The sequence below is a fragment of the Desmodus rotundus genome, chromosome 10 (assembly GCF_022682495.2).
Source record: "Desmodus rotundus isolate HL8 chromosome 10, HLdesRot8A.1, whole genome shotgun sequence".
In the NCBI taxonomy this organism is placed as follows: Eukaryota; Metazoa; Chordata; class Mammalia; order Chiroptera; family Phyllostomidae; genus Desmodus; species Desmodus rotundus.
The window spans coordinates 80,523,444-80,595,532 of record NC_071396.1 but is presented as its reverse complement, the minus strand read 5'-3'; the positions used below and the strand labels follow the sequence as shown (position 1 = coordinate 80,595,532).

General features: G+C 37.6%; 1 pseudogene; it reads right to left on the bottom strand.

Moving 5' to 3' along the window:
• Positions 1–22,324: 22,324 nt before the first annotated feature.
• LOC112322902 (6-phosphogluconate dehydrogenase, decarboxylating pseudogene) lies at positions 22,325–68,542 on the bottom strand (annotated as a pseudogene).
• Between the last annotated feature and the right edge of the window lie 3,547 nt (positions 68,543–72,089).

Sequence of the window (72,089 nt, the reverse complement as noted above, 5' to 3'; positions counted from 1 at the left end):
TGATATTCAAATATTTCTATTTTTCAATGGGTTGCCTTTTAACTATTGATATTATTTTTGAAGCATAATTTTTTAAATGTTTATTAAATCAATCTATTTTTTCTTTTATTGCCTGTGGCTTTGGTGTCCTAACAAGAAGTCAGTGCTAAATCTAATGTCATGAAGCTCTTGCACTATGTTTTCTGCTAAGAGTTTTATAGTTTTAAGTCATATATTCAGATACTTGATTAATTTTGGGTTAATTTTTGTATATAATGCTAGGGACCTTATAGGTTTTTATTATTCCTCTTATATGTATTTTATTGTCTGATTGTATTCTGGGTGCTTATTCATATATCTTTTCTCTAGTTCTACAGTATAAGCTATACTAAGAAAGAACATACTTATTTTCTCTGTATATTATTTCACACCATCACTTCAAGTAATGCATAGTTATAAAAATACTTTAAGCCTAAGTGCCCATCAGTAAATGAGCGGATCAAAAAACTGTGGTATATTTACACATTGGAATACTATTCAGCAAAAGGAAAGGAGATCCTACCCTTTGCGACAGCTGGAACTGGAGAGCATTATGCTAAGTGAAGTAAGCCAGACAATGAAAGACAAATACCATGTGATCTCACCTATAAGTGGAAACTAATCAACAAAACAAACAAATGAGCAAAGTAGAACCAGAGACATGGAAATAAAGAACAGTGACCAGAGGTTTGGGGGAGAGGAATAACAGAGGAAAGAAGGGGAAGGGGCAAGCAAAGAAACACAAATAGAGGACTCATGGGCACGGTCAATGTGGGGGGGATAGACTGTGGAAGTGGAGGGGCAGGGTAGGGTTGAGCAATGGAGAAAGGTGGGACAACTGTAACTGAACAATAAAATAAAAAAATAAAAATAAAAATACTTTAATTAATGAAGGAATGAATGAATATATGAATGAATTACTTCCAAAAACTGCAGAGCTAAAGTTTTTAAATCCATTTCTTTGAACCTTATGTAGGTTTTAACTCCTATTCTATGGACCTATTCATGGACTTATCTGGTGTAAAAGTTTTGGGCAAGAGTGTGAACCACACTTTAGTATGTGTTATTCTAAAGAATGCATCTATTATGGATAATATTGGGGTATTTTTAGAACTTGGTGGAAAGTTGTATCAAGGAGAAGCTTTTCTCACTTTCCTCCCTCTGACCTTAAAAATCTGAGAGAAGAGAGATGCAGAATTAAGATAAAAGTTATAAGGTAGCAAAATCAAGACTTGTTTTGTGAATAAAAATGATTATAAATAAATAAAGATGTAAAAATAGGAGATTTGTTAATAGCTAACAAGCTACATTTTGGCATATGAGGTCTGTCTAGAAGGTATCCAGCGATATAATATGAAAAACTGAGACATTTATTAAAGAAGGTACAAGATACAAGAAACATTGTACATAGGACAATGATGCCTCAGTCACCTTCAGAGTAGGCACCTTGGGACCTCACACAGTTCTCCCAATCACCATCTGCTGCCCTGTCATATTTTCCTGAATCTCATCAATGGTCTGAAATCTCTTCCCTTTCAAATGTGATTTTAGTCTTGGGAAAAGCCAAAAATCGCAGGGCACCAAATCTGGGCTGTAGGGGGACTGAATCACCTGGGTGATCTGATATTTTGCCAAAAATCTCTGCATGAGATATGATGCATGAGTGGGTATGTTATTGTGATGAAGCTGCCAATCACCAGTTGCCTATAGCTGTGGTCTTCTGAATCATCCAAATAGTTTCCGTGGAGAAATGTTCAAGCCTAATGCAAAATTTGATGCATATTCATTGCTGTACTCACTCAGTCATTTTGAATGCAATGGCCACACAGTACACGTGCTCACTCCAAGGCACCTACTGCCCTCACTGACTAGTACAGTGAAGTCGTCATTGTTCACACATGTGCAATTCCAGTGCACTTTCATTGGGTGCCAGGTTATATCAATGTTGCACAAACAATTTTTGTTATATTAACAATGGTGGGACATTTTTGGGAAAGACCCTGTATGTACAGATTCTCCTTGTAAGTCATGATTCTCATTGAATAAAAATTATTTTTCCTTACATCTGCTTATTACATGAAATTAAGAAAAGAAAAATTATAAGGAATAAATGAAAAGCACATGTAACCTCAGCAGTAAACACTGCTATCACTTGGCTGTAATACTTTCTTATCTTTTTAATTTGTAAATAGATGCATAAGGTACCTATTAAAATTATCTAAGCAAATAGCCCTGGATGGTGTGGCTCAGTGGATTGAATGGCAGCCTGCGAACCAAAGGGTTGCCGGTATGATCCGCAGCCTGGGGTACGTGCCTGGGTTGCAGGCCGGGTTGCAGGCTAGGTTCCCTCCCGAGTAGGGAAACTTCTAGGGCCACCTGATGGTAATGAGGTGCCCCTTTCCCCCTGCATGCTGGAGTGAAATCAGAGAATTAACGGAGAGTTTGGGCTGTTATTACCACCCAGGTAAAGAGGCCACCCCCAACCCACCCACCAGTGTCCCAGGAGATCACATGAAAAGCAAAAACAAACATACCTGCCAAACAGTGTGGTATCAGCAAAAAAACTAATGGAGACACAGACAAACCACATTCACTCAGTAATAATGGGCAGACTTCCCCTCCCCGGGTTATAAGTGGAGGCTAAATGAGGAACCTGGATTTCCCCTCCCAGGTGATGGTAAGGAGATGATGCCCCACTGGAACAGCGCCAGAAAAAGTCTGCTATCATGGAGTCAGTCACACAATATAATTCCCCAAATGCCCAGGTTTCAGTCAAAAATTGCCCATCTTAATCCAATATAAGTATGGCTATCCCTGCTACCTTTTCATTTCCATTTGCATGGGATACCTTTTTCCGTCTCTCACTTTTAGCCTGTGTGTGTTGTTAAAGTGAAGTTCGTTTCCTGCAAGCAGCTAGCTGGGTCTTGTTTTTAATCCATCCACCCACTCTGTGTATTTGATTGGGAGTTTTAATTTATTTACACTTTAAGTAATTATTCATTGCAAGGTCTTACTATTTCCATGTTCTTGATTGCTTTCTGGTTGTTTTTTAGTTCTTTTTTTCCCTTTCTCTCTTGCTATTCTTTGGTGATTTGATGATCCTTTATGGCAGTATGTTTTCATCATTTGGATATCTACAGTAAGTTTTTGTTTTGTGAGTACCATGAAACTTACATAAAATTTAACTATTAGGTGAAATTAGCAATGCCGCATGTTAATTTATAAGATAAACATACAAATATCAATTATAAATATCTATTTATAAACAATGAACACGTGGAAACCATAAAAGTACCATTTAAAATAGCGAGAGAGCCCTGACTGCAGTGGCTCAGTGGTTGAGCACCAGCCTGTGAATCAAAGGGTTGCCAGTTTGATCCCCAGGCTAGGACACATGCTTGGGTGGCAGGTCATGTCCCCAGTAGGGGGCATATGAGCAGCAACCACGCATTGATGTTCCTTTCCCTCTCTTTCTCCTTCCCTTCCACTCTCTAAAGAATAAATAAAACCTATTTAAAAAATAGCTAAAGAGAAAATAGGTATAAATCTAACTGAATATGTACAGAACTCATATGGTAAAAACTATAAAATTTTAATGAACAAAATTATAGGAGATTTAAATAAATGGAAAGACATAGCACATTTGTAGACTGGAAGACTCAACATAGTCAAGATACTGGCCCTCCCATATAGAAGTTTACCTGAATTCCTATCAAAATGTCAGCAAGATTTATTTTTAGATACATTCAAAATTATTCTAAAATTTACATGAAGACAAAGAAACTAGAATAGCTAAAAAAATTTGAGAAAAGACAGTGGTTAGAATTAGTTCACTCAATCTCAAGACATTATTTAGCTACACTAATCAAGATTGTGTGATATTAGCAGAGAAATAGACAGATAGAACATGGATCATAATAGAAAGCCAGAAATAATCCAGTAAGTGCTGTCAACTCTTTTTTAAGAAAAGTGAAAAACAATTCAGTGGAGGAAGGATATTCTTTTTAACAAATGAGAATGGAGCATTTATATATTAACAGCCAAAAATATAAGCCTCAATCTAAAACTCACAACTTATATAAAAATTAATCCAAATGGATCATGTATTTAAATATTAAGCATATAACCATGATACTTTTAGGAAAATATCTAGGAGAAGATTTTCAGGATGTAGGACTTGGTGAAGAGTTCTCAGAATTTACACCAAAAGCATGGTCCATAGAAGGAAATATTGCTAAATTGGGCATATCAAAATTAAAATACTTTGTTCATAAAGACCCTTGTAAAAGAGTGAAAGGTATAGTTTATGACAAATGACAAACTGGAAGAAAGTATTTATGAACAATATAGCTGACTATGGATTCATATCTAGAATTTATAAAGGACCCTCAAAACTCAATAGTAAAAAACAAACGAAAAACCCAATTAGAAAATGGACAAAAGACATAAAGAGACGCTTCCAAGAAGAGGCTCTATGGACAGCAAATGAGCACAGGAAAAAATGTTCAACATTTCTAGCCATCAGGAAATGCAAATTAACTATGAGATATGACTACAATGAGCTAAGACTACATACCTATTAGAACAGCTAAAATAAAAAATAGTGACAGTACCAAATACTGGCAAGAATTCTGAGAAATTGAGTTTCTCATACATTGCTTACAGAAATGAAAAATGGAAAACATGAAGTTCTTTTAAAAAGAAACTAAACATACAGATACCATATAACAGAGAAATCTTACTCGCAGACAAATGAAAACTGACATCCATTCAAAATGTATCCATGATCGTACAGAGAGGCTTTTACTTTCAACAGCCCCAGACTGGAACAACCAAAATGTCCTTCAGTGGGTGAAGGGGTGAATACATGGTGACACATCCATACCATGGGGTGAAAAGATAAATCATACCAAGCCATAAAAACAAAAACAAAACAAGCTATTAATACATGCAACAACTTGGATGGTTTCCAGGTGCATTCTGCTGCTTTTAAAAAGCCAACCTCAAACGGTCACATCTTTCATAATTCCATTCGAATAACATTCTCAAAATGATAACAAATTGTGGCTATGGAGAATAGATTGGTGGATGAGGGGTTGGGATGGTTAGGGGAAGGTGACCGGGTGAGGACTGTAGTTGAGTGTCAGGAGTAACACAAGGATGATCTTTGTGGTGAGGCTGTAGTTCTCTACTTGATTGCAGTGGTCCTTACCCAAATCTGCACATCTGATAAAATAATGGAGAACCATGAATACATGATACCCTAATGAGAATTTAGAACAGGCCTCCGAGTGAGATCCAGGAAAAAATATTTTGTTCTTATGGTCACAATGTTTACATATTTTAAATGAGGACTTCTGATTGTTAGGAACAGAATATATTTAATCATGAGCCACTTAAACAGATATCTCTGCTGACGTCGTCCATACTAACTCATGTATGCTTAGAGTAAACATAATACACACAGTGAAAACATCAGTGAAATGCATATGAAGGCTTTTACATGTCTACTTATTTTTTAATAAATTCATTTGAAAATTTCATTGAATTGAATTACACCACATAATAATTACTACCTACTATTTAATTCAATCTCCCAGTAGGCAATTTTAAATGGTCGATATAGGTAGATCGTTAGGGACGGCTGGCCTGCTTGCACGTGTAATTCGTGTAGTTTTTAAAAATGGGAAGACGCTCAGGGAAGTCACAGTAAAGTTAGCATAGCCTAATTTGGCCGGCGAGCCTTACGTTGGATATCCAGGGACTCAGTGATCTCATTGGACCTTCCATCTCTAAAATGCTCTGATAAAGACAGTGTAACATTTTTTGTCTTAACAGGACGATTGAGAATTGTTTAATTAGTGAATAGAAATCATCATAGTTTGATACAATTCCACTTGTCAGAGACTCTCAAATTAGACTTTTTAATACAGCTCGATGGTGTTAACAAGAGATATAACTAATGAAAAATTGAAAATATTGTGAATCCAGATGGCAGATTAAATGCATGCATTTATTTCCACTGTCCACTAAAATCCAATTGTAATACAAGATACATAGAAAAGAACAAACCTTTAAAAAATGCTGGAAATAAGAAGAGACCTTTAGCAGACATAATATTTTGACAAATGAGCAGAGATAGAACAAGTGAAATCATATTGGCAAAGAGAGGATGAAAGATACCAGGAGAAAGGGAAAGTGAAAGCTAGAGCCTCCATTCTGGGAGTGTTTTCAAATGGTTTTCTTTTTTTTATTGAGGGGAGGGGGTGGGTTACTGTTACATTTAACTTTTTAACTTTCATGGGATTTGTTTACATGTAGAGATATGTCTTTATTATTTTTCCCATTGTACAGTTTCTGAACACCATATGTCACATTGCCCATCTAATTTGGTATGTGTTTTTCCCAAAAGCAGAGCCTGAGACAGAGGTTATCTATTTTTAGAGAGTGTTCAGAAGGAGCAGGTGTAAGGGACAGATATGCCACAGCTTCAGGTGACTAAGTACCCAGCGAGGGTGATTCTGAGGTGCCTTGTAACATGTGACTCAGAACCATTCACTCCAGTCTCAAAAGAGAGAAGCATTCATTCATTAGCTCCCACTCCCACACCCCTTTTCAGTGATAGGGATCAGGGTCAAGTGCACACAAAACGGTATTGTCAGATTATCAGAGAAGTTCCAGGACAGCAAACAAGAGATACTCAGCACACACTTGCAATGAGGAGCCGAGAGAAACAAGGTCAAAACCCGTGAAGAATAGTACACCAGGGCTGGGCTGCAATGGAGGTCAGGCCAAGAGGATGTAGGTCACTGCTCCAACAGTGTCCGTTACACCTTCCTGTCCGCACTGACTGGAAGTGCTCCCTTAGTCACACGCTAAACTTCCATAGCTATGTTACGTAAATTAAGTATCTTCCTAGAACCTTTATTATGTCTCACCTGCCAGTTTTATTATTCCTATGCCAATAAGTCGCAGGTTTTACTACCGTGGCTTCAGCGTTTACAGTACATGTCGGTATCTGGTAGTGGCGTGTCCCTCAGGACTGCACTGTCTCAAATATGCAGTGGCGATTTTCCATATTTTATATTCCAGATGTTTTTCAAAATCGCATTATTGGGGGGAAATCCTGTCAGGAGTTGGAACTGGATGGCTTTGAAATCATGGACTAATAAGAAGAGACTTGAGAACTTTCCTGACATATGCGTTCCCACCTAAGAATGGGATACTGCTCCCCATTTGTTCTAGCCTGCTTTCCTGTCCTTTGATTAAGTTTTAGAAATCTTAAACATGTGTTGAATATTTCTTCCTATGTTTATATATATGTATTACATAGTTGTTAGTAGTATTTGGATTATATTTTCTAAATAGCATTGTTGCATGACAAAACTGTTGGAATTTTGTATGTTGATTTTTGGCATGATCAGTTTATTAGGTAAACAAGAGTTCACTGTTTTCATCATTTTCTATTTTGTTAATTCATTGGGAAATCTAGGTATCCAAACACAGTTTATAACTCATTTACATTTAAACCCATTTTAACTTCCAATATGCTAATGAAACATCTCTTCCTAGTTACCAATTTTCTCTGTGCTCATGGTTACTTTTCAACAGTTCTCCTATTTCATTTTCCAGCTGCATTGCATAGAGATGACCACGTGCACCACCTTGCAATACACTATTTTGTTGGTTTCGGCAATACCACTCTCTTTAATATTTCTTTTATTTCTCCAGTCGCTCTGTCATGGTCTCCTTGTCCATCTTACTACTGAACTTTGATATCCTCATGGTTCTGCCCTCACTAAAAACTTCCCCTTGAACTATCTCTATAACACCCTTGAGTCAGTCTATAAATATTGTCTATACTTTGTCAGCTCTTAAATTTGTATTAGCTTGCGGTGGCATCCCAAAAGTGGGACAGCAGAGAATCTGCCCCAATGTAGGCGATGAAAAGATGCATTAGCTATCAATGATGTATAATAATAACAACACTGATTAGAGGTCAGTTTGCTTATTTTCCTCATTTGCTGAAATTTTTAAAGAATGTCATGAAATATGTGATAAAATAATCCTCCCTCAAATTTAGTTTGTGTTCTAAACAATTGCACTAGTTACTAAATTTTGATGATACACATGTAAGTTTCAAACAAGTACATTTTTATTTCATGCCTTTTAATAAATAATATATTCTAATAAAAAATAACAGGGGAAACTCTTCATTACACAGTCAGCCCCTAATTTACCTTGTCGCCTACACATATTGGTTTCAAGAATAATTTAATAAAGGTTAAAATAGTCTGAGATTGCTTTATGCACACTCTTTAATTCCAGTGGTACTATATGTTTCTGCTTTTAAATAGTGAAGTCCAAATAACCAGTAAGAGCAGACTTGTTATAACGATGAATGTGGCTTGAGTATCTCCAGTTCCGTCATTCTATTTGACCACTTGAAGTTTTTAGTTGTGTTTGAAGTTTTTCAACTGCAGAAATATTTCAAAGCCACTGGAATTAATCCTAAAGAATGAAAGACGTGAACATTGTTATAGTTTCTGGAACTTATTGTGAGTTTGGATTTTATGATCTACCCCAAACTTATCATTATATTGAAGGTTTTCTTTGTATATCTTTTCCTTCATGTGAAAGAAATCTTATAAAATTCAAATGAATAAACAAGTATTCTTCACTTATTTAGGAAGGAAGATAAATTGATAAATTTGAACATACTATTTTTTAAACAGAAAATATATGATAAAATACATGTTTTCAAAAGATCCTTGACAAATTTATAGAAGGCTCAAAACCAGAAACTGAAGTAGTATTACACATCATGGTAACAAAACAATAAGCAGGTATGATGCATTCCCCCTTTTTCAGAAGACACATAAATATAATTAAAAATTATTATTTCATTACTTTCCTCTTTTCTGTACTGGCTTGATATATATCTAATATATCAATATTATTCTTGATATATGTCTTGATATATATATCTATTATATCAATATTATTATTAATACTCTGTACTGGCTAGCATATATACATATAATACTTACATGTATTAGATATATATGCTCAATAAAAAGTTTCTTTATATTTTTTCTGGTCATTTTTATTTTCTGTTTTATATCAGAATCATTACTGAAAGTAATTTGATCACATAAAGAAGAGTGTGTGTGTGTGTGTGTGTCCAGCTAGATATGCCCACGCCCCTGTAGTGATAAGAACTCACATCTGGGCTCCAGATCTTAGTGTCCAATCTGCCTTTTTGACATTTACATTTGAAGGATTCCAACTCATTTTGAAGACTAACATATATTACACTGGACATTTGATATTCTCTCTAAAACCCCACCCCCTTCTGTGTTTTATGTAATCTCAGTTAATAATATTTCCACCCCTCCATTTGTCTATTTTGGAAGCTGAGGAGGTGTTAGTCACTTTTCGTGGGATCTAATTCCTGTGCCCCCTATCTCTATCTCCTCTAGTTCTCGCTCTAATAAATCTAACCTAAAGTAGTGGAGGTAGTAAAGGTAAAATACAGGTAAAGGAGAAAAGCTCATGATCAAATATTGTAAGCAATCATTTTAGAAAATACCGTTTGAGATTCATAGTAACAACCGGTCTATAAGAGTACTCATGGCGGATAGCAAACGTGGGTGGGTAGAGAGGATGGTGAATTTTCCTTCCCCGGATGCTGTGCTGTTCCCTCTCCCCGGTCCCTCCGTGCCCACCCACATACACCTGAAGCTTAGAACCCCTTTGAGACATTGACATAAAGCCCATTGGAAAAATATCACTCGAGTGATGTGAAAAACTATAGAGGAAAGAAGAAATGAGAAGAAATGAGGATACAAAGAACAAATGTGACAAATGGGAAGGTAATCCATGACATTATTGTGTGGAAATGGGATTTTTTGGAATGTACGATCTGTGCAAGTGACTTGCACAGCAGGGCGAGGTATTTCCCGTAACTTCAGAGCACTTCCCCTGCACGTGCTGCACCTGCTGTTAACCTGCCTGCGCGCTGAAGAAACGGGTCGAGTGGGTTTGAATGCCTTTGTGTTTTGGTAAATCCGAGCAGTAAAGCAATGGTAATTGCTCTTACAAACGCCTCGTGTATAACCCATTGAAAGTATCAATTCTCCAGGCCGAGATTTAAATTCTCATGTACTTCAGTTCTGCTTAAAATTTAGCCACATAAAGCTCCACTGCTCTGAAATGAGGTCCTGAGTATTGATAATGAGTCTCTCTGAAAACTCATGAACAATTACCAAGACTAACTTTGTTATACTTTTGACCCAGACATTAAGCTGAGGGACGACTTTAAAGGATGTGGAATGGCTTACAGAAGCTTTACGTGTTTATCCATCTTTCTCTATGGACCTTCACTCAAAGAGAACAGCTGCATCAACTTCGAGAAAACAAACTTCTAAATCACGAAATCACTAGACACTGGGTGAGTTGGGCCAACACGCTATTTAAAAGAGAATTATAAATTCAGGCAGCATTGCTTTGGCACTATTCAAGTTTGCTGTGTGTTTTATGGTTTATAATTAAGAATATGAATACATTTATGTCATCAGAGATCATACTTTCAATTTTTAGTAAATGTTGGCTCCTCGAGATCAGATGTGCTGGGCAATATGTTATGTTAAAGTTGTAACAATATACCAAGTAAAATGTCACATTTTAAAGAGTGTAAACTGCCTGAAGAGAAAGCCTCAGAAGAATATTGGGTTCCTTTTCTATTTCTGCTTAAGATTTGCTAGGCTTCTGTGGCAGTTTGCCATAAAATAATGACCCCATTCTCCATCCTTCCAGACACCTCTGACCTCCACCATAAACTTTGTAGGGCACTCTTCCTCTGACTCTGAGTTCAGTCACGTAACTTCGTTTGGCCAGTGGACTTCAGCAAATGTCACACGAGCAGAGGTTCTCAAAGTGTTTGCATGACTGGATTTTTCTGCTCCTCTAACATTTCCAGGAGAACTTTCCCACACTAGCTGGCTGGATAATGAGTCATTGCATCATTTCCGATGAGATTCTCTAGATCTGCAGCAGCCAGTCAACCTCCAGATGCATGAGCTCGCCCAGCCCGGATGAGCAGGGTGCTTGATGACCCACAGAGGAACCCAGACAAGTGAGCCAGCCCAGTCCAGCCAGGTGAATCCCTCCGCCTCATGAGCCAAATGAACGTCTATATTTGCGCGTGTGTGTCCCTGAAGTTTTCTAAGTGATTGTTACATAGCATTATTGTGGCGACAGATAACTGGTACAACCTTCTCATTTTTTAAACGAATTTCAAAGTGCCTTAGTACTTTCATTGTACAAGGTTAGTACAATGTGATAAAGACACAGATATTACAGAAGAATCCGAAGATCTTAAGTCAGAATATTCACTTTGAGTGCTAAATCTGCTACTTACTGGCTTTGAGACACATGGAAAATTATTTAAATTCATTCACCAGACAACTGGGTAATTGTAAGGATTAAAAGATATGTTATGTCAAACTTGCTCTGTGACCTTGGGCAAGTTACTTAATCGCCTTCATCTCTGTTTTCATTAGTAAAATGTGACTTAGAATGGTTGTTATCTCTCTAGAGCTGTGATTTTTCCACCGGTGCGCCACAAGAATTTTTAAAACAAGCAATGCCTGACTGTTCAGTCAGGGGCACTGTCCTCTTTTCCCTTAGATTGTCAAATAAAAAGATGACAACAGCCAACACAACAATAGCCATCTGGTGTGAAAAAATCAAAATTATACCTTTTTTTGTCAGATTGGCAAACACATGTATATATATTTTTTGTCTGACCCAGAATTTTAGTAATTAGTTTATGTGTGCTGTGAGATGAACAAGGTTGAAAATTGCTGCTGTAATCATGAAGGTTTTTTAAAAGGATATAGAAAATTTAACAGACAGCTTGGTAGTTAACAAGTTTTCAATCTATATTAAAATTATTTTTTTACTATGAGTGACACTTAATTTGACAACAGAAGGGAGGCATTGTGGCTAACGGATTTTTTGGTGAAATGCATATATCGCTTAAGGAGGTCTTCAGGGCCCTGGGTGCAAGAATCCATCTCCCCAAGGCTTCATTTTTTTTATTAGCACAAATCAGTTAACTGTCACCTTAGAAGGTGAAAAAGTCTTCATAACTTGGTGAATTTTAAAAGCTGGTAGTGTAGATAGCACAAAAATGAAGGAAGCAGAGAGAGGGGTCATATGAACTAGCTGGTGGGAAGCCCCTGGGGGGGGGCACTCTATGGCTGAGATCCAGGATGGACAAGACCATCCTGAGCATTAGGATGCTAAAGGGGAGTGTTTGGTGGAATTACATTAAAATCCTGGTGAATTATTTTAATTGACATTTTTAAGTTGGTATTTCTGAAATTATGTGACTTTCTTTTATTCTGCACAAAATTAGCTGAGTTGTACAGTGTGGTGGACTCCCATGAGAAGGCTGATTGGTGCTATAAATAACAGGATTTGGACCCACTAAGTCTACACTAGTGGCAATTCAGGGTATAATGACAAGTGTCCCGAATCAAACATAACTGAGAAGGAAGAATGAGAACCTGTATAGAGCTCAATAGAAGCAGAGAGAGGACGGGAATGTTTTTTTAGCATAAAAGCAGCCAAGTGTTACAGTATTCAACAGCTCTAAGATCTGAAGGCAGGCAGAATGGAAATGGCTGGCAATCACAGGACAGCAGCTAACTGAGCTCTGAAAGACCTTGAGAAAGGATTTCTCCATTTTTCAGACTGAAGATAATGAATATAAATATTTCAGGATTTTTCTTAATTGGCGTATGGCAATATAAGGAATAATGCCATTTGGAAAACATAAGTACCTAAGATCATTTCTATTCCTCACAAAATGAGCTTGAGGTCTGCAAAGCCCTCCAGCAATCGGTGACCCAGGCACCAAGATCTTCTGAGATGAAAAACGGAAAAGACTTATCTCCAGAGAGTTAGAGGCTGATTCTGAGTTAATGTGCACAAACACAAGTAGCCCAGAGGTGAGGATGAGGAGGAAAACAACACGGCTAATGAGAAACATTCTGTGAATAAGCAAAAAGAAAATTATAAGGAATGCCACAGCAAGACAGATGGTTTAAGAAAACGCAGTCCCTCTTTTCGTAAGTGCTATTTAGTTTGTGTAATACAATGTCTTAGTCTATTCCTGCTGATGACTTGATGTATCAGAGTAACGTTATCCCCACTCCACGCCCAGATGCTGACATGCCATGATCCCCTAATCATTTTCCTAAAAATTAATTTTCCATGTCTGCCTTTAGAGTTTCCTGCTGAATGGGTCTCACTTTTCCACAATTTGATGGACGGAACAGTTATAATCAGAAGAGCTAAAAATAAACAGAAGGGGTCTTGAATCCTAGTCCCAGAGTTACCATCGACCTGAACTTGGGCATTTAATTACTCCCTGGTGTAGGCAAGGAGGTCCAATTAAACAGATATTATTTGTTAGCAGGTTTCTGCGAGGAACATTGCTCTATAAAAATGTTGCAGGACAAGAATAAAAGCAGCACGGAAATCACATCAAGAGAGTACAGGAGTTTCTTTTTACAAACATACAGACACTGCAGAAGTTATCCTTTACCTTCAACAAGGTGGCCCTCAAGATTTAACATGGCTGTCTGAGATTGATACTGTCAAACTCATTTTTCCTCAAAAGGGCCCAAATGTTTAAAGTATTCTTCCCCAAGATCATGTTACCACTGAACCCATTAATTAATTCATTCGGTAAACATAGATTTTTGAGCAGGTATTTTCTAGGGGACAGAGCAGTAAAAACAAACAAATACACAAAAAATAAAATTCCCAGTCCTCATGAAACTTGCATTCTAATGGGGGAAACTGGACAACTATTAATTAGTTAATTAATGTGAGTAAATGTATGTATGTGTGTACATATACAAATATTAGCAGGTGTAGTGTTTTAGAGCAAAATAGGGGGAGAAAAAGTCAGGAAAAATATAAGAGGCTCCAAGTTGCTCAAAGTGAGTTTCATTGACCTTTGGGTAAAGATCTCCAAGAGGTGAGGCAATGAGCTTTCTAGGCCAAAGAAACAGTAAGAGACTCTAATGTCTCTGAGCCAGGTACATGCCTGCGTATTACAGGAAGAGCAAGGAGGCTGGTGTGGCTGAATTAGAATGGGGCAAAGGGGGAGTGGTAGGAGGTGAGGTAAGGGAGGATCTGGGAGGCACAGCAGGTTAAGGCTATTGGCTATTGTAACATTTTTGGCTTTTTGTTTGAGTTTAGGAAGCCATTCCAGGCATTTACAAAGAAGGTTTTATGACATATTTTACATGCATCCTCTGGCTGCTATGATGAGTATAGGTTGAAAGTGCAGGGAGGTGTGGCAAAGGCAGAAGCAGGAGGTCATTGTATAATATAGGCAAGACCTGAGAGCAGAGTGGACAAAGGTGGAAGCAATGATACTAGGAATAAGTAACTGCTTTCTGGATATGTTCTGAAGCTGGGGCTGGCTACCTTTCTGCAGACAGATTACAGATCGGACCTGGGATATGTCAGCAAAAGAAGACTCAAAGATATTTGACTGCAAAGGTTTTGAGTAAAAAAGTTGGATAGATGGGGTTGCCATTAGCTAAAATGGGGAACATGAGAAGCCAGGACATGCTTGCTTTACAGGGAGGAGAACTGAGATCAAGTTTTTAGTTTTGAACGTGTTAAGATTGGCATGCCTTCTTGTATTCAAGAGAAAAACCCAAGTAAGCAAGCAGATACATCCTGGAGTTCTGGAAATGTCCAGATTACACCAATAAATATAGGAGGCTTCAGCAGAAGTTGGTGCTTATAGCCATGAGACTGGATGACATTACAAATGGATGAATGAAAGCAGAAAAGAAAAGCGGTCCATGGACATGAGCCCTGAGCATTCCAATGTTAAGTGCCTGGGAAAAGAGGTGTTACCCACCAAGGTGACTGAAGAGGAGTGGTCAGCAAGGCTGAAGGACAACCAGGGGAGTGATGGGTCTTGAAAGACAAGTGAAAAAAAAGTGTTTCAAGGAGAAAAGAGTTCTCAGGTAGGCCAACTGAGAAGTGACTATAACTGACATCAGATGAAGCAAAGTGAAGGAAGTAGAGTCTTAATGGAGTATTCTCTCAGTAAAGAACCGTTATCAGTTGAGAGGGAAGCAGGAGAAGACGTGTCTGAGGATAGATGGGTGTTTAGATCTGCAGCAGTTGCCTCTGAAAGAGGAAGAAGGAATGGACACAGTGCCTACAGTTTGACTCCAGACTCCATCATTGCACCTGTGCCAGCAATGATGAATTTCCAAAGGGGGGAAAAGGGTGAAGGGTTTACAGAAACGATTAAAAAGGACACATGGACAAAAACAAGGGAGGGGGTGGAAACAGGAGAGGGAGGTGAGGATGGCTGGGGTGGTGGGAAGGGGTGGGGAGGGAAGGCAGAAAACTATACTTGAACAACAATAAAATTCAAAAGTATTTAATTAAAAAATTACCAAAAAAAAAAGAATTTCAAATGGGTTTAGTCAACCAAGGTATGTCTTTTCCTTCAAACACATTGAGCCACAGCAGGTGCTGCCACAGAATCAGTAGAGACGGGAATTAAGCAGGATTGGGGTCAGAATGAGGAACGGAGAGAAGGCCAAGAAAGTGAAACATGCGCGCAAAGGAGTGGCGTGACTGGACCTAGTATTTAAGCTGGGAAAGGAGGAATGACAACATGAAGACAGCAAAGACAAGTGAGATCACAGTATTTTCAGAGTCCCATTGAGAAAAAATAGAAAGATTGTTAAAGTAAGGGCACTTGAGGAAGTGAGCCAGAAAAATAGGATGTGATAGTTTGAATGTGGGACATTTAAAATTAGAATTATGATGTCATATTTGCAGGGAACACTAAATCCTAGGGCATGAGAATGAGTGTAAGAGGATGAAGGAAGCTGTTGAACAAGATTAGAAGAGAAGAGGTCAAAGAATTGAGTGTTCAAGGTATTGGAGGAATATCTACATGGGTGTAGAAATTGTGACAAATTATGTCAAGAGCAGTGTTAGACAACACCAACTATGTTTTGGGGAAGAAAAAAACATCAAGTTCTTGTTCTTGAAATTTATTTTTATGTGTGCCTAAGAATTTGTAAAATGGCTTAAGGGAATAGATCAACAAGAAGTACACACTGTATTTGAGTTAATTGATGGGAGGAGCTTTAATTTGTGCTCAGATCACTAAGCATTTGAAGCTCTCTTGTGCTTCCCTTTGTGTGCTCTAGGCAGCATATTTTATTTTATTGATCAAAATCTCATTTACAGTTCAATTAATGCAGTGGAGAAAACATGGTACATGCCAAGGCCTTCCATGCTCTATGGTGTGCGCTGTGATTCTGGCCAGGCAAAACCAATTAGTTCAAGGGAGCAAAAGAAAGAGATTGCCTTTATCCTTATTAAGAGCCAGTAATTCCGTCCGCTCATGCCAAATCTGGGGAAATGTTGACATCAAAGTAACTGTGTCTTATAGTTCAGGACCCTTTTTAAATTTCATCTTTTAACTTATTTTGAGATTGAGTAAAAATGCCAGTAACAACATTTAAACTCACATACTTACATGTAAACACATATAGAAAGCACAGGGTTACCAAGGCTATGTCCTATTTTGTTCTCGTAATTGAATAAAAGCTCTCACTCACACTCTTTCAACTTGCTAGTATTTCCTTTCAGAACCACTGGGCAATTTGCTGTGCCATCCTATTGCTAGCAGGTACATATCTAAATCAATCGTCCTCTCTGAGTGCTGAACGTATGAAAGCAGAGAGGGTGCTTGCTATCATTCTGCAATGTGGCATCTTCTAAGTATTGTTTGATTTTATTCATCCTTCACTGGAGATTATAATCTGCGATTATTCAACGTGCTATCAATTTTGGTGCAAAATTTCTTGTCAAGAGCCTTCTTACAAACTGATTCTGTGATATGACTGATCTATTTTCCCTCACCTCACAACTATATAAAATTATAGGTTGTTCTGCTTTTCTTATATACAAGAAAAAAGATATGATTTGGCATAAACAACAGTTATCTTTTATTAATGCATATCCACTTAAAATAAAACCAACATAAGCTATGAATAAATAAATATGCTAAGGCTATATGTCCTTGAACTTTAAAAGCTGATTTGACAGCCTATAATAAGGCCTTATTTTCAAATGTTTCTTTGTCATATAGACAGTGTCACATATTTTTTTAAATGGCCCAAAAATAAATGGCATGGTATAAAGTCCAAGTCAACTGGTTGGAATATCTTTTCTTAATTTATTTTTGTTTGTCAAAAAGAAGGGTTATTTAACATCCACATGCAGTCATTAACATGAGAAGGTTTTGAAATTATTAAAATTTTTTTGAGTCGGTTAGGAATTAAAAAGAAAATAATTCAAAACGTTGAAAATATTTTACATATGGATTATTCAATATTTTGAATTTTACATATAATCCATAATAATGAAAACTTGAACAAAATACAGAGGAGAATAAATTTCCTTTAATAGGCAAAAAAATTACAATACTATATGGGATTTAAAGATGACATCAGGGAGTGATCTGAAATGTTATTTTGCAAAATAAGGACAGGGCTCGTTTTTTCATGTACTAAGCATTGATTTATACACTTCTTTTACTCTCTTCTGACTTGATCCGGACTATGATCCAATTCCTAATTAAATGTAAAAATCTTCAGCTATAGATGTCCCTTTCTGTTTTGCCATCGCCATTGTATTTTAAAGCACAAAATAGCGTGAAGGAGCCCCCTAAATCCTCAGGAATCTCAGACATCACAGTCTACTCACCACACTCTACATTCCCTGACTGAGAGCTCCATCACGCCCTGGGCTACTGGATATTTAATTCATGCATCTTTGGCAAACATTATCTCATCTGCAACATGAATAATACATTCTCCCACAATTCAAATTTGTGTTACCACTACCAACACAGTAATAATGTAAGTTCAGCATCTGCTGTATAAAGTGGAAAGGATCTAACAAAGAACAAATAAAAACCAAAAGTATAAAGTAAAAGATCTCTACTGTTTCCTGAAATCTGTGCCAGGTCTAATGCTGGGTCAAGTGTAGCTGCCAATCTCCTGCTTTTGAAGTTCCACAGCATTTTATCTCTTCTCTCCTTTAGCGGTAAACTCTGTTCCATCTTACAGCTCCCATAATGGGAGTAAAGTGAAAATGAAGAATCTTTACCACTCTTCAAAACGCACTCTCTCTCAATTTCTATAGCAAGAACTCCACGTGGAGACCAGTGCTGGGTAGGGAACTACTTCTTAAACTCATAGCCAACTGAAAATATTGGTCACATTTTTTCAAGCTTGCTCTCATTTCCCTGAATGAGCTGTGAATTAGCAGAGATGGTAAGTGGGCACAAAACCAATACTGATGCTCATTCTCCCTCAAAGTGCTGTACCATTCTGAGTAAGAGGCTAGAGAAGACATTCTAGCTCCAAAATATATGTATTCCAAGTGAGTTGTTACATTTCTGATGTGGAGCATGGAATCCGTAATCCTTGTCCATGCTCAGAATTGCTAAAAATAGGAGGAAACCCTAAATAAAAGAGGTAGACCCTGCACACAGGTGTAGTGAAGTATCTAAAATGAATAGTTATATGATACCATTTCTCCTCTTGTTATTCAGAAATGGAACTTTCAAATGCTAATTAAGCACAAGGGCACCCAAAGTAAAGACCACGTAGGCTAGATTTCATTGTGGGAATATATCTAAGTTCTGGCCAAGACAATATACCCAGAAGTGGTGTTGAAACTTTTAGGAAGTACCCTGCTGTTCATATGCAGATGAAATGGCTTAAACTGGAACAGGCACCTTGGATCACAAAATAGAAGTCAAATATTGAAGATGGTGAAGAAGTTAGGCAGAAAAAACCTAGGCCTCAAGGACCACAGAGGCCTTGTACCTACCCATACTTTTACATAAGATAAAAATAATTATCTCTTATTTGAAGCCATTGTCATATTATTCTTTTTCCTGTCACATGCAGATGAAACTCGTCATAACTAATGCATTAAAGGAGGCTAATTGTCTCATTTCATTAGAAGCATTCAGAAACAATTATGAAGCACTCCCTTTCACAGGTGTTCCTATGAGATGATTTCAATATATATGCATTTCAAGGAGCCTAATAGCATTGAATAATGTAACTAATACAACCCATTTACATCCCTCATCCATCTCCTCTGAATCCTACAGTTCCCTTCGAAGCTTTTAATGTAGTGTAATCACTACAAATGGTCACAAAATTTTGGGTTTTCCTTCCAGTCACCTGGTTGGGTTACCCTTCCCTGACCACCTGAAGTCAGGTATCAATCTAGACTAACTTGGTCAATGAGATGTGAGAAGGAGCCACATACGAGGTCTGTCCAGAAAGTATCCATGCATGTAATATGAAAAATCGAGACATTTATTGAAGAAGAAACAAGATACTAGAAACATTGTGCATAGGACAATAACACCTCAGTCCCCTTCAAAGTAGGCACCTTGGGACCTCACACAGTTCTCTCAATTGCCATCTGCTGCCCTGTTGTATTTTCCAGAATTTCATTAATGGTCTGAAATTTCTTCCCTTTCAAGGGTGATTTTAGTTTTGGGAAAAACCAGAAGTTGCAGGGTGCCAAACCTGTTCTGTAGTGGGGGTCTGGGTAAGTGGATGTTTTGCCAAAAAACTGCAAAAGACGTGATGCATGAGTGGGCACATTGTCACTGATAAAGCTGCCAATTACCAATTGTCCCATAGCTGGTCTTTCTGAGTCACTCGAATATTTTCTTTGGAAGAATGTTCAACCTTAAAGCAAAATTTGATACAGATTTGTTGCATCACATTTTGAATGTGATGGCCACACAGTACACGTGCTCACTCAACAGTGCCCACCGCCCTCACTGACTAATATAGTGAAGTCGTCATTGTTCACACATGCACATTCCAGTCCACTCTCCTCTACTGCCAGGTTACATGGATGTCACACAAACTGTTCATGTTATGTTAGCAATGGCTGGACTTTTTCTGGACAGTCCTTGTGTATTACTTCGGTGAGAAAGTTGTATGAACCCATGAGATGTATGATGCCCTTTCTCTCCACAGTGGTGATTATAAGAGTACTTGTCAAGATGGCAACTTTGTGATTCTGGGGCCTGAATAAAGGCTATAAATGACTCTATCAAAACTCACAAAAAATAAAGCATAACAAGACATAAAGTTCATTTTATTAAAATGCTATAAAGGCCCTCCTGTGGGACAGGAGGGTCTTTACATGTAGCTCCCTAAGCAGTTATTATGACCCAAATTATCCTGTGCAGGACTTTATAATGAGAGAGAAAGCAATTTCTTAAAGATTGAAGTGAAACGTCAAAGTTTTCCTTTGCCTACAGATTTTCTCTCGCACTGGACTCCCCGGGGTACTATTCAAACACTCTAGGGTCTCCCTTCCTAAAGCATTTCCTCTCAACTATGACTTTTCTGTGGTTTTGGCACTTACATATGCTTTCTTCATTTTTAAGGTATAACAGACCTACAACATTCTATTAGTTTCAAGTAAACAGCAATATTTATATACATTGCAAAGTGATCAAATAAATCCAGTTAATATCCAATAACAATACAGAATTTTTTCTTCTGATGAGAAATGATCTAGTTTCTTAGTAACTTTCACATATGTAATACAATATTATTGATAATAGTCACCAGGTTGTCCATTGCATCCCATGTCTTACTTATTCTATAATGGGAGTTCATGCCTCTTGACTCTTTACCCATTATGCCAACCTCCAATCCCTAGCCTCTGGCAATCACCAATCTGTTCTCTTTACTTCTGAGCTCTCAACCTGTGCCTTTTCAAAATACTATCTCATGTATCTCTTCGATTCTGTTTCCAAACATCTATAAAAGTAAGTGTATACTACCTCCCCCCACTACATATCTCTCATCATTTATATCCACAATCACTCCTAAATCCCTACTGTTCTATTGAAAACGCTGTCTGTAAGTATGCAAATCACTCCATAGTGACCCAAACTAATGGCTTCATCCTCCTCAACCACTTTGCCTCTCAAGCCTCTGATGACCTTTCTCCATAGCTATAATGATAAAGCTCCCCTAGGGAAGCTTTCTGAGCCCTCTTATCTCTCTAACTTCTGCCACCACCAAGATGCCCCAGTCCACCTCACCTTTACTCACTCTTTTTAAAATTCCTCCAGATGAGCTCATCAGTCCCAGAATTTATGAGCTGGTGTCTCAAAATCTGTGCCTACAGCCCCCAAACTCACTCAGAAATTACTCACAAACCTCAGAGAGCACTAGTTCTCATAACCAACAGAAATCATTAACTTCTGTCTCAATTTCAGACCACCTCTTCTGTTCTCTGCTATATCTCAACCCCATATGCTAAAAACGCTCAGTCATCAATCCCTCTTCCTCCCTCACACATACTCAATCAAGTTCTTAATCTCATTCTTTTTCTGCCCATTGCTGGCCATCCCTTTATTCACATTGTATCCTCTGTACTTGCTCTGTGAAATAGCTTCTTTACTGATCTGCCTCCCTTCATTGTCTACTCATGCCAACTTTTCATTCATGAGATCTCCTAAATTATCTCACTGAATTCTTGATTTGGTCATTTCATCTCTACAAAAGGAAGGGAAAATTATCTATTGAATGACAAAGCCCTCTAAATCTGACTTTATAAGATTTTAATTTTATGTACAGCACTACCCAACTAGCTCCATAATTCAAATCCTCAGATGACCCTGTATGCCTCAGATATTTTCCTTTCTCAGGTTCCTTTTCCCCTGTTACATTACTTCCTTTGTTTCTGTCTTTCTTTGAAATATATGTAGCTTTTATTAAGTAGAGGAAAGGGGAATTCAGCTGAGTGATACAAAGGATCCAGTCTGAGCAGATTCCACAAGATCCCTTCCATTCTCTGTGATCTCTCTATCAAGGCAAACTCGGGGGGTCTCCCTGATCCACATGGACAGGCGGACAGTGACCACTTCAAGGAGCTGGCTCCTCCTATGGAGCATGTGACAATCCTTCATCTCTCCCAGGAAGAAACGTCAGAGGGCACAACAGTTCTCACAGAACCACTCCCCAAGTGAGCTTGGGGTGACTTTTCAGGAGTCTCTTATGACACTGTTTTAAAAAATCTGAGTGGAAGGTAAGGCAAAGGGCCATGTAAGCAGTGCTGTGTGGCAAATGAAATGTTTCTGTCTATGGCATCATGGTGGGTGACCCAAGTCTAATTAGGCATTGTATGAAGACGATGACATGCTACCCCTCTGGTCCATCCAATCAGTGTAAACAAACTTTCCTGGTTTGGCTAAGAGTTCATAGGTATGAGCCCCAGAGTAATCTTGCTGAGCTTGGGTCAGGTTGGCTGGCAGCATTTCATGTCTGTAGCCATCACAGAAGGAAAGAGCAGTGGTGAAGCAGGGCATGGGATGCCTTTCTGGACCCCTAGGCTGACTGCTTACCACCAGGAGTCCTAGCAGTTTTGACAGCTGACTTAAAAAAGGCATCTAGCAGTATGTTCTGAACTTCCTGGTTTCGATCAAATGCATAGTTTATCATTCCTAGGAATATGCTTCTGATGATGCAGCCCTCCCCGCTCCACATCAAGGCAATGCCACCCTACTGAGGGTCAGCCAAATTCAGTGGCTGCCTGTCTTAGCAGCAGAAAGCCTTGAGCATAAGAAATTATCTTGAAAGAATAGAGGGCCTTTCCTATGTCCTCCAGGAATGATTTTTTATTGCCTTTTAGCTGGATCTTTTGAGGCCCATTCAGCTTTTTGCTAGCTTGAATCCTCTCATCCCTCAGCGATGACAAGCATCAGGCAGAGATGGCTTCTCTGATGAGGGTGACAGCACACCATACTCCAGAGCTGAGATGGCAGTCCACTTCCACATGCCCTTCTGCCCTGCACTGTCCCTGGTCTGCAGCGGAGTGCCATCACTGTCTTGGAAGTTGAGAATATTGGCTGGGATTTCAATTAAGAATGAGTCTGGCACTGTCTTATTCTAGTCCTCAAATGCCTGTGCCAGGTCACTGTGCTCCATGCCCTTCATCAGGTGGTAAGACTCATAGATCAGCTGCATGGCCCCATACTCGATCCCATTGTGCACCATCTTCACAAAGTGTCCTGCTCCTTCCTGCCCACCCAGTCACAGCAGGGCCTTCAGGTTCCTAGTTTTGAAGTGAGTGATGCCCTGGACATTGTCTTGATGTGGCATCAGGCTTCCTCATTTCCTCTGGGCATAAGGGCTGGGCCATGCTGGGCCCCCTTCTCTCCACCACCAACGCGGCTCCCCACAAACAAGATTCCCTTAGCCTTGAGGTCTCGATATCATCTCATGATATCCCTGTATTCAGAATTTCCTCCATCAATGATGATGGCACCAGTGTCCAACAATGCTACCAATTTTTCAATGAAATCATCAACAGCTTGACTAGCCTTCACAAGCACTATGATCCACGAACCTTCTTCAGCTTGGAGACCATCTCCTCCAAGAAGTGAGCACCAATCACTTTGGTTCCCCTTGCCTCATTGGCCAAGAAATCATCAACTTTGAAGACTGACCTATTAACAGCACAAACCACAAAACCGTGGTCATTCATGTTCAAAATTAAGTTCTGGTTCAGGACAGCCAATTCAATCAGTGCAACATCAGCCTGGGCCACAGCAGCAGACTGGGCAGGAGCAAAGAGAGGTGAAGTGCACAGAAAGCACAGCACCAGCGACCAAGGCTGAGTTCCACTGTCCCCTGTTACGTGTCTTTACTATACTTTGGGTTTTGATCTCCCCAGTACACCATAAACCATTCTCTGTATTATAATTTTGGTATTTGCAGCACCTAATCAATGGATAGATAGATAAATACATAGATAATAAAGTACATGCAAATTCTCATATTCTGAGAATATATGTATACATATATATGCAATAAAAAATCTAACTTGCTTGTGTCATTTTTTGAGTACAAATCAATAGACCTGCTATAGTTTCTTTTATTTTTATCACTATTTATACCACTTTCCTTTCAGTCAAGCTCAGTATAAAAACTAGTTTCCATACTTTGTAAAAGTTCATGTTATCAAAAAGCAAATCTTTCATTTAGGCAAAAAGTATTTTATGATCTTTTATAGAAGAGGAAAGTCAGTGCTACATTACTTAGAAACAGTTTCAGAATGCTGTAAAGTAAAAGCTGTAATGAATAACTTGCCCATACCTTGTATGGCAAGACATTTTTGAGCAAATCTTAAAAGCAATGCATAGGGATTTAGTCATGAGAATTTCAGCAAGATTAATGGAAGCAATGTTCCTTAAATCCCCTGGCACATCTGAAAATTTCCCATGTGCTATCAGTGATGTCTTTGTGACTTAAAATTCTGGCTTTGGTTTCAGGTTGCAGATTTAAGGAAGCAATGAATGTGTTTCATATTGAAAACCTTGTAGCCTCAATTCTATGATAACAGGATATCGGGTTTTGATGAAAACCTAGAGACAATCTATTTTATCTGATCCTTGAATTCTCTCTGCAGCGCTGGTCAAGTAGCCATGGCACCTCCATTTAAGCAGGAAAATCATTGCCTGCCAAATGTCAATTTCATTTAGACAAAGATTAAAGTAATTTAATTTATGATGGTAAGAGATAAGAATTTTAAAACTTTAGGAAAAAAGTTAATCTATGTATAGTTTCCCAAATATCCCAGTGAAGCTTGAAATGCCTTATGATAATTGAAATAAGTTCATGAAAAAGAGACTTCATGTGTATTCAGTATGGGCTCATTAATGTGAGAACGTTCTTGAAAGTGGTCTCTCTATGGTTAGCTAGTCATGGGATAGCTCTTATTTACAGACATCCTTAAGATGTGACATTTGTCAAAATCTCTCCTCAGATGGGACATTTTCATCCTTCTAAGGTAGACACAAGAATATGCAAGAGGTCTAAGAATAAACTGAACCAACCAACAAACAAAATAATTATTTTGAAGAGTCAAATGTTCTGGAGGTTTCTAAAATGAATTCTTTCTTTCAGGAGTCTTCCATATTACCAGTACCCCACTTAGATTCAATGGGGTATTCTGCAGATTCGGTGTCAGTCCCATCTGGATTTAAATCTGCAGAGAGGCCCAGCTACTGTTAGAGACCTAACAACTAGCATGCTAAAACCCCACATTCTTTTACCTCTAGTTATGAGCTAAAATACATTAATCTTTAAAAACTTATTCTTTGTTATAATCTTTATACCACCATTTCTTCCTTGTCAAAATTATTTTAAGCAACTTCTGGAACACACTAAACTTCCACTAAATGTGGCATCATTTTATGCCAAAAAAATGTCAACAACAAACATATTTTAACATGAAATATAATCTCTATCTCCATATAGATCCCTGTTTCTAATGCAGAATTCTGCCAGAGTGCCAACCTAAGAGGAAGAGAACCAAATCTGTTTTAAATGAAAAAGCCTAGAGTTCAAAGAACAGGAAGCTACAGTTCAGGCATTTTACTCTTTGATTCATAAAATTACGGCACAGAGTGCTTTTGTGGTACTATTCTCTCCACTGGCACTAGGTAGACTCTTCCTGTCTTGAAAGTAATTCTTATTTTAGCCTGAATAAAGATCATAATCACTTAACTATCAGGGAATGAAGCAGGAAACTCTCAGATGGGAAGCCTATATGCTCTTGTGGAGAAAGTAGATCAAGAGTGTGTATTAAAAACAATACTGTTCTTTTGATTTAAAAGGATAGTAAATAGGTCTGAGAACAACAGCCTCTGAGTTGAGCTGACTGATAGGTCATGCAGAATCTCAAATTCCACCACTGGGAAAATGGAGATAAGAAGGTGACAGAGGATGCTTCCTGGAATTTGTGGAGTATTTAGGGCATGAGACACAAGGAAGAAGGATGAAGGACAGGACAGAATAACCTTCCAAGACATTCCTTCTAATGAGTGGATGAAGAAAGGGAAAATATGTGATTATAAGATGTCAAAATAGGTCTACACTGAACTTCAGATGTCTGTGAGGAAAAACTTGCATCTAATATTGAGAGACTAAATACTTTGAGACACAAAGAATACCACATCTTTAGGAATCAAAGTAATTGAGAGTTGGCACATTTTTAGCCACATTCTCCTAAAGTAGATTTGATCCAGAGTCACAGGAGCCAAACATACTATGAAAGCTTTAACCAAAATAGCTTTTGCTCTGATAGCAACAGTGTATACAGGCATTGTTGGAGAGAATGGCATAAAGGTTGGAGGATGAAAAAATAAAATGAAAGTAAGGTTAAAATTTTACGTGATTAATTCTGTTAATATAGGTCTACTTTTGTGTGTGTGTGTGTGAGAGAGAGAGAGAGATCTTCTAATTTGTTCCTCTTTGACATATACATGTGGCTTGTCATTGTTAATGTTATATGTGTTGTCCTATGTTTTAGTGTTCAGTAGATGAAGAGCTAAATAAGCATGGAGAAAGTATTTTAAGCAGACCCGCCTAGGACAGTAAGTGGAGTGTCATTATTTCAATATTGGTGACTTGAATAGAGGCTGAACATTTGTCCCCTAGATTTATGTGGCAAACAACTGGCTTTCTTTTGGACATAATGTTATCCTTTACTCTAGGCAAATGAAAAATCTTCCATGTTGGAAGATTGCACTTTTGTCATTATGCACTCTTGGACTCGTATGTCTCTTTTGCCAAGTGACCACACTCTAAAGGAAAAATGTAGATTAAAGCATAAGAAAGTTATTATTTGTCCATAACCTCAATACACTCAAGTGGCTTTTACATGCTACCCAGTTTTAGCAAAAACCAAAGTACATAAGTTCAAAGAAACCTTCCAACATGTATAATTATCTTTGTCTGAGATTATGCTCGTAATTATATAATTGAGATCAAAATGCTCTACGTGGCTATGGTGGGCAGCCACTCCTTCTAAAACTGATCCAAAATCACTTTTCTGTGTAAAAACTTTCTCTAGCCACTCTGCATAATCAAACAAGAAAGTTGTCTAATTTAGTCTAGATTGTAGCATTGCTGAGTAAAAATAAACTCCTTCAAACCATATTTCTGGAAGAGAACACTCTTCCTAGATTCACACAAATGGCATCAGAAGCTTGGACTTTGAGGTCAGTCTAATTCAGTTTGTTTAAGGTATGACTATGTAGCAGTACCTAGAGTATTACTACTTGTTCTTTAAATTGTGACGTTATGAATATAGCAAAACAAAGTCTCAGGAAGAGTTAGTGCTTATCACTAGCTGTAGGTATGGGAGAAGCTGTTCGTAAGGGCAGGATAAATATCTATGGCTTGCATCTTTCTGTCATCTTAACGCCTGTTTCTTTGGTTGCTGCGTTTGCTGCAACTTCTCTCCATTGTTACTCACTGTCTTTGGTGAAATGTGATTTTTTTCCCCAGAGAAATAGCCACTTTACACTTGATGAAGAAAATGAAAACTAATTCCCACATAAGGCTATTATATTCTTTATAGCCTGAGGCAGCTATATATTTCTAGAAAAAAATGAGGTGATTCATCTTTACCTAAAAGATATGGTAAGGTGGCAAGGTAAAGTGGATGCCAATTATATGGTCTCTCCTTCACATTCACCTCTTACAATTCCATTCACACAGCCACATATGCGTTTTATAATTCTCACAGTAGCTTGTCTACTTTTTTTGACCTCATGCTCATTGATTCAGGTGTGGGCACTTGAACCTAGTATGGCCAATATGAGAAGGCTAGAAATGTTTCATCTGGGACTGAAGAATTCAATGCCTCCTTGGCTCCTCGGTTTATGTGATGAAAAGCAGGAAAACTACCAGATGCTGGTGCCACCGACTAAAGAAGTAGATGAAAGGGGGTTGTGATGAAAGCAAAAACTATCAGACATCATAACAAGGCAATGATATTAGAATAATGTTTGATTGCTTCAGCTATCTAGTCCCATTCTTCTCCTCAAGCTTGGAGACCTTCCAATGTTCTTATCTTCCCAGTAAGAATTGGTCTCGTATTACCAGCAAAGAAAGGAACCCAAATAAAACACTAGCTCATAAAGTCTTAAAAGATAGAATGTCTTGCTTTCAAGCAAATGAGCCCCAGTAGATACTGGACTTTAACCACCCTGGACTTACTTTTCCCTAACTCAGGAGATGCACTTGACTTCCCATGAGCAGGGTGCTGGACCTGCTGTCGGCCTGGGGCCAAGTATTATCCCACAGGCTTAATTATCCACCAAGAGGTTGTGAAGGTGTTTAATGATCCCATTAGGTTCAGCACTTCACTCTTAGGTTGACAGCACTTAAAATATACTAATTTATAGTTGTTATCAAGGCAGCCTGAGCCAAGCGAATTATCAAAAAGAGCCCCCAGGCAATCAAAGTGAAGACCCGATGGAAGAAAATCTGACATAATGAATTTGATACAAAGGTGTGTGTGAGAGAACCTAAGTATCACAAGCAAGGTTCGCTGACAAACACAGAATAATACTTTGTCTTATTAAAACACTAATTTGTGTTTAGATAATACCTCCTTGACCTTTTCTAAAAGTTCCTTTTTTACAGTTGCTTCTGGTTGCCTAGCTACTAGTTATTCAATACTTGGTTCTCTACAGTGCTACCCTTTAAATTTTCCTACTCTGAGACATTTAAAGTGAATCTTTGTTTTATAAGGTGAAGCCCACAGCAAAATCCCTTCAATGCCAAGAAGCAATTGAATGTGAACTTAGAACACACACTTTGAGTGGTATTATTGACTTACACATCGAAGAAAGTGCTAACATTATGAGATTTGGGGCTGTGAATACAATCCAAGGACACTCTATCTTCCTTATCCACTGATTTCTATAAAAATGCCACCATTCTCTTAAAAACATTAATTAAAAATGAAAATCCCAAGACTAGGGCATGTTTTAATACTCTTTTCTATAATGCACACCTTGATGTAAATGAACGATTTGATCAAGTCCGCTGAGGAGTAGAGGGGGGAGGGTGGACCACATACATATATATGGGGCGTGGGGAGTGGGAAAGCAGTACCAAACAGGAATACTGAGCTTGCCAAAAACAAATTCTTTCACTTGATTATTTTTTGCCAGCTGAAAAAGCTTAAATGACATTTTTGATCATTTTTAATACATGAGTGGAGATTTTGAATAAGATTATTTTTTTTCTTACATACAATATCAAAAGCTTTAGCAAGCTGATAGCCAGGTGGCAATAATGTAGAAATACTGTACTCTTTGTCCAGGTGACTGTTTTTGTATAAGTATGATTAGCTGAGTGCATATTACAATAAATGTTATAAATGGTGTTTCTCTTGATGATTTTAATAACAAAATATAACATCATGGCTAACTTATTACAGTGTAAAATCCTTCATGAGATAAACCCCATAGTAATTGATCTCTGCATCTCTTATAGTGCCTGAAGGAGAACCTAGGAAGCATCATAAACTACTAAAAATTATTTAAAATAAGATGTAAAGACATCTCAAAAATCTAGTGGACTTATTTTTAGTCTTAATTCTTCTTAATCAATCTCAGATCTTCTTTTCCCTAAGTCATTTACAAAAGCAGGAGTTATGAGAAACCTTGTTACTCATTAGAAATGCAGTCTTTTTGGAAGGTTATAATATATTTAAAGGTCAAAAAGTCACTATGTGCCTTTAGCTTGCATCTAATATAAAACTCAGAGCACCAGTTCTCTTTCTTTTTTACTTTATTTTTTATTGTTGTTCAAGTACAGTTGTCTCCATCCCCCCTCCCAACATTTCCCTCTGCCCCACCCATCCCCACCTCCCAACCTCAATCCTACTCCCCTTTGGCTTTGTCCATGTGTCCTTTATACATGTTCCTTGACAACCGTTCCCTTTTTTTCCCATTATCTGCTCCCCCGTCCCCTCTGGTTACTGTCAGTTTGTTCTTTTTTTCCCAATGTTTCTGGTTATATTTTGCTTGCTTATTTGTTTTGTTGACTAGGTTCCCCTTATAGGTGAAATCATGTGGTATTTGTCTTTCACCACCTGGCTTATTTCACTTAGCATAATGATCAAAAAACTGTGGTACATTTACACAATGGAATACTATACCGCACAAAGGAAGAAGGACTTCCTACCCTTCACAACAGTATGGATGGATCTGGAGAGCATTATGCTAACAGCACCATATCTCAAACTTAGATACAACTATAAACCCTTTGAACACTACACATGACTAATCACTCACAAGGTTCTCATGTTCTAAGAAACATAGTTTGAGAAATACTGATGGAAATTCCCTATCCTTTTTATCAGGATATTTACCCAGGTATCTCAGCATTTTCTTCCTTAATTTTCAAGGCTTTTGTTCTTTTTTAACTGGAACAAAATGACCCTCACCACAACTATCTCATCTCACAAAGTGATTCCTCGTGGTTGTGCTTAACCAGCATTGAGATAGATTTCCTTGTGGCTTTCTGCTCAGAAACCATGCCCCTTAAAAGAGACTTTACACCAAGCTTAATTTAAGTAAATGTTTTCACACTTTAACATTAAAACAGATGTCTTTATTAAGGGATATAATGTATAAACCTGCCTTTCATTTTTAATGTCACACAGTCATTTTTAGCCAAATATTTGTAAGCATGGCATGGAAATTACAAACCTGAATAGCTAAAATCTCACAAGGACTCCAGCATCAGCAGCATCTATATCCTTCTACTCCCACACTTTCAGGAAGCTCATTTCCAAACCTTTACTAGAAGTCTTTAATGAGTCCAGCAATATCTTCTGTGCTGAAGTTATACAAAGGAAGGAGGCAGGCAAGTCTCTGTCTTCATAGCTTATAATACAATAGTGGGAAATTGGCAAGGAAATAAACCTTTTGCCCTAACTTTTCCATCCCAAAGTCTATTCCCAGGGAATGCTGTTTGCTTGTGATGGTTATGTGCTGCCACTTGGCTTCTGTGATTTTGAGATCTTATAATTCTCTTCACTGGCATGAGCCCAGTTCTGTGAGATCCTCTCCTACTTTCAGGTCTGGTTTCTAAAAGATAGCTGCCAACGTAGCTTCTCAGTGGTGCAGGTGCCCTTGTACTCATGCATTTCTTAAGATGCTGCCAGGCAGAGTACTCTCTCTTTGAACATGACCATGAGGAAAGATGTCAGCCTTGCTTATATGAGTTTTTTTAGTTTTCTTCTACCATCTTCTACAGCAGTTCTGGCCTTTCTAACTCAGGGTGGGGGGCATTACTTTTTCCAAGATTTCAAGAGCCGAAACTATCAACATGTTAGCTCCAGGTCCTTGTCACATAATTAAATATTAAGTATTAGAAAGTGCTTCTATACCCACAAACATTTCTTTACCCAATCTTCTAAAATGGCCCTCTTGATCTAGTATTCTCATGATGCAATCTTATAGACATCTTCAGACTCTTGCCAGTATAGCTTGGCTAGGTCATTCAGCTCTTTCTTGGTACAGCAATTTTCCTTGCTTTGCTGGCTCATTATTTTACCTCTCAGTTCAGTACATGCTATACATTCATTCTAGTTCCTGGGACATCTTTTTCAAGGTGAAGACCTTTCATCATCTTTAAGCTAGTGGAAATACAACCCTCTTGTCAAAAAGGTATAAACTACTACTACAAGGCCAGATAGTTCACAGATATTTTGCATTTCAATGTATTCAAGTACATCAATCCAGAGGTCTGTGTTGAAAATCACAGTTTCCAACTAGGTCCCCAACATTAACATAAGACTTGTTAAATAATTTTGGAATGGTAATTTTTAAAAAAAGAATAGTTATATCATCTCTAGACAATGTGCCATGTGGGATGTGGGAGGGAAAAAAAAAACAGCTGGAAATCTGTAGAAGAATTCAATGTCCTATTTGCATCCATCTTGTATGGGACTCTCTGTGCTTCCTGGACTTGCATGTCTATTTCCCTCACCAAATTAGGGAAGTTTTCTTTCATTATTTTTTTCAAATAAATTTCCAATTTCTTGCTCTTTCTCTTCCTCTGGCACCCCTATGATAAGAATGTTGGAATGCTTGAAGTTGTTCCGGAGGTTGCTTACACTATCTTCATTTTTTAGATTCTTTTCTTCATCTTATTATTCTGATTCATTGCCTTTCGTTGCTGTTGTTTTGTTTAGTTTTGGGGGGGGGCTGTTCCATTTGTTTGTTTTCTTCCTTATGTTCCAAATCATTGATTTGATTCTCAGCTTCATCCAGTCTACTATTGTTTCCCTGTAAATAGTTTTTTATTTCAATTAGTGCGTTATTTTCCGAATGATACTTTTTATGCTGTTGAGGTTCTCACTAAGTTCCTTGAACATCCTTATCACCAGTTTTTTGAACTCTGCATCTGATAGATTGCTTATCTCCATTTTGTTTAGTTGTTTTCCTGGAGTTTTGATCTGTTCTTTCATTTGGGTTATGTTTCTTTGTATCCTCACTTTGGCAGCCTCCCTGTATTTGTTTCTGTGTATTGGGTACAACTTCTATAATTCCCTGTCTGGGTAGCATGGTCTAATGTAGTAGGTGTCCTGTAAGGTCCAGTGACACTCCAAGACATATCATAAGCAAAATGCAAAAGGTTTAAGATAAAGAGAAAATCTTAAAAGCAGCAAGAGAAAAGCAGTTAGTTACCTATAAACTGTCAACTGATTTCTCAAAAGAAACTTTGCAGACTAGAAGTGATTGTCAAGAAATATTCAAAGTCATGAAAATCAGGCACATACAGCTAAGATTGCTCTACCCAAAGCAAAGCAAAGCAAAGATATCACTTAGATTAAAGGGCAGATAAAGAGTTTCACAGACAAAAAAACTAAAGGAGTTCATCATCACTAAACCATTATTATATGAAATGTTAAAGGGACTTATTTAAGGAAAAAAAGTCAAAAACTATGAACAATACAATGGCAATAAATCCATGTCTATGAACAACTGAATCTAAAAAACAAATTAAGCAAACAAAAACGGAGACAGAATCATGGGCACAGATAGTGTTTTGAAGGTCTCCAGATGAGAGGGAGGTAAGGAGGAATGGGTGAAGAGGTGAGGGGATTAAGAAGTACGAATAGAAAGTTACAGAATAGACATGGAGATGTAAGTATAGGAAATGGGGTAGCTGAAGAACCTACATGCATGAGCCATGGACATGACATAAACCATGGAGTTGGGATTGAGTGAGGGAGTGGGGACTGCTGGGTGGAGGGGGGCAAAAGAAGAAACATTGGAACAATTGTAATATCATAATCAATAAAGTATAATTTAAAAAAGAATTCAATGTCCTCAAATGATGGTCAGGTTTTAATAAGACCAAGATAAGGAAGGAAAGTTTAGAGACATTAAAGATGATTAATGATGATACACAATTTTACTGATAACAGAACCTGAGTTCCAGAGAGCATAGTGTGTATATAGGTAGTGGGGAGATAAAGGATAGTATTCAGAGGAGTGTGTGAAATTGTTTCAGGTTATAGGGTGTCCAGACCGAAAGGAGGTACATAAAGTTGATCATGTACATCTTGAAGGGTTTTGACTTCTGGTGAAGCCTGGGATTGGGGGTGCGCACAGTAGGAAAGAAATCATCCTCATTGACTAATAGGAAAAAGTGAACATTCAGTTTAATTGCAACTTCTTGAAACTGTTGCTTGACTTTTTGTCATTATGAAGTCTTTGGCTTGGAGAATGGGGTGATGCAGTTTCAAAATTCCAGGAACCTCCTTTTGTCTCTCTCAATCTTGATATAAACAAAGTCGTGATTTAGTGAACAGCCCAAGACCCAGGGAAGCCAGTTTTTTTTCTCTAAATTTTACTTCAGGGAAACCAATTTAATACTTAAACTGCTGGTTACACTGATTGCTCCTGAGCTCAAGTTGTACAAATCAAAACCTTGCCCAGGGTTCCTAAACACAGCTGGCTGGAAGGGCTTCTTTTCTCTCTGGTGACGGAACTATCAGTTTCTGGATTCGTGGCCCCTGTCATGTGGAAGAAGTCTATCCGCTTGAGAGAGAATGAGCAACCCGAAGAAAGAGCAGAGAAAAAAGAGGAAAAGGAGACTTTACTGCATTCCAGTCTTCGAGTCCAGCTGTCTCTAATGCCAACACTGACCACACCTTTTATAACCGGGCCAATGCCTTGTGCTCTTTTTATTACTTGAATCCAAGTTGGAGATATATCACTTATAACCAAACCTGCTTGACTTGTAGATATATTTAAAATACATATATTTCAAACAGTGGGACATTCCAGATCATATTCTTGAAAGTTATAAGTAAAGTGACCTTGAAAGGTCATCTAATCCATTTGGTGGCCCTCAAGCAGAATGACGCTTAAGCCATTCAAGAATGCATGTGAATTTTTAATAAATACCATCTGTCAGTGACATATGCCTGTGGGAATTGTATGTGTAAATTACAATTATGAGATGCTCAAAAAATAAAAATCAATTATACATTTATATCGCCTTCTCAGGAAAATGATGAATCATATTAAAGAATACATACTTTGTTTCTCTTTTGGGAAAGGGCATTACCAATTACTTTAAAAAATGATCTTATAAAAGCTATAACTGCCTTAATGAGACTTCTAGACATTTCTGCTTTTTAAAATTAAAATCAATCACCATAAAATTTTTAGTTTTAAAAAATCTTGCCTTTGACTAATATGTGTTTACTGCCATTATCAGTGCTGTATGGAAAAAGCAATGTAAGTTCATGGAAAACACACTCTTCCCAGAACAGTGGTGACATCATCTCTGACATTCTCAAAGGTGCTTCCAGCAAACACACTCCACAGACCAGGGCAATGTGGACGTTTCTTCCATGAGAGCCAGAGACAGGGATCAATGCTCAACAAATAATACAGGATTTTCTCAAAGGTAAAGAGAGAGATGGGTTTAGGATTCTACGAAAGTACCACCAGTAGAATAGAGGGAAAAGAATGAAATGTACATCAAATTATAGCACATTAAGTAACTTAACATTCCATTATGGTCTACCATATGAAATTGTAATATTTGAAATCAGACAGAGTCTACTAAGGGTTACATATCCAGACCTGGAAAAGGGCTCATGTCAGGCGCAAGTCTGAAGTGGGTACGTACGGTGACTGTTCACTCTGCAGGCCCGAACAGTGACCGAGAAAACCAGCGGAGTCCACCCTGTTCAGGTTCTTCTCATAATGAGCAATGTCGCCTGACAGAGCTCTTTAACCAGGATTTTATAAAGTCAAAATAAAGGAGGTGTTCAATGAAATTTAATGTCTCCATTTTGTATACACTTAATTTAGCAAATTTAGAAATGCGTGTTTGAAAATAAGCGTATATTTGTGTGTGCATGTGTATCTGTGTGTGCGTCGTGTGTATGTCTGTCTCCCTGGGAAGGAGAGCTACTTTCGTGAAACAGCGCTCTGGGAACAGCGTAACGATGGTCTCAGGGCTCTCCAGACCAGAAGGGCACTGTGGAGCTTCATCTGCAATAGGCGCCAGTCACTGGAATGACTCAGCAAGAGTAAAATGTGGTATTTAACTCAAATAAGAACACTTGTTTCGTTGTACAATTTAAGGTGCAATTTATATATCTATGTATAATATAAGGAATCATATTTTCTTCAAACACTTTTCTTAACTCAATTAACAACTCTCTCTTACTTCTGGCTGTTAAGTGAAGCCAAGTTATTTCACTGTCAATAGTTCTAAGAAATAACAGTTCACATTTTCTTTTTCATTTTTATTTTTTATAAATATGGTATTTGTTAAAGAATTAAACATTTTGTATATTTTGAATTCTCCTTTATTACATGTGCTATATTAAGATATTAAGTTTATTAGGAACTTTTAATTTAAATATTTACCCTTCTCTATATTTCCCAAAGTGAGTTCTATAGAACTCTAGTCAAAAGGGATATGTGGTACAGTTTTTACAAAAAATATATTTGTAAAAGGCTCCCATGAATGTATTTAAATCCCTAAAACAAATACCCACAAGCAGCCCTGGCTGGTGTGGCTCAGTGCTGGTCTGTGAACCAAAGGGTCACCAGTTCGATTCCCAGTCTACAGCACACGCCTGGGTTGCAGGCCAGGTCCCCAGTAGAGGGTATGAGAGAGGCAACCACACATTGATGTTTCACTCCCTCTCTTTCTCCCTCCCTCTCCTCTCTAAAAATAAATACACAAAATCTTTAAAAAAAAAAAAAAACCCACATGCAAATTTATATAATTTTATTTAATTCAACAGGTCCAAAATGTGCATTACTATAGAACTCTCTGAGAACAACAACATAGATCATAGAATACACTGATAGAAATGCCATAGAAAACCCCAAGTACAACACCATTTCTACTGAATGAACATTAAATGACCATTTTTATTGTATTAACATTAAATGAACAAATCAATTATTATTCACATAAATGAATTGCTTGTAAAAAATACTAAAAAAATGCCCTTACATATAGACATATGATTGTATAAACACTCTTTCTCACTGGATAATTGGAAAAGCCCTTGGCCAAGAATGGCTGAGGAGGGGGATTCTCCTCCTTTTTTTGTTGCTGTTCTTTTTTTTTTAACTTTTACTGAATTTATTCAGGTGACATTGGTTAATAACATTATATAGGTTTTAAGTGTACAATTCTATAATATGTCACCTGTATAGTGTATTTTGTTTATCACCCAAAGTCAAATCTCCTTCTGTCACCATTTAGCCCTCCCTTTACCTATCTCCCCCACCCTCTTCCCTCTGGTGATCACCATACTGTTGTCTGTGTCTATGAGGCTTTTTTAAATCCCATTCACAGTTGTTACACAGGCCCCCAGCCCTGGTCTCCTTAGACAGCTCTCAGTCTTCCTCTGCATCTATGTGTCTGTTTTTATGTTATTTACTTTGTTCATTAGAGTCCATATAGGAGCGGAGAAATCAGATAGTCATTCCCTTTCTCTGACTGGCTTATGACTCGCCTCATTTTTCATTCTCCTCTTCACATCTCGAGCTCCACATGCCCTGTCCCTGTTGTTTGTATACACTGTGCATCGTTCCTGATACACTAACTGCAAAGAATTCTCAGATTTAACTTCTTTAGTTGTCCTAAATTCAGTGTCTTTGAGGTACGTTGCCACTAATTTAAATGAATACCAGTAGGACAAGAACAAGATGGAGTCCTCAAGAATACCTCGCTGGGTTTCAGGTGAGGCGGTCAGTGCAGGAGCCACTGTGGGAACCGCAACCAGCTTTTGATCACGCAAGGATGGAAACCATGGACTTCCTGACCAAGAAGACAAAATACAAGTTGAGCTCTTTTTCTCATTGTAAACAGACTTTAAATGTGTCTCTTTGCCTCACCATTTTTCTAAAGTATTTCCCAGCTCTGTCTGTACTTTCTGATAATCTGAGTATATTACAGATATATGCCACACTCTAATCTTCACCCTTGTGTTCTTCTCACCAGTTTTTAAATATAAAGTTTCCTAGTATCCAGTCATCTGAGAGCAAACTGTACAACCACAGGCCTCATCGCATTTCGCACCTCGGCTTCTCATCAGTCCCTTCGTGACTGCATGCCTTCACTGCTTCGAAGTGAGCCATTTCACCTGCACTAACTTTTGTGATTTTTAATGCTCACCCATCCAACTACCTTACTTAAACCTTGGGATTATCAGCAATATAAAATTTGACTCAATAAGAAAATAAGTAATAATCATCGCAAAGGAAGGGGAAATGTCTCATAACAGAATCCAAAAGCTTCAAAGTTAATTTTCAGGTTCTGCGTCATTTCACTGTTTCATCTTCTTTAGGACAGGTAAGCTCTTCCAAAGGAGAGAAGACTAAAGAGAAATAAAGCAATGGGCCAATAAATAATAATCATAGAAATTACTTCCCTACATTCTAATAGGTAAGTAAATTATATCCTGAATATAGTTCTGTTTGACTGGCTCAGATATTTAGTGCTTTGCGAAGAAAATGATATTTTAGGTTGAAGTCTCATAAGGGGGAAGGTAACTATGGACAGTTTTCTAATCAGAAACAGCATCCATAATCTAAGCCAGCCTTCTCATAATTGTCCACTTTGGTCAGCTGGATTTCTGGTTGAGACAATATGAATGGATCTCCCCCAATTTTTTTTAAATCTACTGTAATAAACAACTCACTGAGTTAATAATGTCATTTTCATACATATTTGTACAGATTTTATTTGTTCAAATGAAACACTTTCAAGTGTTTGCATTGCCTCAGAGCCAATGGAATTTGTAAATGTAAATTTCTTTTCTTGGTAAGTAATTTCTCCTTCTTCAAGAAAGGTCAAGTGTAGCCTCTCCTTCAGAAACATATTCATGACCTGCTCCCTGCCTTCAGTAAGAGTTAGAACTTCTCAGGAGGCCTTCACAGGGCTGCCCCTCACTCCTCTTATCCAGCTCTGGAAAAGGAACTTCTGTGTATCCCGCACTTAATTTCTGCAATGGCAGCAAACAATGGTATTATCATGACTCAATGACATCTCTGTCTGTAAGTCTTGCCCGGAATGAAGAGCTCTCTGGATGGCAAGACTGGGTATGTGTCTCCCGTCCATGTTTTAGGTATGTGTATTCTACAAGAGGGTTTCTCCAAATAATGGAGGAGTAAGATAAATGTACACTCCTACATAAGGCTTAAAATTATCATAAATAGAAATGAATGTATCTTTTCAGTTTGCAGTATCGGATCGGTCAACTCTGAGCCTCCACACACATATCTGATTGATTAAATATAAGCTATTAGTAATATTTACGGGGGAGGGCGCCTCTCCACCCCTCCAATATAATGCAAGAGTATGACGGGTTTTAGATAAACCAGAACATTCAGGTCCATTCTGATTTCCAGTATACTTAGGACTGTGTTGGCACTGTCTGAGCCTACAGGGCAGTTTTATGTTCCCATGTGTGGTCTGGGTATGAAAATTTCTCACCAACAGTCCCAAGGCCTGAGCTATTATCAGGCCACTGGCATCCCTGTGAAATATCAGAGGTCCATCGGCCCCTTAAGAGGCTGCAAGGGAGCACATCCCAGGGACACAGCACACCCTTAACATCATGACCAGTGTCCAAGGCAGGGGACTCTGAGAACTCCTCCACTCTAAGAACTAATCTCACTCACCCATTTCCCTCTTGCAGGGCCCTTGCTTAACTCTCCTCAAAGTGAATTTTCCCCTGGGGAGAAAATGTAGAATAAGGACAATTTTTCTTTAGTTCTACGATACTTGCCTCTCTTCGCTGAAGTCCAACTAGGAAAGGAAATGCTAACACAGAGAGTTTCCTTTTTGTTTTCAATTAGCTCAGTTGTTAAGCATCCTTCAGAGGAAAAGATTAGTCAGCCATGTCAGCAAGAACAAGGAATCACCGAAGCGAACATTTTAAGCACTGATTCAAGAACACACCCGGGAAGAAGCAGTCTTAGCTCGCGGTTTCCAAGTGTTATAGCCCCTGTGCAGTGCTGACACTGTTGTGAAGATGGATGCGTCAGGGTATCTTCATTGCGTTAGGTCAACACTCAAATAACCTACTCCCGTGATTCAAGTTCCACATTCATCTGAAAATCTTTTTAACTGTAGCTTGGCTTTCCATGTAGTTCTGCCAATAAGGGTGAAATTAACAGGCTTGTCTGCTTGCTTATTTCAGCCTGCGTGGTACTTTGTTTTTTCTTATTACAAAGTAAGAAATTGGCATTCCGTTTTTTTTAATGGGTCTCAGAAGTTCTGATACTGTGTATCTTTGGCTAGAGAAATTGATTTCCTCTGCATGAACTGACAGGATATGGAAGGTGAAAAGCCATACTGGGGACATGCTACTAGAGGCAGCCTTGGGAGTCCACCAGGAAACTGTCCCACAACCTCTTCTAGGGCCATCAGATGCTTTCCTTCTCTCTCTTCAGCGCTCTGAATCCACACAAAGGTCTCAACAGGCTTACTACAGAAGCACACTCATTTTATAGGTGGAAAAGGACAGCCAACGGGTTTCTTTCAGTGAATTATTTGAGGTCACACTGCTAATAACCCACCGAGGCACAATACACTCAAAAAAGTAAGCTTTACTATTTATTACCAAAAAGTATGACATTCAAAACACATGTAAACTATAATAGCTTACAGTTAGGTAACTCACATGCAAGGTACTATTCTAGGATATTTACATAATTAACTTGTTTACTCCAATGATAACCTTATGAAGTTAGTACAAATGATTTTTTTTCATTTTACAGTTAAAGAAAATACGTAAACATCAGAGAAATGATATAGGCTGCCCGAGGTCACACAGGTAGGAAGTGGCAGAACTGGGAATCAAACCCAGCACTGTCTCCCCAAACCTATGCTCTTACCTTAGGTGATACTGTGAATATATGAAAATGCTTTGCATGGTTGAATACCGTACATTTTTAGATGAAAGGAGCAAATACATAGTGAAAGACTTTTTAAAATTTTCATAATTCATTTTCTGTACCTTGGAATAATTTCTCACATGCCTATGCCCCTTCGTGACAGAAAAGAGAACTAGACAACATGTTCCACATATAGTGGAGCATTATGGGGATGCTCGCCAGGCTTCAGCTGCACCCACTCCTGTGCTTACAATGGTCTTTCTGGCAGACACATCACACTGATAGTTCGCGTTAATCTTCTGTTTAGATAAAACCTGCACGACTATTTCACATATACTGTGACTGCCAGGCCTCCCAAATCCTGTCTTCACACAATTATTTTATTCCCTAAATGTAAAACTTTACATCATCTCTGCTAATTTAATCTTATTAATTTCAATCATTTATTCCTTGTAGAGATCTTTCTAAAAATACAAATTTTAATATAACATATTCACTATGAATCCCCTGAAAATTTGATAAGCATTAAACTTATCACTAAAAATATGTAACTGGGTTAGAACAAAAGGAGAGTTCTGAACCTTCATGTGTCACCTCTAGTTTATTAATCCATTCATCAGCACTATTAGTCTATGATAATTCAACCAGCTAGATTTTTCTTAATATTCCTATGGACTTCTTGCTCAAAAGATTATCTTTACATACTGGATAAAATACTCTGCCCAGATGGGATGTAATTTATCTGCCCCATTATCTAAAATGAGGTAAATGGTCTAGTTCTTACAACTCTTTTGTTTGTAAACACATGTTGGTTTTGCGTGATCACTGTTTTCTTATTTAAACACTCCCCAAATATTTGCTTCACATCCATGCTTGTGTCCAAGTTCCCAGCGTGCACGCAGAAGGATTGCTCACCAGGAAAGATCTGGTCAAACGTCCATACAGGAGTGTTTCCAGGGAAGTCACTGTAGATTTTTGAACTTACACATCAGCTGTGTGATAGTACGAAGAGCAGAAAAGAGCAAAGCTTTGAACTACATTTATTTAACATATCATGAAATGTGTTTAATTATAAAGGCCTTGACAAGACATAGTAAGTAGCTTAAGTCTTTTATGTGAAACTATTTTAAGGCACTATTAAACTATTTTAATACATTTTGCAAGTGAGAGAGCATATTCTAAAGCCTTACATTTATTTTTATATGTAAATTTATCATGTATGCAAAGGAAGAATACAGCAATTAATTTTGTTCCCAAAGTCACTTCATTCAAAACAACAATTGGAAATTTCATTATTCCAAATAAGCATTAGCAATTACCAGTATAAAAAATAGCAAGAATGAGAAGATTCTATTCTGCCCAGCAATCAAAAGGAGGTGTTCTATCAAAAGGCACTGAAGGGACTTCCTTTGACCCTGACCACCAGCTTCATTTGTAGTTCATTGTCCCAAATCTCTTGTTCTGAAAAGCTTTCGCAGAGCACACACCTTAGCAGCTTGTTCTGTCGCCTCTCTTGCACTTTGTCCAATAAATTGGGTCAATATACTTCCTATTCTCAGCCTTTTCTTCTGACTCAACAGGATGCTGGCATCATTCCAAACCTGCTGGGTCCCAATTCTGATTTCATATAAATTTTTTTTTAAAAAAATCAATGAGAGAAAAAATGTTTCTGAATAGCTCAGCTGACATAGCCATAGGCAGGAGCTGGCTGGTGCTTTTCAGTATTATCCACATGACCAGCCAGACACAGACTTTGTTATTTCACAGCTCGCCTTGCCAACCAAGTCACTCAATTGTTGCAATCAGTGCTAGTGCTTCAGGGTAAAAATAAATAAATAACATGTGGACTAGAACGTACTGGCTGGCGCTGTGAATACACAGAGAACAACGGTATAGGTAGATTCAGCCTGCCAGGGTTTAAATTGTCTAATCAATTCCTGATTTTTTTTTTTTATTTTGTGTGTGCTTTGTCAGTCAACAGATGGTGGCTCATGAAATTACTTCTTTGAAATGGAGCTTGCTTCAGGTGATACTTTTCTTTCTCAAAGAAAATCTACTGACTATCAGATGAGGGCACCTAGCACAAGCTACTACTGCAAGTCAAGAGGAAAAGCAAAGGGTTATAGTGTAAGTAAAAAGGAACGATTCCTTTCTTTGAAGTATATGAACTCCTTAAAAAGCTTAGAAGCGACCTTCCCATGCAGTAGCCTAGAGATGGCATAATTCATCTGAAAAGCCTCATTCAGAATGGGAAAAATAGAAATATAAACCTACCCAACTTGGCATGAAAAACATAAATGGTTTTGAATAGCTGAAAGCAAGCAGACTTTACCATATTGCAGCCAAAATTCAAACAGCATGCTAGCTCCTGCTACACCGGAAAGCAGTCTAGGGCATTATCTCATGTATCATTCTTTCTACTTTTCTTTAAGAAAACTATAGCAAAAGGATCGGTGTTTTAAAGATGAGTGTCAGATATGAGCACCATGAAGAATGAGCTGGCATATATTTAAAATGTCGGAGACACAGATACTTAGAAGAAAATAAACCTAGTCATAATTTGAAATTGTCTTTTCTCTGTTTGTGCCAAGTACAGGCTTTGTCACCCAGTACAGTAGCAGGAGAGAGTTCAACGCTGAAAAGATGAAAGGAAGGGGATGTCACAATAGACATTTCCATTTCTATCTATATTAAAAACAACAGCAAGATTTTTTTTTAAATCCTCACTGGAAGATGTCTTTTTTCCTCATTTTAGAGAGAGAGGAGAGGGATGGAAGAGAATGGGGGAGAGACAGAGAGATGGAGGGAGGGAGGGAGAGAAACATCAATGTGAGAAGGAAACATTGATTGGTTGCCTCCCATGCATGCCCCAACCAGAGTCAAACCCACAACCTTGGTATGTACCCTGACCAGAATCAAACTGGAAACCTTTCAATGCATGAGACGATGCTTCAACCAACTGAACCACCTGGCCAGGGCAAAAAGAGCATCATTTTAATAAAGGGGGAAAATACCTGCTTTCACCAGAAACACTAGAATTTTACAGCTTTGCTTCACTATTTTAATCTTTCTGAAATTAGCTCTCATTGCCTATCATTACTCTGCAACATAACCTAGACTTTGCACAGAATATACAGACATTCCCCTTTTGCATAATGCCCAAATTATAGTCACTATTTTATAACAGTTCAAATCATGCAACGAACTAGGATTTCATTTATAAACGGAAATTCTTGTTAGCTTCACAAGATAGGAAGGAAATATATAAACAACTGGCAAAGAAATAAAAAGAACTGATGGATTGTCACTGGGACACAGACTGTTTGGAGTAAAAGGTTAATTTCATCAGCCAAAAAATTATAATCACAGTAGAGATAAGAGTAATCAAACAAAAGTAGGTAATGGGAACAAAGTATATTTAAAGCAATGGAAGACTGTATTGAACTTTGGAGAACTGGTAGATAAAGACCTGTTATATTGAAGGAGGCCAGATGAGAGAATGCATAACCAACAAATTACAATTTGACTAAGGTTATAAGTAACTGGGGTAAGAGAAAGAAAATGATGCTCTACTGATTGTGGGAGGAGAAATTCTTGATTATCATAGTCTTCGAGTGCTCTGGGCTTAACATATACTTTGCCACGCTTCCTTTCTTTCTCTTAAATGTCAATATTCTTCCCAGTCCCACTTTCCATGGGTGCTTCCTATACAAAAGTGATATGGCTCATTTCCGAAAGGTAAACAGAAACCCGAATATAAGAAAGTTCATGTGGAGTGGTAAAATAAGCCAGGTTTCCTTTTTTTTTATAAAATACTTGCCCCAATTATTTCCTGCAATGAAATCACCACAATTACACAACTTCTGGAGTCGGAGGGTGAGGCTCATCCACCTGGGCCTGACACCAGTGGCAACGCCGCTCTGATCCCTCCCTGTGGTGGGTAGGTCAGTGTTTGGGTCCCCGTGCAGAGGGGGGTCCCAGTGCATATCCACATCACTGATGAGATCTTTCAAACATCACAAACCTATGCACAATTGCACCCTATGAATATAAGTGCTCTATAGGTTGATAATCTCATCTAGGATTCCAACTAGCTCCATCATTTCTAATTACCATACTTTGCTGTGTATAATGTGCTCCTGTGTATGATGTGCACCCATGTTTTGGGCCAAAATTTCAAGAAAATTATCTTTTATCTTAACGATTTAATTCAATTTAGAAACAAAACCAATTATTGTATTCTGGAGTATTATTTTGCCTTTGGATATCATTACTGCTCTCTAGAGTTACACTTTTAACACATAAGCATAAATAAAGGAATTAAAAACATTTATATAGTTACAGAATTAGTACTACCCATGTATAATGTGCACCCTTAATTTTCCCTCAAAAATTTGGGCAAAAATGTGTGCATTATACATAGCAAACTATGGGTAGCTTCATCCCATTCAATATACACCTTCACTCCAAAATGAGAAGCCATCTGAAGACTGAGGTTCAAAAAGGAAAAAGACCATAAAGAAATTCATAGTCAATAGGGTTTATTTTCATACTGTAAAAAGTTTGAATTCATAAAATTAATGAATTCTAATGAATTTTTCTTTGTAGCTTATGTGGTAGTTTCCTTATATAAGCAATGCCAAGTAAAACAAATGTGGAAAATATTTACCATTAATTTAAAGATGTTTTTCTTGTCTGACATATAAAAAAAAGTCACTATATAACTAACAACTATAGTATAGTTTAGTTTCTAAATCATAATCAATGTAATTTCTCTCTTTATCATCAACTAATTTTACTGAGAATTTGTAAGACGGTCTATTATACGGGGTCATAATACTTTAGATCGGATGGCTTTCATAAGCTAAGATTTGGAAAACTATATTGAAATGAATGGATTAATTACTGGTCACTCCAGGGAGCCTTGGGTTTTCTGTCATGTACACATTTTCCTGTGAACACATCTTTCGTTACTCTAAAGCCTGTGCCCTTTCAATTCCACCTTCAAGGACCGAAGTGTCTCCTATCACTGAACTGCAGCAATAGTATTCAACCAGGTGCGTGAATTGACATTTCTTGATTTTGTACTAATATTTCCATCAAAGTAGCATATTGGCCTCAGGGATGATTTAGACACAGATGTTATATTTATACACAGTTTTCCCTCTGTGACTATTTGATGTGAACTGCAAACCAGATAACAGTTGATCTAAGTCAAATGACTAATTTATGTATCAAATATACATTGTTGTGGATCTCTGTTGATCTTCCCAGGCCCTTGAAGAGAAAAGAATGTTAGTGAGCATTCTGTGTTAACGCAGATGTGCTGAGAAGATAAGATGAGACATGTTAGAGATTTATCTGGGGAGAGAGCATGATGCAGGTTTGATGACTGTGAAAGGAGAAAGAAAAGAAAAGAAGTCCTGACTGGTGTAGCTCAGTGGATTGAGTGAAGGCTTGTGAACCAAAAGGTCACTGGTTTGATTCCCAGTAAGGGTTGTGGGCCAGATCCCCTGTAGGGGGCATGCGAAAGGCAACCACACATTGATCTTTCTCTCCCTATCTTTCTCCCTCCCTTCCCCTCTCTAAAATAAATAAATAAAATCTTTAAAAACAGAAGAAAAGAAAAATGATTGGGTTGAAGGAGTTTCCAACTGCAGCAGAGTTCGAAGACCATTTCAGCCAGGTGGACTGGGACTCCCCAAGTCAAAGTCATCCATTAGAGAAGTGGTGCATCTCACGGGAAGCCACTGCATTAGTAGCCCCACTATGCTGAGTCATTGGCTATGAGCAGCCCACCAAGGATGTATAGACTCAGGGCAAGCATTCTGCAGGACCCTAGGGATGCCAGCAAATTATGTTTCTCCAGCAGGAGGTCTGATAGGTACATTTTCACAGCCACCAAAATAAGTGTATCTCTGCAACATTTCAATGTGGTTCAGATAAAGAGATTGACTAAATCACTGATTTCAACCATTTCAAACATGGGTGATATTTAGACTTACAGTGAAAATTAAGTTCTTTCATAAACTTTTACTAAGTGTATACTGAATTTCAGGAACCACACCACTTACCATGCTACCTGAAATATTGTGATTAAAACACAATACAAGTCTTCAAGAAAATTGCAAGTGCAGCGTTCCTTAAAAAAAACATCACTACATAAACAAAACTTTAAGCCTCTTGACATCAAATAAACCAACAACTAACAATATGATGGTGATGGAAGTATTTTTAGAATACTCCCTAGCCCTGGTTGTGTGGCTTAGTTGGTTGGAGCTTCATTCCATGCACTGAAGGGTTGCCAGTTTGATTCCTGGTCAGGACACATACCTAGGTTGCGGGTTTGATCTTGTTTGGGGCACACATGGGAGGCAACCGATTGATGCTTACCTCTCACATCACTGTGTCTCTTGCTTTCTTTCTCTCCTTCCTCTCCATCTAAAATCAATGGAAACACTTCTTTGGGTGAAGATAAAAATAAATAAATGCATAAAGAAATAAAGAAATGCTTAACAAATAAAATACTCCCCAAATTGTTTGAAATAATAAATCATAAGTGATAAAGAAGAAAAACAAAACAAAACTATGAACAATATACTGAAAAAAACTAGGGACAAGAAATCCTGTGAATTTCAGAACAGGCATGAATGTGGCCAAACCGTCAACAGGTGTGTGCTCTGCATAGAATAACAACTATGTGGATGGAATACTGAGGAGTGAAAGAGTGATACCCACTTATCCTATAAGCCATGAAGACTAAACTTCACTATAAAATAATTACAGCCCAAGTGAGATGACCCTATGGAAGCCAAGAGTACAGGATCTGGGAAGAGCCTCACTGTCTTTGCAATATACAGGTTTCACAGAGAGTAAACATGGCTTATGAATGTGAGAAGATCAAACAGAGCTTTGCCAGGGTAAGCCCTTGAGAAATAGAGAGCAAGCATTTTCAGAAGTTCAAAGCCTTATTCTCAAGGAACACTATTTGCAAGAGATGCTAAAGTCAGTGGAACAGGAACACTGAGTAAAAAAAAAAAGAGAGAGAGAAGCTTCAGATAGAGGGTGGAAGCAACCAAAGGAAGGAAATCCTGGAAAGTAGTATACAGGCAAAATTACAATATTAAGTCTGATAGCACTGCCTTAGAAAGCAATACGTAGCTGAGGGCTAAAGCACACAGCTGAAGAAGAAAATACTTCTGATTTGTACATATAAAAGACAGAAAAGCAACCACACAGAAGGCTTATTTTGAGTATTTCACATAACAACAGAAAGGAAATTCTCAATGCAAGGAGCTCTCCACAAGAACATCTTTCTAATAGCCTAAGAAAATCTATAGTATTGAAATATTGGGGTGTGGGGGCTGTATGATGTAAACCGTAAATAGTCATTAATAAGAAAAATAATTAAAATTATCATAATGACATTTCAATATACAAAGAGAATACACTAGAAAAATGTGTCAGCAAAGTAAATGAAAATGAGCTAAAAGATGTTAAGAAAATTAAGAAAACAATTGCAGTTTTAGAATAAAAGCACACATCTTAATTGAAAAAAATCAAAAATGATATGATGACATCAAGAAGATATAAAACCAATAGAACTGAAGAAAAAATGAAATAAAAACTGAAATACAAAAAATATAAGTGATTATATACCAAAGAATATAAAAGTCAATGCAAAATGAAAAGAAAATCTATGAAAAAGGAAACAGAAATGAAAACAAGAGATTAAAAGAATTTTCAAGACAACTGCTGAGCACAGCCATCAGTCCACCTGGTCAGGAAGCCTGGCCTGAGAAACTGGGTGGCCATGAAGTTCACCCCAGGGCTCAGCTCAGACAGAGAGAGAAGCCAGCAGCCTCATCAACTGCTGAGCACACCCTATTGCTTCATCTCATCAGGGAGCCCAAAGAGTAACCCCCCACTGGAAGAGTCCAGCCCATAGTACCTGTCATGGCCTATGGCTCTGTTCTTCACCCAGGCAGGAGGACAACCAGTGACCTCACCTTAACATGCAACATAGCATGTGGCAGGTTCATGGAAGCAGGAGAAAAGCATCATCACCTAAAAGTAGAGTAGAGCCAGCAGGTGCTGAACCACAGAACCCAGCCTGAAGTCTCATCATATAGCCTGAGACTGTGTCCAACCAACAAGCCCTGGCCCTGCCTGAACACATAGCCCAGGCAGCAGACATCTGCTCTGCTATTCTGTCACTTTTGACATAGTTTATTCACTAAAAGTCAAATCATTAAGTCCAGCCCACACTCAAAAGAAGAAGAATGAAGTTCCACCTTTTGAAAGGAGTACTATCAAATTTGAGAACACATTTCTAAAACACTATAAATATCAACAGTTGTTTTTCTGGAAACAGACTATTTGATTTTAAAATTAATGTGGAAACACAAATAAGCAAGAACATTTAGAACATAATTTTTAAAGTATCATAATAAAAAGGATATTTCCTTACCATATGTTGTCATATTATTGTTTCTATAATTTAAAAATGTAATACCACATAAACCAGTGGAAAAAATAAAAGTCCAAAATATATCCAAGTACATTTGGAAATGTATAAATAATATCTATATCATATTAGAGAGGAAAAAGTTGACTTTTAATAAATGGTGATCCGAAAATTGGGGGTGGGAAAAGTCACTGGAAGGAGAAACAAACAACTAATTTTTAAAAATCTATACAGAAATATAACAATCTCATAGAGAAGACACAGAAAGAAGCAAGATTTCACTGAAAATGTGTTGATATATAGCATTAATTTTGGGAGCTCATGTTTCATGTATTTAATAATAAAACAATTAAATTAGATAAAGAAAAATCTATCTTAGAAGCTACAAATATATTTAAACAAATAAATTTAAGTTTGTGACTTTCACATGGAGAAAAGTCTAAAATGGACGACACTGCCCAGGATAACTAACCCTGGTTCATACAATGATAGGAAAGAAAAATACGAAGAGGGTATAAATTCTACTAAAAATATTTGTGACCCAAATGACAACCGGAAATAATATGTGGATTTTATTTGAATTTTGAATTGAGCAAAACCACTTTATAAGAGAAAACAAACAAAAATTTTCTTGAAACAATGAGAAATATTCACTTCTAGACTGGATAATACATGAAACCAATTGTATCAGTCAAGATCCTTGTAGGGAAAAGGATATCACAAAAAAAATCATTAAGATGTAATAGGGAAGAGAGATTTAAAAAGTGAGCTGGGCTGAGAGATAAAAACAGGAAATGGTAATGCCCCCCAGCGCTAACAACTACAGTCAATGAGCAACATTAAGTTAAAAAGGACACAGGGAAGGAGTGGACACCAGAATCCCAGACATATAACTGTAAGACAAAATTCCACCTTGAGAGAGCCATCACTGCAGGTAAAGAAGCACAGCCAGGCAGGGAGCCCAGCAGGAGGGACCAGGGGAATACACACTTGAGTCCTCCAGACACACAGTCCTCCACAAATGGGGGCCAGAGGATAAGGAGGCTAGCTTAACGATGCCACTTCTGGGGGTAAAATTTCCCACCAGGCAGAGCAGGATGGAGAACAAATGTGAGGTGCAAAGAATATCCAGTACCTCAAAGAAATAGTGTTAAATGTATTAGTGTAATGTTAGTATTAGTGTACTGGTGTTAATAATGCTAATGGCATTAAGCTTATACAAGAAAAGGCTACTAATTTTAGGGAAATTCAAATGAATTCAAACAAATGTTAAAAAATAAAAATCTATAGAAGATAATGCAAATTAAAGATATTCTTGTTGCTATTTTTGCTTGTCTCATAATTAAGAATGAAATAAGCACTGTGCTATGCTACTGATGAAATAGAAAATTGTCACAGTCTTGCTAGAAAGCTATTGGGTAATATGTATCAAGAGGTATAAATATGTTTATAGGCTATACTTCTCCAACCTAAAAAATAAATAGCTAAGAAAACAAACATACTCACAAAAACAACCCTTCACGGCTGGAGTATTTTAAAAGATAAATTATTTTTTAAAAAAAGAAAACAACTTAAAATTAAATGACAGGAAAATATCACCTAATATTAGGTGGTAATTTCAAATTAAATGTAGAAAGACTTTTAATGACTTGGGAAAATGCTCCACAGCCCTCAGGCTCTTTCAAGTCATAGTGAGACAGCTCTAAAATTTTTGTTGCTGTGCTAACCAATTTAGTTTAATCAATATAGAATATTCCACAGCTACCTGTTTCATAACCAAATACCCATCGGGTTATCCCTGTGATGATTTCTCTGTGGCCTTAGAATACAAATCTCCTCTATGCATTCTTTTGCAAAGTTATATTTTTATTTATATAAGTAATACATTGTATTTCTCCTTTTTTAAAAAATCGGAAAAACACCCAGTACACCAAGCATAAGAGGAAAGCCTCATCTACCACCACCCCAGTTCCCACTCCTTTTCTCAGAGGAAAACACCGCATGCATCCTTCCACTCCAATTTCCATCAAGTCGTTACGCGAGACCTAAACTATAGACACGTGTATAATTATGAATACATGCACAGACAAAATCCAGTAATATCTTCATGTAAATCACTTCCAATTTCAAGGCCTTCGCCAGTTTTTATGCTATCAAAAGTATTTGCTCACAACCTGGCCAAACATAGTTCTTAGCAACTACTTGAAATTTTATCAGTCTTACAGAAGAAAATGTGCCTTTGTGTTTCAATTTACATTTACAAGTGTAATAATGTTTACCAATTATTTTATATCTATGATAATAAATAGCTTGTTCGTAGCCATTATCTATTTTATCTATTTATTTTTTCCTTTTAATACATAGTAGCTCTTTATATTTATACAATGTATCATCTGTTGATGCATTGCCAACATTTTCTCCTCTTCATATTTTTAAATTTACTTTATTGATGATATCTCTTTTTTGTAGTACAAGTTTTAAGCTTTTTATGAGGTTAAACTCGCTAGTCATTGGTTAAGACATTTAGGATTTGTATTTCTGTATGAACTTTTATCCCTGTCATTTTAAAAAATGGTTGCATTATTGTCTCCTAGTACTTCTATTGTTGATTTATACATTATATTTTTCAAGTGCTTATATATAGTTCCTAGCAAAACATCCATTTTTTATTTTTCTATTTCTTGCCACACAATTTGTGCATTTTATAGTTTTAATCACTTCAAAAGTGATAAATAAAGCTTCTCCAATTTCTCATTTGCAGATATATTTTATATTTAGCTAGATCGGACTTGACAGTGAATCTATTTTATTGTCCTTGTCAAAGAATCAGCTTTTATTTTTATGACTCAGGATTATTCCATTAATTCTTTCCTTTATTTGTATTAATTCCTAAATTTTATTATTTTCCTAGAACCTGGTTTATTAATTTAATCTGTTATTAATTTAATCAAACTGTAATTGGCATCCTGTCTTAAGCACCCCAGGGTGGGGCAGAATACTTCCTCTGGGTGTTCACATTACAGGATCGAAGATGGTGGAGAAGTGTGAGGATGCTACACTAACTCTCCTCAGGACCAGTCTGATACAATTAAATCGAGGTTACTGCCTGAGAGTACTGGTTCTTGTCGTATGGGGAATGACTCAGCACAGGGATCCTGGTGGTTGTTCCTTCTCTCCTCAAAGCCACCAACCCCCACCCCACCCCCCGACTCTCCTCAAACATCTCTAGTCCACTCTGTCCTCCCTTTGCTGGCGCCCAGGCTAAGTGGCTGCAAATGAAATTGTGATTTGGCCCTTCAAGAAGCTCTGTGCGCCCCAGCTCTCTCTCCCTGGCAGAGAGAAATCCTGCTGCTTTTCACAGCTGAAGGTTATCTGGGTTCCTTTCTGGCTCTGGTGCTGTAGGCTGGGGAGCCTAGCTTGGGGTTTAGACCCCATACTTCTCAGGAGGAACCCCCAGCCACTAAAATATCCCTCTTGAACCTCAGCCGCTACGCGTGGGAGCCCAGCCAGCCCTCTTGCACCTCCTCCGCACTCCTTCCTAGTCATGTTGTGCTGAAGTGTCTTCTTCTGCCTGTCCCTGGTTGTAAGTAAGGCTTCTCTCCAGCTAGCGTTTGGTTGGTTATTCTGGATTTCTCTACAATTTAGTTGTACCAGATTGGTCCTGGGAGCAAGTTAGTGTAGCTTCCTCTTGCTTCTCCACCATCTTGGATCTTGTATATCAACCTCTGTGTTTTGATATTTTCCCACAGTGTAAGAGTTGCCTATTAATAGAAAATTTCCAAGTACTTAATTTTCATGATTAATATATCTGGTCTTCTCTAATTTAGTCTTGTGCTTTCTATTTATTGTTCTTTCTTTACATTATATTTTAATTTTTCCTTTGTAATTTTAAATGTAAACATCTTGTTTTTAAATGTGTTGAGTTTGCATTTTTAAAGTAATGAACTTCAGTGTCCCCAATTATGAATATCAATAATTTAAGAGCAGATCCTGACTTCTATGTGGAATGAGAAAATTACCAAACCTTTTAAAATTCTACCTCTACTTTCCATGCTTTCATTTTTGTTATAATCTGTATTTAAACCTTGATTATCATTCTAAACTATTTTGTAATGATTTTGTAATTCTTTAATTTTATAATTTTGTAATTTTCCATCAGTTTTTTCTTAGAACCACTGACAAAATTCTTTGTTAAAATATTTATTTACTTGTACATCACTCATATGAGTATGATTTTAATGTGTTCATTAGTTATTTATTATCAGAATAGAATAAATGCTAGCTTTTTAGTCTTTCCCATTTCTTTTCATAATATAAATGGGAACTTGACTGGATAAAGAATTCTTAAATCCTAACCTTTTTCCTTAAAATCCCTTATAACAGACCTTTCAACCTGGTGTATCAAGAAAGGGTTTAGGAATGTCAACAAGGGTAGGAATCCCCTCAGCCTGAAGGTAACCGAGCAAACAAACACCTTGGCAGCTGGAACTCCATACTAATCACCTGGCTGCAAACAGCCCTGAGAATTTAACATGCAACATTTTATTTCCTCTTTTTGCCATGTTGCTAATATGTTGGGAACTCCTACTATAGATGTTGCCCTATTGTTTTCTTTTTAAAGTCTGGAAAAGTTTGACACCCAGGTGTTTTTTTTCTTTCATTGTACTTATTTTTTTCTACATTCTAGAGCTTTTACATTTTTTTCACTGTTAAATGCCCATACTTATATTAGAATGTATTTATGTTCCACTCCTTTTAGTTAAATTTGACAACTTGTGAGCCATTTGAGTTTACAGAATAAGTTTATTCTTCAGTTTCAATATTTCGCCTTATAAAATTTTGCATATGTCTTCTAGGTCATTTGTTCTGATTATTCTTCTTCCAAAAGGAATTTTTTATATTTTGCTGTTAGTCTTTTATATTAATCATCTTTTCATTATTTTCAGCTCTTTTTCCTTTCCTCTGAATTCTAGGCAACATCTTTTTATTCACATTAATCATTTTTTTATTGTTAATCTATTACAGTTGTCCCAATTTTCCCCTTTTGCTCTCCTCCATCCATCCCACTGACCTCTCCCACAGTCAATTCCTACATTGTTGTCCAAGTCCATGGGTCATTCATACACATTCTTTGACTAGTCCCTTCCCCTTCTTTCCACCATAATCCCCTCCTTTCTCCCCCCTGGCCACTGTCAGTCTGTTCCTTTTTTTCATGTCTGTGGTTCTATTTTGTTCATTAGATTCCTCTTATAGGTGGGATCATATGGTATTTGTCTTTCACTAACTGGCTTATTTCACTTAGTATAATATTCTCCAGTCCTATCCATGGAGAAGGGCAGAAGCTTTTTAATTTCATGTAGTCCCATTTGTTTATTCTCTCCTTTATTTCTCTTGCCCTGGGAGATACATCATCAAAAGTATTGCTATGTGGGATATCTGAAGTTTTCCTACCTATGTTTTCCTCTAGAACTTTTATGGTGTCATGACTTTTTTTTTAAGTTTCTCATCCATTTGAGTTTATTCTGGTGTATGGTATAAGTTGGTGGTCTAGTTTCATTTTGTTTCACGTGTGCCAAGTCCAGTTTACCATTTATTGAAGAGGCTATTTTTACTCCATTGTATACTCATGCCCCCTTTGTCAAATGTTAATTGATCATTGAGACTTGGCTTTATTTCTGGGTTTTCTATTCTGTTTCATTGACTTATATGTCTGTGCTTTTGCCAGTACCAGACTGTTTTCATTACAGTGGCCTTGTAATATAGTTTGATATCAGGTATTGTGATCCCTCCAATTTTGTTCTTCTTTCTCAAGATTGCTGAGGTTATTTGGGGTCTTTTTTGTTTCCATATAAATTTTTGAAATATTTGTTCTTGGTCTGCAAAATATGTCATTGGTATTTTAATAGGAATTGCATTGAATGTATGAATTGCTTTGGGTAGTATGGACATTTTAGTGATGTTAATCCTCCCAGTCTGTGAACACTGTATATGTTTCCATTTATTTGTATCTTCTTTAATTTATTTCTTCAGTGTTTCTGTAGTTTTCCTAGTACAGGTCTTTTACCTCCTTGATTAAATTTATTCTTAGGTACTTTATTTTTTCTTGTTGCTATAGTAAATGGGATTTTTTCCTAGTTTCTCTTTCTGATATTTTATTGTTGGTATGCAAAAATGCCATTGATTACTGAATATTGACTTTGTATCCCACTATTTTGCCAAATTCACTTATTAGGTTGAGGGTTTTTTTGATAGAGACTAAAAACTTTTCTATATACACTATCATATTTTCTGCAAATAATAACAATTTTACTTCCTCCTTTCCAATTTGGATGCTATTTCTTTCTTTTTCTTTCTGATCACTGTGGCTAGAACTTGCAGTATATGTTGAATAAAAGAGGTGAAAGGAGGCACCATTGTCTTGCTCCTGATCTTAAGGAGAAAACTTTTAGTTTTTGCCTGTCGAGTATGATCTTGGCTGTAGGTTTCTCATATATGGTTTTTATTATGTTGAGTTATGATTCCTCTAGTCCCACTTTGCTGAGTGTTTTTATCATAAATGGGTGCTGGAGTTTATCAAATGCTTTTTCAGCATCTATTGATATGATCATGTGATTTTTGTCCATTTTATTTATGTAGTGTATTATATTTATTATTGCAAATATTGTACCATCCTTGTATCCCTGGGATGAATCCCACATGGTCATGGTGTATGATCTTTTTAATATATTGCTGAACCCAGATTGCCAATATTTTGTTGAGGATTTTAGCATCTATGTTCATCAAAGATATTGGCCTGTAGTTTTCTTTCTTTGTTGTGTCTGTACCTGGTTTTGGAATTAGAATGACACTGGCCTCATAAAAAGAGTTTGGAAGTTTTCCCTCTTCTTGAACTTTTTGGAATAGTTTGAGAAGGAAAGGAGTTAGTTCTTCCTTGAATGTTTGGTAAAATTCACCTGTGAAGCCATCCAGTCTAGGGCTTTTGTGTGACAGTTTTTTTGGTTACTGATTCAATTTCATTAGTTATTATTGATCTATTCAGGTTTTCTACTTCTTCCTGATTCAGTTTTAGAACATTGCATGTTTCTAGAAATTTGTCTATTTTGTCCATATTGTCTAATTTCTTGGCATATGGTTGTTCATAGTAATTTCTTACCATCCTTTGTATTTCTGTGGCATCAGTTGTAACTTCTCTTTCATTTCCAATTTTATTTATTTGGGTCCTCTCTCTTTTTTCCTGATGAGTCTGGTTAAAGGTTTGTCAATTTTGTGTATCTTTTCAAATTACCAGCTCCTAGATTTATTGATCCTTTGAATTGTTCTGTTGGTCTTTACATCATGTAATTCTGCTCTGATCTTGATTATTTCCTTCCTTCTACTTGCTCTGGACTTTGTTTGCTGTTGTTCCTCTAGTTCTTGTAGATGTAGGTTAAGTTGTTTATTAGGCAACATCTTAACTTAAACTTTTATGTAATTCTTGACCTTCTGCCATGTCAGTCCTACTCTTTATTTTGTCTTCAACAGGTAAAAATTTTATTTCCACTTAAATAAATTTTATAACATTTATAGTTAAGTTTTATAATTAAGTTATATACATTTTATAACATTCATATTTATATTTAGGTTGTACTTAATAACCTATATATTACTTCCTATCTCTTGACCCACACATTTGTTATCTTTATTATTTCATGACATCTCTTTTCTACATTGTCATATATATAACACCTTATAAAGTTTGATTGGGTTCAAAAGTTTACACTGATACTACAATAAAATAGGTATTTTTATTATGTCAGGATTATTTATAATTCCTTTTTGTTACCAAATGTTTTCATCACCTCCACATTGTTTTGAGTTTTCTTCATATTTGCCAGATGGTGGTAGTTCTATACAGGCATCTATTTTCCAACAAAACAGAGAACTATATGATTTTGGAAACCTCTTATTCTCCAATTGAATGCCATTGATTTCCTCTTATTGTCCTGAAGTTGGAAAGTTAGTTAATTGCTTGTTTTTCCAATCATTTAGAAGCCTAAGGAACATGGGCAAATAGTTCTGGTCAGTGGGAAAACTGCCTTCCAGTGTTTCTATAAACAGAAAAATAGAAAAACATCTCATGCTACACAGCAGGTCTAGTATCCTGGTGCTGTAACCAACTGCCTCAAGAAAGAAGTTCTGTGTTTCTCAAAAAAAATATCTGCTGTCACTCACCCTTTACCTCTGCCTTCCACCTAAGCTCAGACTTTCTGGCACATATACCTTCAATTTCCACCTGGTCCCCTTCAAGTGGTTGCCATCAATTACACCAGAGAGGAGTCCTGAAGCTTTGGGCAAATGCTCTTTCCTTTCCCAAAGTAAAAGCGCTGGAGCACACATTTAAGTTTATGTGTAATCCAGTTCCCTGGGGTTTTTTCCTACTACAGGTAACTTCGTCTCAGACTCTTTTTTTAAAATTTTTATTGTTATTCAATTACAGTTGTATGCCTTTTCTCCCCATCCCTCCACCCCACCCCAGCTGAACCCACCTCCATCCCCCACCTCCACCCTCCCCCTTGGTTTTGTCCATGTGTCCTTTATAGTAGTTCCTGTAATCCCCTCTTCCCACTGCCCCCGCCCCACCCCTGGCTATTGTTAGATTCTCAGACTCTTATGAAGACATTTAGAACAAGTTCAAGTCTTGTCTTTTGTCTCCACTGTGCCCATGTATTGTTACACATAATCATTGTTCAGTATTAGCTTGCTTCCCTGCCTTCATGACTGATAGATTTATTACAGGAGCACCTATTACTACCAGCAGTCTAGTGTTTGGGACCCCCATTTCAAATGAACATCCTTACTGCTGATCACAGAGATTCCTAAAATTTGGAACACAGGCGCCATATTTTGCCTATATAATGTGTACCCACGTTTTTGTGCATATTATACTTGGGATTATTGTACTCATTATTATACCCATGGTATGTATAATCTGCATCCTTTTCCCCTCAAAAACTTGGGCAAATAAGTGCACATTATACCTGGCAAAATATAGTAATTACATTATAATGCACCAGTAAAAGAAAGAACCTGACATCTGTGTAGCAATACAAATCCCAACTCTTCTATCCCATCAAGGAAGATGGGATTGCCTCATTCGAGGTAATAAAAAGATAAGTGATGAGTGAGGAATCTGTTATAAGTGGTAACATTATCTTAAAAAGAGAAGGAAGTACGGGGGCAGGTCGGACTTGAGGCCTATTCAGGGTGCAAAGAGACTGTTCATTATGGGTCATTTGGTCCATAAAATCCAGTCCAGAGCTGGCCAATAGAACTTTCGGCAATGATAGACATATTCTACATCTTACATTTGATACAGTAGCCATTAGCCACATGTGGCTATCAAGCTCTTGAAATATGACAGAATGTCTGAGAAACTATATTTTTAAATCTTAATTTTAGTTCAGTTTAACTTATTCACATGTATTGTACAGCATACAGCTAGTAAAAACATTAACTTGTCTTTTAAGCCTCCTCCCCTAAATCCAATCCTCTAGTTTGCCCAAGAACCACTGGGTTATTTCAAGGAGATGTTGAAACAAATATTGCCTTTCTTACATTTTTCATTAATTTATCACTTTAGATTTTAAAGAATCTTGCGTATTAGGTCTAGAAGGTTAAAGGAAGCATCAAACCCTTCCCTCCAGGAACTATGAGCCTCGTGTCAGAGCTAAGCTGCAACGTACTGTCAAATAAGCTGGAAAACTCAGGGACCCTTATAAGCTTAATAAGGATTTGGGAAGGGATGGGGCTCTTTTACCTCAACAGTCATTTCTTCCCCTTCTAGAGTCACTTCATGGAGGAGTTCTAAGGAGTCTACCATCACTGATCTTGCCAGTCCTCACCTCCCTCCCCAAGACTACCAAGATCTGTCCTCATAAACACAAACTCTTCAACCTCATGCAGGTGTTTCAGGCTTGAGGTGTTTTACTGTAGCAGTCAACTTCTAATCTCCCTGGGTCTGTAAAATAGTGCATTTTTACTGCATCTTATCTTATTTTTCCTATGAGATTAAAAAAATAACTTTTGCCTAATGACCTATTTTATGCACAGCATGTGGTTAAAATTAAAGTAATACTGTTCATTCTACATACAAACTATTTTTCATCTTGGGAAAAACATTGATTACTCCCAGAGAACACTGCTGCACAGTCATTACTACTTCACCATTTTACAGATGAAGAGTGGGAGGAGGAACTGAAAAAAGACTAAATGAAGAATGTTTGTGAGGTGCCCTAGCCAGAATCAAAGTTAAACTTTTAAGGTCTGTGATTTTTCAGTTCAGCCTCAGACTGTCCTCTCTCTAAAGTTCTAACCATAATCCCCTTCAATTAACTGTGAGCATATTTTACATAATAAATCTGAATTCATACCAGCAAATAGTCTTCCCCAGGAAGAAAGAAACAAAGAAACTTAAGACTTTGTTGTTAGCCATATAACTGTTTGTTATTATGCTGTTAATATCATCAAAAATTTTATTGACTGGTTCCATGGGAGAAACTCAGATATTTGTGAAACTAGGGAGTTGCTACTCCTCCCCCCACCCTGATTTAATAACCTAGAAAATAGGAAACCATACAACACATGATTTAGAAATCACCAACACACAAAAATGGCTACATCTGCTCCCATATCTCTCTTACCTCCACAGCCTGCCTTATCACTGCAAAGATAACTGTACTTGATGGGGCATAATTGATTGGGTGGGCATGTTTCTTTTCAGAAACATCTTTGAAGATTTTACTCCAGAGTAAAATCTCAGTTAAAAATATCTTCTCCATGTGGTTCCACCTACCCCAAATTCTTTTCTTCCTAAATATACTTGTATCAGAAATTCCTTCTCTTTGTCGCAAGTCCTAAAATTCTGCCAGAATTGCTTTTTACTTAAGAATAATCCTCTTCCAAAATCCAAATATCTTTGAAAATATTATAGATCTGTTCCTCATCAAGCTGTTAGAGAAATTAGACTTTTAATTTGGTGCAGGTGCATCAAAACACTTATGCGCAGCAAAGCGGACCTATACAGCATGCCAGATGTAGGCTAGTGGTCCTTACATCTTAGTGTATGTAACATCGACTTCTAGAATTTGGGAGAAATGCAACGTTTTTGGTCCCCATCCCCCGCAGAGATTCTAAATCAGTAATTTGAGAAAGCTACAGAAATTTGCATTCAAACAAGTTTTACCAGGCAGTTCTGATGCATGTTGCTCAGTTCCTGGAAATGTCCCCGGAGAGGTGCGCAGAGAACAATCTGCCTCCTACACGGGACCCTGTGCATCACCATTTTGATAAGGGTTTAGGTCATTTGAATACATGGAACATTGGGGATCATAGGAAAAGGGCTAAAATGGAATGACAGATGAATATTTGAAAATGACTCAGTGCCAAAGGCATACTTTGCAAGTTCAAAATTTCATCAAAGTTTGGCTCTGCACCCAGGAGAGCAGCAACCTCACATTTTCTTCTTTTTTCTCCTCCTCCTGATCGTCTTCTACAGAAGTCCCTTCTCTCAGGGCCTGCAATCTATTTGACATAGTCCAATATCACATGGACAAAATCACTTTTATATGCTGCCATGGGAATTCATCTATCTTTAACATTACTTCAATAAGAAAACATATAAAGTACAAACAATGCAGAACCCTCCTTCCCTAAGACAGAAATTAAATGTAACTGACAAGGAAACCAGACGAGCTTCTAAGACAAAAATAAAACAACTCCATGTTGTCAAGAAAAAGCATATTAATGGATTGTATTGCCTCTCAAAAAAATCACAGTGATCAGGAATATCACAGTAGGGAATGATTGCCACTTTCAAGCGTTCCCCAAAGCTTTGTATTGTAGTTGTTCCTTATAATGTTTTAATTTGAGTGCACTAATTTTTTTTAAGTATAATATAAACTCGTAATAAGAGAAGTACAAAAGAATATTCTAAAACCAGTTATGAGTGAGTACTGGGTTAATCATCTGCTTCTCTCCGTTAGGATGAACTATTATGCCCTTATTCCTCCAGTGTGTGAAGTGTGACACTCAGACTTACAGCATCAGCATCACCCAGGAACTTGTCAGGAGTGAAGAAGTACAGGCCCCGCCCCAGACCAAATGAGTCCAAATCTGCATTTCAACAAGGTTTCTGTTGACTCCCAATGCACATCAACATTGGAGAAACACTACGATTTCACATCAGGACTCACCTCTGAGGGAACTCGGAGCCCATCTGTTGTGGATACGCTCCGATGTTGGTGATATTAAGTATCTAGAGTCTGGGCCTGAAATATTCATAGAGATTATGAGTTTAGAATCAATTTTAAGAAATAAATCCATTTTTATAAATAAGTTTCTATAAAAATTATATCATCAACATTTTGATTCCTACTAAGGATTCGGTAAAACAAAACTAAAGTCCTCAATTTCATAGGGAATGGCAGAGTCTTAACAGAGAGTAGGTTCAAGGATCATACTAGTTAGAATTTTTTAAATATGTGTTCAGAATCACGTAATACCATAAAATAAATTCTTGTTCCACCACCATTTGGTTAGTAACCCTAATTAAACTATTTGATGCCTAGCCACTTTGAATAAAAGTACAGAAGAAAATACCTATATTGAGCACCCATAAAGTCCTCTAAAATTCTTTGGTTATAAAATCCAAAAGCAAATTTTAATTCTTTACTTCATTACTCTCCAACTCAAACATCCCTAACCCTGAATAAGAGACATCAACAAAATTATGAAAACACAATAAAATGGGGTAAAACAGAAGAAATGGATAAGAGGGTTCATTCAGTATTGATATTTGTTAATTTCTCTTTTTAATTTAAACTACTTATTTTGCTTAGTCACTGAGGTCCTAGAATTTAAGCTCCAGACCCTTGAAACTGGGTCTTGATTTCTGGTAACAATCCTGTGACAAATAAAGTTATTAGTTTACCATGGATCAAAGACAGAGTTCTGTCCTTTGATGAAATTTCTCTCATTTTAATTCTTAACTGTAACTGCAGCCTACACCAAAGCCAATCATCACGAAAACATATGCAGAATATTTTAAAGCAACATGCAAAAGAGTAGGTAGATAAACACAAAGCCATCAGCATGATCAAACTATTTAAAGCATGTTCCTTTAATGAATTCATGATGTATGTGATGAAAAAGCTTATTTTTATTCACCATAATGAAACATTACACAATTTTGATGACCCAATTTTTGCTCATTTAAATTATTTTCTCTTTAATTTACCCTGATTTACTGATTTTGTATTGCTAACTTTGCATTATTCCTACTTATAACAATCTCTGAATTTTTCTCATGTTATTTTTATACAATTCCATTCATTGCAAAGGTCTCTTTTCTAACATTTTGATATTTCCCAATCGACTACAAAGGCGAAGGTAAGCACCTTCTCACGAACAGGGGTTTGTGCTGCCATTAGTATAAAAATGCCATACATTCAGCAGAAAAAGGTCGCTGCAGAATGAAGAATACAAACCCTCACTTTTATGAATAAAGGGAGAGAGATATTTGTGAGTTGGCTTATATATAATTGTATATATTTAGTTTGGCTGATAGGTGGAGGATAAGTGAAGCCAGACATAACATGTAAACAGAAAAATATATAGCTTGATTTTATAGTACTGTGCTTTTGTTAGCAGCTGGGAACTTAGCTACCTCTGTACATACACAGATATATACAACCATATGCAGCGTGCATAGAGTTTTTCAATGTCTATCAAGTACCTTAATGCTATCAAAGTATTCCAGTGATAATGAAACTCAAGGCTCAGAGGACAGTGAGAATATTATTCCATATAATGTATTATGCATCAATAGTTTCAGGCAGGCGGATTCTACCAGCCTCTCAGGCCACCACAGCAGAGTCAGTGAAAAGAATATTAACTGACTCAAGAAATGGAAAAATAGAAAAAAGAAAGGGGAAGCAAAGGAAGTAAAACATACACCCTTCTTCTTTTTTTTTTAATCTCTGACCATCTTTTTATCCACCTTGAGGTCTACAGATTTCCTCTTTGGACCCTATGCCTATTCTCCATTCTCCAAATGTTCATCTGACCCTTCCTTTGCCTTTACTTGTCAAATTGGAGCTTTTAATTCAAATGAATCCATTATTAGGACCACACTCTAATTCCAACCCTAATCAATATGCCTATCCCACAGGCTTGACATTAATTCCACCTGAGTAATTTTTTTTTCTGCATAGAAAAACTACTTTGTCACAGCAGCAAATTTTAAAGAAGAAAATTTGCTGAAGTCCCTTTGCTCAGTAATAGCCTCTACTTGTCATTTTTTAAAAGATAAACTGGGTTCATTATTAAGAAATAGTTGCTATTGCCAATCTTTTTAACACCAAAACTGCAACTTGATCTTTAAAATCCCTTTTTATTGATTACTCTCATTCCACATTATATTGGAAAGACATATTTTAGATAGTATAAAACCTTTTCTCATCATTGCACAAGAAATAAAACAATTTCAGTTGATGTTTACTAGGAGATACACACTTCAATACTTGTGTACCATACAAACAATTAACATACTCCTAGTATCAGGCACATTACACAAATTTGCACAGGGATTTTGAAAAGGTGATACCAAAAAAGGCTGAAGTGGCACAGAGAGGGGTTTCTTCAACTTCATTGTTTTCCAAAGCAGATTACCAACTTTGCAGAACTTTCCTGTTGAGTTTAAACATACCACATGCTCACATTTTAACATGTGGACTTTTAAATACAAAGGAGGACTTGTCCCTAAATATCAGGAATTTGCCTATTTAATTGAACTATTCCAATAGTTTTATAAAGATACTTTAGTAATTTTCTCCTGACTTTGCTACCCCCGTCCACCCAAGTCTTGTATTCTGAAGGCCTCTTTCTATTTTCATGCTGCCTCTGACTCACAGTCTGTTCAGGAGTTTCAGTACAGGCACATCACACAGCAGGTATGTGCATGTGTCTGCTCATCTTTTTTATTATTGTTGTTTACATAATGATGCAAGTCATATTTATTACAAAATGGTTGCAGGAGAATATCAGTCAGAATCTGGGGAACATCAAACTTCAGATAAATTGTGTAACAGGAATGTTATGGATATTCTGTAAAATAAATGTCAAGTTGCTGTTCTGTTGTGCTTTATTTTTTTAAATAGCCTTAACATTTTAAGCAAAGTGACCCCAAATGAAATGAAACAATACCACATGAGGTATATACATATATATGTATGTTTGTATATATGTGTATATATATAAAATCATTTGATAAGTATACATTTTTTAAATGTGAATGGAAAAGGAATTTAGATAAAAGGCTTCTTGCTCCTTTGGCTCCAGGTAAGACCTCAGCTCACCTCACTGAAACCCTTGTCTCTCGATAACAGCTCTTGCCCACTCCTCTCTGTCCCCTCCTTGAGGTAAGCCCCAAAATTTAATGTTGCAACCCAATAATATGCCTCAAGCAGTCCCTGTCACACAAGTAATGTCACCAAGGTCGTGGGAAAAAGTCATCAAAAATATAATGAATTAGCTCCCTTTTGTCAATGCCACGTGATGGCATTGCTGCAGCCTTTTTGTGACAGAGTATTCAATCTATACCTAGTTTTTTGGAAGGAGCACAATTCAATAGTCAAGATTTAACAAACTTGCAAGCTAGACCTTAAATTATACACTGAACCTGAATTATGTTTGAAATAGATTTCTTTATAGTTTAGAACAAATGATTTCCAGATGAGAGTTAAAACTCAAAAATAGAGCCTAGAATTCAGAACTGTTTGGTTGGATTAAGAAATCTGTAGGTTAAGACAAAATGAAGGTTCAAAATCTGCTAAAAGCATGTATTTTTGGTTTACTTGCTCCTTGGAGAATGTTCATCGTGAATGCTATGGAATTTCTATCAATCCCAAAAAGAACCAAATATTCTACTTTTGGAAACCTAAAATAAATAAGAAGAAACACAGCTTTTTTATGCAATATAGCAAAAATTCATAATGAAAGCTTGGAGATAAATCCATTTACTGGAACAGTTAAGATCAGACCTAGGGAAATCGAGGGCATTTCTTCTGTGATGCTATATCTTTCCATTTTTTAGGGATTTTTCCCCCTGTATTACCATATACATAGTCTCTTGCCTTGGGAAAGGGAACTCTGAAAGGAATACTGTGGTTCATTCTTTCACAGAATGCTCTTTTTCGAAGCCAGAAAATATAGAATCATGAAATAATTTCAGATTCACATTTTTTGTGACAATTTGATCTTTATGTCAGCACAGTGAATGTATGCAGTAGCTTGCTGACATACATACAATGTAATATAGAGAAAAAGACCAGAATTTTGATTTGGAAGAATTGGGGTTGAATTCCAACTCTATTGCCTACTAACAAGTAAAGATCTCTCTAAGCTTCATTTTTCTCCTCTGTAGATGTGAATAATACCTAGATTAATGGATATTGGAAGGGTCAGAAAAAATGTACATAAAGTTAGAAATACAGTGTTTGAGTCGTACTGAGCGGTCAGTGTGGGACCTATTACATTGTGGGTATTATAGAAACAAATAGAATCAGCAAGCCAGCACGTAAATGTATCCAGCAATACCCTCCTGGATCTGGAAATATCCAAAAGCATCAAAGGTATATATTGTAATTGCTAGCTTTCTCCCATAGTGCAACGAAGCAGCCTGGTCGCACTATGGCTTTAGGTGCGCATTGGAACTTCATAGTCACAAGGATGAAATAAATGAAAACTAACAACTGGCACATCGACCAGCAGAGCCACAAAGGCCCTTTCCCAGTTTTTCCAATAGATTTTTTCTTTTATATTTTACTTATTTATTTTTTGTTGTTGTTCCGTTATAGTTGTCCAAATTTCCCCCGTTGCTCTCCCCTGCCCTGCCCACACCCTGCTCCCACAGTCAACCCCCACCCTGTTGTCCATGAATACATTTTTAATATGCAGTGTTTCTTTGATAAACCTTATCTTAATTTATATGTAAAGGAGTACCAGCAAAGTATGGATAAATATGTACATGTGGTGCAAAGTAGGTTTGAATAAAGGTACCCTAAACTGCCTAGGGAATAAATCTTTGACCAAATCTGTCTCCCTGTTCCTGGTATTTCTCTTGTTTTCTTCCTTGCCCTTCTCTCATCACTGGAAGTCCCAATTCTACCCATTCTCCAAGTCCCAGCTCAAAGGTCACATCTCCCATGAAGCCAAGGGAGGCAATTCCTGTCTCCTTTATCACTGTTGATACAATGGAGTTGCACATTTTCTTACAGTAATCATTATTAACAAACTAGTACAAAGTTGGCATCCCTGCAATTACACATGCCAAAAAGTTAAGAATAGCTTTCATCTCTACTTCTAGCCCCAGTTCAGCCCAGCAGTCACCTGGGATGCCTTGCACTGTCTGTTCCCTCTGCCACTCCTTCCTTCCTGACCTTTCATAACCTGGCACTCCCACCGGACCATCAAAACACCTCTCAATTGGTGTTCCTGTCTCCAGGCCTGCAACTGCACTGTTTTTCCCTCAACTGTTAACAGAATATTCTCTTTAAAGCAAAAATTTCATCGTAGCACCAAATTTGTAAATCGTTTCTCCTTTATCTACTTAATAAAATCCAAGTCCAGGCGTGAGTGCATGTCCTTGCCTGAGAAGGTAGGTTTGGGCAGGGGACGAGAGCTTGGGTCTTAGAATTGTACCCTCCGGGCCTGCAGCCTGCTTCCACCACCCACTCACCACCCATGTGACTGAGGCACTTACTCAAATCCTTTGGCTTCCACATGCCTCTTTAAAGTGAGAATTGTTGGGAGCATTAAATGCAATAATGAATTTACAGTGACTAGCAGATGGCCTCCCACACAGAGGCAAATAGTTGCTATTCTTAATGTGATCCCCTAATGCAGCTCTGCCCTCATCTACCTCCTCCCTTCAACTCCACGCCCACCTCCCAGATTTCTTGTCCTGAGAACATACTGTTACCTCTGCCTGGAGGACAGTGAACCTACTCACTTCATCGGTAATACTAACACATGTAGCAAATATGACTCAGTGCCCATGATCTTGGGCATGCAAGAAAACCTATTTTATAATAACTAAAATTAATTTTCTATTTTGAGCTCCATTTTTATGGAAAGTAGAAACCTACTGTCAATCAATTCTTAAGTCCACCTCCCTTTTACCATGTCCTTAGGGCTGTGTCTGAGTTCTGAATCACTCACAAAGCATCAAGGTGCTGGAAGCGAGGCTGTTCAGTGACAGTTACCATGCCTGCATTCCTGATCATTGTGCTGTCTTCACCCAGCTCTGGCCATCGATCATGCAGTCCTGGGAAATCTTCTTGCTATTTCCATGCCCTTCTTGGCCACTCAAGGATGCATTCTGCTACTTCTCACTCATTGTAAAACAGTGAGACAGTCTCTGACACGTCTGGGGTCCTGTCATCTCCCTGAACCCCACCCTGTCTGTGCATGGAGGCTGCAGGTTCTCTGTGGAGGCCCTGTCCACCCTCTCCTACCAAGGCTTACCCCTCCTGGTGCTGAGCAGAGGGGAAAAGTGCAATGCCCCTTCTAAAGGACACTCCAACTGAAACCCCATATATCTTCCTCCTTAACTTTATCTAGTCTGACTCATGAGATGTGTTCTAAGCCTTAGGTCCTTGGAGTCTATTTCAGTTTTTTCTCTGATGGTGGCTGTAGGAAACCTGATGAGGCAGTAAAATCAGCAGCCTACCTGCTTTAATTGGGAATAATAAAGTGACAATAGGCATATTGGAAAAAATATTTACACTTCAAAATATTGTCACAATGCAATATTAAAAATAGCTAACACTTGAGTGAGGCAGTCAGATATGGCCTCACACAAAGTACAGTCTGCATCACTCAGGGTCTCAGCAGCCAACAGATGGTAACTCAAGTTAGGGATCTTGGAGTAGGATTTATAAAGGAATAATTTTGCCAATCTTTGGGCAGGGTATAGATAAACCAAAAGAAATAATGCAGTTCCCTGGGGCGAGGGATGGGCTGGGAGGGTTACCACCCCTAGACCCAAAGAGACAGGGACAACAGACAATGGGAGCAGGAAGTAGAAGCCAGAAGGAGAGAATGGTAGGGACCCGCCTCCTCGAGGAGAACAGTGGGCCTTTAATCAAGAGCCAGGCATCCAGAGGGAAGCCTGTGAAATAAATACCACAACTGCACTCTTGGCTCTCCCTCATATCTCCATCCAGGGCTCAACAACAGAAAGGGAGAGCGCATGGGAGACCTGTTGAGGTAGCCCTACAGGTTTGCTTTTTGGACTAGGAAGCAAGACAGAGAAGAGTGGAGGTCACATCTACGGGGTCAAAGGGAAGATACCCAGGGCATAGTCCAGGAGAAAACTCTTCTGTACTAATCAAGTACAACTCTATCTCAGCTCTAGCTGCTATAGCAAATATCGTATACTGGGCTGCTGCTTTCAGGTCTGGAGGCAGACTGTCTGATATCACGGTGCTGGCATGGTCCAGTTCTGCTGAAGGCTCTCTTCCTGTCTTACAGATGGCCACGCCTACTATGTCTTCACATGGCCTTCCCTCGGTGAGTGCACACGGAGAGAGATCTCTCTTTCTTAAGGCCACCAATATCATGATGGTTTCACCCACATAGCATAATATGACCCTAATTACCTTCCAAAGGTCCTACCTCCAAATACCATTATGTTGGAAGTTAGGGCTTCAACATACGAATTTGACGGGGACACCATGACAAACTCAGACAGTGTTTTCTTAGTGAAGTCACACTCATGTCGCAGAATCAACTGTTCCTATATTTTACTCCATGCTTCAATGCTTTGTACATAACTCTGTGAAAGACATACACGTATTGTGTTGCATTTTAGTGTATGTGTGTTTTTCTTTCACTGTACTGAGTGCCTTAAGGAGAGAGAAACATTTTGCTTGTTTTTTTTCTGACACCAGTGACAGTGCCTAAAATATAAAATACAGTATGCTGGCGGAATGAACAGATAAGTGAGTAATCACCTTTACTCCACTGCTCAGCAGCAAACTTCTTAAATAAACAATCCTTTCACAGATAAACCAATTCGTGGTATCTTCCTTCTTTTCCCGATTAAATATGTGTTGTTTAATCATGGCATTCCATAGGTAATACTTCAGCATTTGTCAAATACCAACTGATTTGCTCCGATACTGTGAAATTTAGGTGCAGTAAGAGAAAAGAGAAGGAAGAGTTTATGGCAGGATGATAAAATATATACTGTATCTGTCTGGAGGAAGGAATATCTATGACATTCCCTGGCTTGTCAAGTAGAGCTCACTTGACTTGAATACAAAAGTTAACAGGAATTCAGCAGGAAACACTTACACCCGATTCCAGCTACAATTATAGTACAACTTTTTTTTTTTTTCCAGAACAAAGTTTTCTGGTTTGAAAGAAAGAAAATACGCATCAATAAATCGGGTTAGCTATCACTTGTTTGTCACACAGAGGTGCAGGCACAGCTGAGCTGTGGGTGTGCGGCGCAGGTACCTGATCTAGCCCAGAAACCAGGGACCCTTCTCCCTAAATGCGAGTCTTGGTATGAGGTTGCATGTACCTGAAGAAAGGGTATATTTTTTTCTTCACCGAAAGGTGTAGTTCATGGACCCAGAAGGGGTTGACACAGGGGAAACCTTTCTCAGTTTACTGAGAGGCCATTATATGCCAGCAGCGGCTGTACCCTCAAACTCACCTCAAATTCAGTACAGTTGGTCCTAGAACAACGGGGTCAGAGGTGCTGACTCCTCACAGTCGAAAGTCTGTGTGTAACTCTCACTCCCCCTAAAACTCCATTGCCCCTTTGTATCCACAGAGTTTGCTATTTTCATCTATCATAAAATCAGTGAATGTTGAAGTCCCTTATTTTTTTAAAAAATGACATGTGTCAATGCATACCATGGGCCCTCCACATTGGCAGATTCCCATGGATGAAAAGTACTGTTTTCAATCTGTGGTAGGTTGAATCTGCAGATGTGAAACCTGGACATTCTGAGGACCTGAGAAGCAACTGTATATTTATTGGGAAAAAATCCACATATAAGTGACCCACACAGTGCAAACCTGTGTTGTTCAGTGGTTAACTGGATAGCCAAATAAGCTCACCATCCCGTGCCTATCTTTTCTAACAATTGACAATCATTATCCTCAATTTGTTCAAGATTAAGGTATTAATTTTGACTCTATGGATTTGAATAAACAAAGTCAGGTTGTATACTACGTATAGTATGCTACTGTGTCTCTGTGCCAGAGGTTATACTATGTAGTACTGTATCTCTGTGCCAGAGAGTATACAGATATTTAGAAAAAGTAAAAAAAAAGTTATTAAAAAGCAAAACATTTAGTTGAAAAGATAAAAATACAAAGCCACGGGCTGGCAAAAGACTGAAAGGACGATGAACTGAAATTGGCCAGAGACAGGCACAGATAGTCGTCCCCCCCATGCCTGGGGGTCCTGACTCAGCGCCCTCCCTTTTCTGCCGCCCTCATGCCCTCAGGCCAGAGGGAGGCTGAAGCAGATCTAGTAACTGCCACCCCCAGTGGCCCCTGCCTCTGTTCCCACCCACTTCGGTAATTAATGTTGCCTAAACCCTGTGCAAAAAATGAACATGGACAGTTTTAGGACCTTCATTATTTTTAATAAAGAAAAACATACAGTCTAAGTAAAAACAATGTGTATGATATGCAAATGCATTTTTAGAACAAATACATCCAAATATTTTGCTCACTTACTTCCAAAAATAGTTTTTAAAATGTATACAGTGTTCTCACAGTTTTAAATTGACATCTAAATCTTTTCAACATATTTTTCAATAGGTGCAAAGGATGTAATTTCTGGCATATTGTAAATTTGACTGGTTTAAAGAAAACTGTTGCTTAGCTCATTTAAATATATCTAATGGAAAATAACCATAGCAATTTGATACCCTCTGACATCCATCTAAAAAATACATGACTAAACTGTTTTGTATATCATTTCTTTTTCTTTTTTTTCAATTTTTAAATTATTTTATTGTTGTTCAATTACAGTTGTCTGCATTTTCTCCCCACCTCTCTAACCACCCAGCCAAACCCACTTCGCTCCCTACCTTCCCCCCCTCCTCTCCGGCTATTGTTAGATTGTTCTTAACTTCAACGTCTCTGGTTATATTTTGTTTGCTTTTTTCTTCTGTTGATTATGTTCCAGTTAAAGGTGAGATCATATGGTATTTGTCCCTCACCGCCTGGCTTATTTCACTTAGCATAATGCTCTCCAGTTCCATCCATGCTGTTGCAAAGGGTATAAGCTCCTTCTTTCTCTCTGCTGCGTAGAATTCCATTGTGTAAATGTACCATAGCTTTTTGATCCACTCATTTGCTGATGGGCACTTAGGTTGATTCCAATACTTGGCTATTGTAAATTGTGCTGCTATGAACATTGGGGTGCATAGGTTCTTTTGGACTGGTGTTTCAGGGCTCTTAGGGTATAATCCCATCAGTGGAATTGCTGGACCAAAAGGCAGTTCCATTTTTAGTTTTCTGAGGAAAGTCCATACTGTTTTCCACAGTGGCCACACCAGTCTGCAATCCCACCAACAATGTACTAGGGTTCCCTTTTCTCCGCATCCTCTCCAACATTTGTTTGTTGATTTGTTTATGTTGGCCACTCTGACCAGTGTGAGATGGTACCTCATTGTGGTTGTAATTTGCATCTCTCTGATGGCTAGTGATGCTGAGCATTTTTTCATATGTCTCTGCGCCCTCTGTATGTATTCCTTGGAGAAGTGTCTGTTCAAGTCCTTTCCCATTGTTTAATTGGGTTGTTTGTCTTCCTGGAGTGGAGTCCCATCATTTCTTTTTCTTTTTGAGTGCATATTTCCATTTTATTTTACTGCAGAATTTCACCTTCATGTATTAGTAATCAATCTATATTTGTATTTCATCATCTGGTATTAGTAATGAATCCATATATTTCTATTATTCAGGACCATAAAACTCTAAATATTTTAATTAAATTAATATTTCATAATCAGTATCTAATTAGCCATAATGTAACATATGTAACATATGCATTATGTAAATACAACATAAATGAATTTAATATTTTAATAAATAACATACAATGAAAAATATTATCAAAAAAACTATCTCAGTGAGAGA